The sequence below is a fragment of the Bubalus kerabau genome, chromosome X (genome assembly GCF_029407905.1).
Source record: "Bubalus kerabau isolate K-KA32 ecotype Philippines breed swamp buffalo chromosome X, PCC_UOA_SB_1v2, whole genome shotgun sequence".
NCBI classification, from domain to species: Eukaryota; Metazoa; Chordata; class Mammalia; order Artiodactyla; family Bovidae; genus Bubalus; species Bubalus kerabau.
In genome coordinates, this window is record NC_073647.1 from 67,531,729 (window position 1) to 67,583,238 (window position 51,510).

A 51,510-nucleotide genomic window follows, 5' to 3' on the forward strand; every position below is an offset into this window, starting at 1 on the left:
TTTAAATATTTTTTCAACCAATTAATGGTAAAATATGACCACTATCATGGTGATACCTGAGAAAAGTTTTCACCTTAAAGCAAGAGATTTTCATACTCAAAATGGTTTGGAAAAACTGCTACACAGTATGGTCTCTAATGTGGGATGTGTGTACTCTATGAGACTGAAATATGATTCATCAGAACTAGCATTTATATTAATTTTTAGTCTTAAAAAAGAAAGAAACTATCTCATTAATATCTAATATGGTCTCTAATGTGGGATGTGTGTACTCTATGAGACTGAAATATGATTCATCAGAACTAGCATTTATATTAATTTTTAGTCTTAAAAAAGAAAGAAACTATCTCATTAATATCTAATATAAAGGTTGACTGATGTCATCACTCAGTCTGTCTGTCAAGGAAATATGTCTTTTTAACAATAAGTGAGAAAGGAAATGTCTTTCAAAGGCATAGGTCACAGAGAGTGTTTTTTATTATCCTTTTGTAATTTTGTTGCTGAGAATTGTGTGAAAAAAATGTAACAAGATGTTGTAAACTTGCCTAAAACAGCCTGCAATAGCTTGAACTGATTTGTAAAAATATTTTACTCTGCAAGAGCCACTGATTGATGCTAGGGAGAATAGGAATTTAATACCCAAATTTTAATAAAAACCTTTGCATAAGTGAAAAGTTAGTAACATGATTTACTGAGCACAGGTAATGTCATACCACAGCCATTTAGATCTATGAATCTTAGTTAGACATTGTTTCCAGCTATGACATTCATTGGAGCCAAGCCCTAAACTGCTATATTCCAACATTACAAAATTCATGAGACATATTCAATCACATTGTTCTCACTAAAATATTTATAGGAATGTTTCAAATAAGAGATCAATTTACATATGTGATCAAATGAAAGAAACTTTATTTCAAAATATTTCATATTCACATTTTAAATGTTCTGTTTTACATGCTTTATAATGCATATATTAGTAAGGCAGTGCACAAATATCATTAATTTTTTAAGATAAGTATATTATACATTTTAATGCATTTTTACATAATTACATACAGAAAAATGTTCTCTTAGATCTTGTTAAATTGTGGCATCTGATTCAGTAATTCTAGGGCAGGGCCTGAGGGTCTACATTTCTAACTAGCTCCCAGGATCTGCCTGCAATGCAGGAGACTCAAATTTGATTCCTGAGTCAGGAAGATCCCCTGGAGGAGGAAATAGCAACCCAACTCCAGTATTCTTGCCTGGGAAATCCCATGGACAGAGGAGCCTGATGGGCTACAGCCCATGGGGTCGCAAAGAGTCTGATACTACTGAGTGAATGAGCACACACATAGGAGAATGCTTATGTTTCTGTCAGCATTTTTTCGTTGCTGTTAGCTGATTTCACATTTTAAATCAAATAAGATTTCAACAAATTCATAACTAGTACATCTAAAGGCATGAAAGAGGGTTTTGACTGCCAGAGCCACATTTTTCTTCTCTTTTAAGTTGCTCTAGATGTAAGCTCAAATCATCAAATAAAATGAGAGCTACCTAGCAAGGATGTGGAACAAAGAGAACCTTCTTACACTGTTGGTGGGAATGTAAATTGGTGCAGCCATGGTGGAAAACAGTATGGAGGTTTGTCAAAAACCTAAAAATAGAGCTACCATATGACCCAGAAATTCCACTCCTGGGTATATACCTGAAAAAAAAAAAAAACACTAACTTGAAAAGACACATGTACCAAAATTTTCATGTAAACATAGTTAATTGTTTACAATTAACAAGATATAGAAACAACCTAAGCATCCATCAACAGATAAATGGCTAAAGAAGATGTGGAGTGGAATACTACTCAGTCATAAAAACAAAATTTTGTCATTTGCAGCAACATGGATAGACTCTGAAGGCATTATGATAAGTGAAATGAGTCAGAGAGACAAATACTGTATGATATCACTGACTTGATGGACGTGAGTCTCAGTGAACTCCGGGAGTTGGTGATGGACAGGGAGGCCTGGCATGCTGCGATTCATGGGGTCGCAAAGAGTTGGACATGACTGAGAGACTGATCTGATCTGATCTGAAAAAATACAACTAGTGAATATAACAAAAAAGAAGTAGACTCACAGATACAGGTAACAAACAAGTGGTTTCAAGTGGGAGAGAGAAAGGGAAGGGGCAATATGCTGCTGCTGCTGCTAAGTCGCTTCAGTCGTGTCCGACTCTGTGCGACCCCATAGACGGAAGCCCAGCCAGGCTCCCCCATCCCTGGGATTCTCCAGACAAGAACACTGGAGTGGGTTGCCATTTCCTTCTCCAGTGCATGAAAGTGAAAAGTGAAAGGGAAGTCACTCAGTCATGTCTGACTCTTAGCGACCCCATGGACTGCAGCTCACCAGGCTCCTCCGCCCATGAGATTTTCCAGGCAAGAGTACTGGAGTGGGGTGCCATTGCCTTCTCCAAGGGGCAATATAGGGGTAGGGAATTAAGTGGTACAAATTATTCTGTACAAAATAATCTACAAGGATATATTGTACACCACAAGGAATATAGCCAATATTTTGTAATAACTGTAAATGGACTATTACCTTTAAAAATTGTGAATAACTATATTGCACACCTGTAACTTTCACAATTGTTGTTTTAGTCACTAAGTGGTGTCCAACTCTTTGTGACCCCAAGGACTGTAGCCTGCCAGGTTCCTCTGTCCATGGGATTTCCCAGGCAAGAATACTGGGGCGGGTTACCATTTCCTGCTTGCTCCAGGGTATCATCCTGACCTAGAGCTTGAACCTGCATCCTCAGCTTGACAGGCTGATTCTTTACCACTCAGTCACCTGAGTTTCAAACAGGCAGAGGAACCAGAGATCAAATGAATAACATTCATTAGATCATGCAGAAAGCAAAAGAGTCCCAGAAAAACATCTACTTCTGCTTCATTGACTATGCTAAAGAATTTGACTGTGTGGATCACAACAAACTGTGGAAGATTCTTAAAGAGATGGGAGTACCAGACCACCTTACCTGTCTCTGGAGAAACCTGTATATGGGTCAAGAAGCAATAAGTAGAAACAGATATGGAACAACTGACTGGTTCAAAGTTGGGAAAAGAGTATGACAAGGCTGTATATTGTCACCCTGCCTATTTAACTTACATGCAGAGTACATCATGTGAAAGGCTGGGCTGGGTGAATCAAAAGCTGGAATCAGGATTGCCAGGAGAAATATCAACAACCTCAGATATGCAGATGATACCACTCTAATGGCAGCAAGTGAAGAAAAACTAAAGTGTCTCTTGATGAGGGTGAAAGAGGAAAGTGAAAAAGCTGGCTTGAAGCTCAACATCAGAAAAAACTAAGATCATGGCATCTGGTCCGATCATTTCATGGCAAATAGAAGGGGGAAAAGTGAAGGCGGAGACAGATTTTATTTTCCTGGGCCCCAAAATCACTGTGGACAGTAAGTACAGCCGTGAAATTAAGAGATGCTTGCTCCCTGGAAGAAAAGCTATGACAAACCTAGACAGTGTATTAAAATGCAAAGACATCACCTTGAGAACAAAGGTCCGTCTAGTCAAAACTATGGTTTTTCCAGTAATCATGTATGGATGTGAGAGTTGGACCATAAAGAAAGCTGAGTGCCGAAGAATTATTGCTTTCAAATTGTGGTGCTGAGGAAGACTCTTGAGAGTCCTTTGGGCTGCAAGGAGATCAAACCAGTCAATCCTAAAGGAAATCAACCCTGAATATTTATTGGAAGGACTCTTGCTGCAGCTGAAACTCCAATACTTTGGCCACGTGATGCAAAGAGCTGACTCATGGAGAAGACCCTGATACTGGGAAAAATTGAGGGCAGGAGGAGAAGGGAATGACAGAGAATGAGATGGTTGGATGGCATCATTGACTCAATGGACATGAGTTTGAGCAAACTCCCGGTGATAGTGAAGGACGAGGAAGCCTGGTGTGCTGCAGTCCATGGGGTCTCAGAGTGAGACACGACTTAGCAACTGAACAACAACTTATATAAAATATCACTGTACTTCAACTATACTTTTAAATTTTTTTAAAGAACTTAATCAGAAAAAAATATTTTTAAAAATTTGAGCCACCTATAAATTTTCAAGTATCAACTCTCTTACAACCGTCAGAACCCAGCTTTGCTGTTTTTCCCTTTTCATGTTTGAAAGTTAGACCTTCACATAATAGATTGGAGTATCAATTAATATAGTTCCTTCAGAGCCCAGAGCTGGAGGCTTACTGTTTATGTTGATGGACAATGCATTAGAAATGCATTAACATCTTTCGACCCTAATACCATAGTATGTCAGGCCTCTTTCTCTAGGCACAGACTCGTATGCCTCCGTCTTCATTTACTTGACTCCGTTTCTCAAGGGACTGTACAAATTTCTCTTTTTCCCCACCTTTTCTGTCTCAGGATGTTACTCTCATTCTTTACCACATTTCTTGTCTCCCTCCTTAACTTTTTTTTCCTTTAGTTGAGTTCTAAGCTATATTACCAGCAACTAGCACGGCACTTGGCACAGAGAATTCATTGAACATTTGTCGAAGGTTTGAATCATGTTAAGGTTGGATTTCCTTTGATTATTTGGATATTCCTTTGATTATTTCGTTACGTGGAAAATGCTCATAACTCTATCTTAATTTTCTTTCCTTTGGAATAAAGTTGATCAAATCAAGGAGTTCCAGAGCTGGAACACATAGACACCAAACTTTCCAGGACAATAAAAATTGGGAAAAGTATGATTTCTTGTTTCAAATTGGACAAGGAAAATCTTCCATTTATAGACATTGACTTGAATTCCTTACCTTTTTATTTATGTAGGAAAAGGCAAGTATTGATTTTTTAATGTAAGAATGGCTATTTATTCCCTGTTACTTAATATTCATCAATCTAGACATGAATGTCAAAATAGACACGCTGTCTGTGCTCTCAATATGAAAAATCAAAGAGAAAAGTATCATGCGTCTCATATTACCCATGCATGGCTTCTCAGATTTGGCCTGGAAGGAAAAAAAGTCAGGCAGAATAGCCTGTGTTTACGTAAATTCTGATGTGTGTGCCCTCTGACTCCCCAGATGACTGAGTGGGTGGAAGCACGCACACTCATTGTGACAGTGTGTGCATAAATACTGTCACATGTAAGGCCAGGAGCAGGGTGACACAGAGAGCAAGTCACATGTTGTCAGGGCTCTAAATTGAAGTTTTGTTTTTATCAGGGCACTAGAAAACCAGAGCCACGTGAAGTCATGGCCCTTAACCTCAACCTCTCCCACATACTGAAGGGAGAATTCAGATGCCCACTGCAGTCAGCCAGTCAGACTGCTTCTTGCATGCTCCCTGCCTCCACTGCTCCCATGCTCCACCCTGGGAGATTTCTCCACTATGGTTGAGGGTGACTGAGATCTTTGAGATTATATCTTTATCCCCTTTCTACTCACATCACCCCCAAACCTGAAATTCCTAGGATTTAGCACAAAGCTTATAAGGGCCCAATTAATATTTGTAGACTGAATTAGTGAATGAATGAATGTTGCTCTGGGCCAAACCCACAGCTTCCACACCCTGCATAACTGCACTCAGTACTGACCCTGGAGATGTGAAAAGCAATACAATTGACGCTGTAAGAAAATGTTTCTTGTTTATACTGCTGCATCTTGATCTTTGGCTGATCTAGGCACAAAGAGAACTCTTTCAGTTCAGAGAAAGGAGGTTTATGGTGTGTGGGAGAGCTAAGAACAATGCACTCAGTTGATAGACTGGATGTGCTCTCAGCTTCTGAGAGCATGAAAACTCGATCTATAGATGGGTCCCAGAGGGCAGAGCCAAATAAGGGCAGATGGAGAACACAGCTTTCTTGGGAACTGGCTTTCCACTGTTCTGAGGCAAAAATACATTCACTTTATAGCACCCTGAATCAGTTTTCCAAAATATGGTGCTCTGTCCTTGTTTGCCAGTGTCTAAAAATAAGTCCTTTTCATATTTTTATTCTTTTTGTCTTAAAGTCATCCAACTAGCCTTGCTTGCAGAATATTAATTGCAGTGAAGCAGAAACCAGGAGATTACATTGAAACTACTTTTGTACAGAGCTCCTTAACTGATGAATATCTTGTTGCCCCCAAGCTAGACTCTTTTCTCTCTGATGATGCTCCTTGCCATCTCTTTAGGCTGGTCGTTAGAATGCCAAATCATAGCCTAGGGTTGGGACAGGGATTGGATGCTGTGTCCTAAGTGGGCTAGTGAGTGGGTCGTTGGGATAGCATGTGCTGCTAGTTAGCTTAATACTGCCCTGCCACAGATTGTTTACATTTACACTGCCTTTACTATATCTGTTCTGCCCATACATTAAACCTTTCACCCAGTACTTCTCATATAAAACTAAGCATTATTCGTGCCTGAAGCACTAAGCGTTCATTATTGGAATATACAAACAACTCAAAGAAAAGTTAACAATAACTGAATCCTATACACACCAGGGCTGGGGCACTATTGTCACATAAAAGTGAAAGTCACTCCGTCATGTCCGACTCTTTGCAACCCCATGGACTGTACAGCTCCACGGAATTCTCCAGGCCAGAATACTGGAGTGGGTACCCTTTCCCTTTTACAGGGGATCTTCCCAACCCAGAGATCGAACCCAGGTCTCCCACATTGCAGGTGGATTCTTCACCAGCTGAGCCACAAGGGAAGCCCATTGTCATATAAAAGAAGTAACCATATTTGACTCTGAATTTGTACAACACTCTGAAACCCAATTTCTAAGTGAAAAGAAACCCTAAAATGCAATGAATTAGTATCAAGACCTGAGTTGAGTGCTAGTCCAAGCCCAGATATATACTGGTTATTTGTGGTAATTTACCTTGCCTCTATTTCTTAGTGTCTCCAACTATAAAAACAGAAGTGATTTATTTACTCTTTATTTCAGAAAATTGTTGTGAGAATGACTTGGGATGACCTGAAAAATAAATGAGGTCCTTGAACAAAGCACAATAAAGGTGCAATTAGTTGAACTGCTATTGTGGAGTCAAACAGAACAATTCAATTCAAAGACACAGTTGTTTGATTGAGAACATTCTTAATTTTATTTTCTTTAATTTTATAAAATACATTTTGTAAGATAAGTTTCTAAAAGTTTATCCTTTATGTGTGTTAAAATTGAAATTCTATATCAGAAATGAAGGAAACACTTTCAGTTGATTAACTCTGTTCGTATGTGTATATGTGTGTATGTATACATAGAAAGTTTTCGGGGAAGGGTTGGTTATTTGTTATATTATTAAATCAAAACAAAACACAAGGTATGGATTACTTCACTTTCCTTGATCTTGATTGGTTTCTTACAGAACCTTTTCCATCTTCTCCCTATATGCAGCCTGGAAGCTTATATTGTATACTTTGCTGAAAACAAATATCAAGTGTTTTTTTGGTAACAATTTTACATCTCCTTAAATGTTGTTGAAACCACTTTGGGGGAGAAAGCAAAACCACTCTTTACATCAAAAGAGCCGCCTACAGTCATACCCGTAAAATCTTTCCCTGAATAAGGACCAATCAGCTTTTTGTTTTTTAACCCAACATTAAAACCCAAACATAAAAAGGGAAGACTGAAACCTGGGAGCTATTTGAGTTTCAAACTCTTTCCCCCTTTCCTTTTCCATGGAACCTCACCAACAGAATAGCTAATGGCTGGTGCATTTAGTTATGTGATCTGCACCAGGAGAGAATAACTTGTATGTTAAAACTAACTCTTTAACACACCAAGGTAACATTACTAAATCAAATTATCTCCCACCACCTAGAAAGGACAATCAGATATGTTACTCAAACTGAGATTCGAATTCACCAAATCTGTTTCTGCAAAGAACGGAATCATTGGTCAAAAATCCCAACAGATGCAAGAACTAGCCAATTTTACATATCATTTGTGTTGTTTAATGTCCAGTTTTCATTTGTTAGAGAATCATAATCAAAGAATCATTCTCCAGACCTTTCTGGTACAACCTCAAACAAATGATAGACAAGCTGGAAAATACGAAATGTGCATCATTCTGAAACAAATCAAGATCTTCAAATCACCTGCTATGACTGAATGGCTAATACCCCATGAAAAGAGCACCATTGTGAAGATATGACAGAGGCCAAAGTACACAACTAATTAACAGAAAAAAGACATGCTATCCAAAAAGTTATCTATCCTGTGTCTACCAGAGGGCTGGCCCAGTTTACACCGTTAGCCACTAGCGACTGCTGCTCCTTAGGCCAGTCTATTTTTCATATGAACTAGTTTCTCTCTATCCTCAGCTCCTTGGAAACCACAGGGTTGTCATGGTAGCTGTTATCAGGGAGAAGGGAGTAAGAAGATGCTGACTACACCCTGTTTCTCTTCTCTAACGAGGTATAAGGCCAAGCGCCCCCTTTGTCTACACAAACACTATGCTCCCTTATGCTATAAGTAAGGTTGGCTGAGTTAGGGCTTAAATAGTCCATCGCCATGGGGGTCAGTGCTCTCTTTCTATGGGAGAAAGATCCTTGCTTTGACCCCCTTCTCCCAGCTGCAATAGGTAGATTTGGGCAAATGCTCTTATTGTTTTGCTGGCATTCTTTTTTTTTTTTTTTTCTTCTCTCTTCAGTGGTACTAGGGAGACTGGAGTGAGTTCTCGGTTTTGTACACCAAAGAGAATATATTTGGCTCCCAAGATGGCAACAGGGACAGGTGCCTCCCTTCTCTCTACCTGAACATCTTTCTTTCCACTTTGTTTTCATCAGTGGAAGTGCCCTTTGAGAAGAAAACACTTCCTGGTCCTCAGGAGATGCTTGAAAATTGAATGAGAGCCTCCACTTCTTTGTGACTTGCAGTTGGGGAGTCACCATCTTTAAGCATTTCCCATTTCTAGCAGGAACCAGCTATGAAGCAAAATGACTAAAAGAGGTACGTAAGAGGGGAGAATCCGCAGAGACATTAATCACCATGAGACTCTCCTTTCTTGTTACACTCGTCAAGTAAGAAGAGGGCCAGTCAGTGGCAAAGGCAAAGAGTTAACATGGGAGACGCAGCACTGTAGGCTGTGTGGTTAGAGCCTCGCTATTAGAGAAAGGGAAATTTCTACAGGAGATCAGAACTTGGTGCCTCGGCCCATGAGTTTCAGGACGGCAAAGTTGTAAGTGGCAGCAATCATGAAGGTGAGCTGTAGGGAAGAGAAGAGAGAAGACTAGTGAGAATAGAAAAGGCAGCTCTCTCTCTTCCAATCCTTTTGGGAATGAGGAAGGGTAGAAATAAAATCACAGGTAAATAAAGAAAAAAATATTCTGCACAAAGGAACACATTCAGGCTTTTGCCCTGTATACTTGACTAGAAGTCCTCCATGAGACAGGCCCAGAGAATCAACTCAACAAGGATTTTTTCTACACCTCTGCTCTGCCCAGCACTGAGTTTTCCTCAGGGAAGTGAACACTACCTGGACTCTGCCATCATCATATCTGTATGTCTGAGTGACCTAGACTTCCTGTAGAGGCATAGCCCCACTGTGCAGCACAACTTTCTCCCACTTAATACAGCCATTTATTTCACAAGATGAGGAACAACTCAACTCTGGATAAAACCCTCAGCGGTGGGAGCCAGGAGTGCTGCAAGCTGATCCTGGGTAGATCAACACTTATTCAGTACCCCGTGTTCTTAATAATGAAGGCATGACATTGACACTGTGCCACACCATCAATAATAACAATTCTAATAGTGTTAAGAGGTCCTTCCTGTATTTTCAGGAGAGTAACTAAATCCCTTGGAAGGCATCCAAGATGGATTCCTATTTATGGTATATAGAATTTCAGGCTACAAAAAATCACGTTTAGTAAGGTTTCAGTGTTCTTGTCACTGATCTGACCAGGATGTGTTAAGAATTAATGATAATTTCTGACTGCAAAGCACTTGGCAATGTTACATGCTCTGTAAATGCTATATCTTATTATTCTTTTTAAAATTATGTATGTATGTATGTATTTGGCTGTGCCGGGTCTTAGTTGCAGTAAATGGGATCTTTGATCTTTGTTGCAGCCTGTAGAATCTTTAGAAACAGCATGTGAACTCTTAGTTGTGACATGTGGTATCTAGTTCCCTGATCAGGGATCAAACCCAGGTCCCTTGTGTTGGGAGCTCAGAATCTTAGTCACTGAACCACCAAGGAAGTCCCAATATCTTATTTCTTGACCACGAATCTCTTTCCTCCTCTTCCCTCATATCACTTTGCTTGTTCCTATCTCATTTTTGAAATTTTTCTGCCTTGCCAACCCAAAGTAGAAAGACATAGTCTCTATACTCTGCCGTCTCTGCCCAGGAGCTTCTCTCCAGCATTTCAAGTTTAGAAGGAATCTATCTTTTTACCTTTCAGCATAGCTGTCTCCAAGCTATCCCAGGACCATTTATTTGCCAAGATCATTCAAAGACAACTCACCAGGGAAACCAGCGTGGCTGCAGCCCCCACAAACGCAGCAATAAACAGATGGAAGGTCATTTGGAACTGTAAGAAAATGCAGAAGAGCTGGGTCTTGCAACAGCAAAAATAAGCTGTGCTGTAGATTGTGAAGCGCAACTTTCAGAAGGTGTTAATATATTTTTGTGTGTTAATTTGGCATCTCTAACTAACTTGTCACTTCTATAGGCCTCCCATTCTTCCGTGTACCCATAGCACCCAGAACACAGAATACTCATAAAATAATATAGTCCTCCCAAATAATCAACTGGTTCCCCACGGTTGTGCCTGGGATCCCAAAACATCTTGCTTTCAAAGAAATAGTTTACTGCCTTATTCCTTCCTTTTATTCCCCTGCTGCATTTGTGCATAATATCCATTTTCAATACAGTGTTTTCCTTTTTCAAATGTACTTTCTTTTTAAATGAGATTGAGAAGTTCCAAACGAAATGTGTGTTATAAAATCTATGAATATCTGTGCACAACTCATTTCCTTGATAAGGTTTTTAAGAATAAAAATGTTCACTTGAGGGATTTTGCCATTAAGCTCTATCTTTACCTAAATCTACAAATTTCTCTTTTAAGAGAGTAAGCCTTAGAATGGAAGGTTTTATCTGCTGTTTTTAGGAAACTAGATATTTTACCAAGTATACGCTTACTGGCTCAGGCGATATTTCATAGAAGACAATCTGCTAACTCAAAACCCAGCAAAGAGAAACTGTAGTCCTTAAAATCCAAGATGGGTAGAAATGTTACAGTTTGGGCCATTTCATTGTAAAATAACCCAATGGCTCACTCACCTCAGCTGTTTTGCAGATGGACAGAAGGTTGGAGCCACACACCTTGCCAGGGAAAGCATTCCATGGGAGAACACCTAAGTAAGAGACAAATATCACAAAGTAACCTTCACGGAGCTTTGGGGTTACCTGGAGAACTTCTTTCATCTTTAATCAGCCTGGCTTAAAAGTTGGGTCCTACTAATTATGAGGATTTTCTTTTCTAAAGATTTACTCAAAAAATAGAAGGTGGTATTGAACAGTTGAAAAATTTTCTGTTTGTTATTGAAATGGGCTGCTTCTGGTTTCAGAACAGCAGTCAACTAAGAGAAAGCAATGCAAACAGCCAAGAAAACTCCCACCACTTCCAACAAGTTCCCTTCTCAGGGAAGAAATCTCTCTGGTTTCAGTGGAGAGGGATTAACGAGCATCCATACTTCTTATTTCTCCCCATAATACCACCCTCCTTAGCCTAAGAACCAAATATATCATGCTTCTATAGGGAGTGGGAGAGCCAAGCCACCCTAACTCACCATACATTCTGGCATCAGCACAGAGAGTGCCTATACTTGCAGAGGTCTTGCTGGGGGCAGCAATAGACTGGCAGGTGGTCCAGGTGTTGAAGTAAATGTATACAGGCACAGCAGAGCAGGCAAACACCAGGAGCCACACAACGGTCAGGGCATAGGTGATGCCCACAAACTAAAACAATTGACATGGAGTGGTTAGAAATCAGTGTCAGCCTGCAGACATTGAAAGGTAAACAAAGAGATCCTGGAATGGCACGTGCCAGACATGAAACCAGATTTCAGGGATCTCCACCAAATAAAATTAGTAAGCGGGGCACCTCTGCCAAATGTCATTGGCAGTATCTTATCTACTAGAGAATTGGCCCCAAGTAATGACGGGGAGGGGGAGAATGGGTGGGGGTTGGAGTGAGGAGGACCCCTGGGTTAGAAAGGTTTCGGGAGATTGTTTGGACAGATAAGGTGTGAAGAAATCAAAAGAGATCTTGAAAGAAAGTCGTGCCATTTAAATGCCTTAGGCTGAGCTTAGAAAATGCCCCTTGTCAAAGGACTTTGGATCCCTAGTTATTGAACAAAGCCAATCAGAGATTTCAATTCCAATCCAAAAACCTTTCTAAGCCAACTGCTAGCCACAAAAGATAACAGCGCAACCCCCAGATGTTCAGCCCCCAAATGGTCTTTAACTGTAGAGGCTGGAAACCAATGCGTACCTCACTAGAAGCATAATAGCCCTCTGACAGATAAGGCCTTAAACATGCAGATCTATGCTAGTTCCCTCTGGGACCTTCAACAATGTAGGATCCCAGAATAGTATGGATTCCATCTCGGAGTCAATTACTTAATTTCTATGATCCACCCTCCCTCTCAGATCAGGAACCTACATCTCAATCCACTGAGAAACATTTTAAATTCTTAGGCAGTCAGATCTACTCTTGTTGTGGTCCCAGCTAGGAAGGGATCAAAGAGGTACCAGTAGATGGCTTAGAAATGGTCTGATTGTATGAAGCACCCCACAGAACTCAGGCTTTCCCTTTTGAGATGAAATTTTCTAGGGACCTTTTGAAAAGCGAGGCTAAGCCAGCTGGGCACCACGTTCTTCCTGACCTCATTTGGCCGTAGCCATCAGGTCCTCACTCAGAAGCCAGGCCCCTAGAGAGGACCCAGCCTTGGGTGGGGATGAGGCCACAGACTCATGCCCAGTTGTCCCCCACCCCTTGTTATTGCCACAAAATCCTGAGGATGATCACCTTGTCGGGATGTCCTAGCCATTTTCCCAAACAATGACACACCCGCTCCAAAGAATGAGCTTGATGTTGGCCTCTGGAACCCCTCCCCTTCTGGCCCCCTGTTACCGTTGCACTCAGGCCCTTGCCGCAGATGGTGGTCTTGTAGTCGCCAAAGATCTGCCTGACTGCGCCGGTGGTGTAGAAGCCCTCGGCCAGCAGGAGGGCCCCATAAAGGAAGAAGAAAGAGGCAGTTCCATAGATGACATACTGGAAAGCATGGATCCTGTGTTAACAGATAACACAAAACCAGAAAATCTTATGCATGGAGGACCCTGTTCCCTTGCTGCATAAGTCAGTTGGACTCTTGAATAGGCTCATAAACAAGGCTAGAGATGCTTTAGGGGAATCACTAGGTTCTTCCTCTAGGCTTCTACCTTGTACTTATTGAGGTAACTGGAGAAGGGAATGGCAACCCACTCCAGTATTCTTGCCTGGAGAATCCCATGGACAGAGGAGCCTGGCGGGCTACAGTCCAGAGGGTCACAAAGAGTCGGGCACGACTGAGCAACACTTATTGAAGTAACAGAAGATGCTCCTCCCCCACATTTGTCTTACCCTGTGACCTGAAGAACTGGGACCCTACTTTCCTTGGCCTGACCCTTCAGAGATGCTCCCTCAGAGGAGAGAGGAGAGAGGAGCTAGGATGAAGGAAGTAGAGCCTAACTTGGTCTAGAAACAGGAGAGGCTTAGTATTGGGCTGGAGCACACTCAAGTGGTGTGGTGAAACGAGAGCAGCAGCCCCACTCTTGTCTCATCAGTCTGCCTCCTGCGAGTTCTCTATATGGACCACTGCAGAGGCTCCAACTCAGTCCATGTTAACCCTACCTAGCAGAAATGAGAACATGTGAGACAAAGCAAGGGCAGGGGTGGAGTGGGTGTGGTAGGAGTGAGGTGGCAGGCAGGCAGACCTCCTCCCCTGAATGTGGCACTTCCCCTTCATTTAGGGCTTCAGATGTGCTATAGGTGGAATCTGCACACATATCAATGTGTGTATGTGGAATCTAGAAAAAATGGTACAGATGAACCTATATGCAGGGCAGGAATAGAGACATAAATGTATAGAACACATGTGTGGACAGAGAGTGGGGGGTGGATAAATTGGGAGATTGGGATTGACATATATATACACTGTGTGTGTGCTAAGTCGCTTCAGTCATGTCCAGCTCTTTGCAACACTATGGACCATAGCCCGCCAGGCTCCTCTGTCCATGGGGATTCTCTAGGCAAGAATACTGGAGTGGGTAGCCACACCCTCCTCCAGGGGACCTTCCCAACCCAGGACTTTCCCAACCAAGAACCTTGGCAGGCAGGTTCTTTACCACTAACACCACCTGGGAAGCCATATATATATATATATATATATATATATATATATATATATTCACTTTCACTATATATACACTACCATGTGTAAAATAGATAGCTAGTGGGAAGCTGCTCTATTAGCACAGAGAGCTCACCTCTGTGTTCTATGATGACCTAGATGGGTAGGATGGTGGGTGAGGGTAGGATGGAGGTCCAAGAGGGAGAGGCTATGTGTATACATATAGCTGATTCACTGTGTTGTACAGCAGAAACTAACACAACACTGTAAAGCAACTATACCCCAATAAAAAATGTTTTTTAAAAAAGAAGGAAGACCCCGGAATTCTGTCTGCCTCCACACCAATCTCCTACTAGTCACTAAGGTACTGATGAGTTCTGTGTCTCGAAGATAGACAGGATTGGTGGGGGAGAGTAGGTACTTACACATTGATAAGATACTCATAGTCCTGGTAGTTTTTGGAGAAATATGTCTCAATTAGCTTTTCTGTACCAGTGAGTGCTTCATGTCCACAGCCACAGAATAGTGCCACCCCAAAGAAACACAATCCAGTGGCCACCAGGGAAGCAAAGGGGGCCCCTACGAGACATCTTGCACAGCACTCTAATAAGCCTGAAGAAAAAGGAGGGCAAACAGTCAGGGATGTACAATACATAGTTCATCACTCATCTCTGTCTGCCAGCCCAGCCAGGCCCTGTGCTCACATGCATGGATGCAGGGATGGAGGAGGGGTCACCTCAGAGACCAAAAGCAGGAGAGTCTAGAACCTCAGAATTTTGGAATATGAGACTGAATCCCCTCAACCATATTTTGTTCCATTCTTGAAGATAAATCCTTGCCTTGAATTCCCAAAATGTCCATGAGTTTTTGAATAATCAGTATTCAAGTAGGCCACTAGAAAGATGATGCTCTCACTCCCTCCTTTCTTATCCTTCTGATTTGTTTGTTTTCGCCATTTATCAACTTTTATGGAGTACTTACTATGTGCCCAGCATTGTGCTAGGTGTCATGTGGAGTGTGAACATATAAAAGACATAGACTCTGCCATAGGGACATTTTTGTTTATGGAGGAGAATGAGCTAGGTAGACCTGACATTTTCAACCAACAGTTTCAGGCAGCCTAGTAAATGGTTACAAAGGGTAAATGCCTTTCCAATTTCATAGAAATATTGATATTGTCAGACAAGAGTTGACCCTTAAAGAGCATTTCAGGTGGGAAAACTGAAATTGCATGTTCCTGGGTATTTCTGAACATCGCATTTGCAGCACAGAATGCTTGATTCTTCTTAGTCTGGATGTCTGGAGAGCGCTCCAAAGAAAGGAGGGAACTGGCAGAGGATAGGAGATGTTCATGGGAGGATGACTATTACTCGCAGTAGTAAACATACAGGCTGAATGCTTTCGGGACACTTTGCATGGCTGACTTGTCCCCCTATGCTATAGTTTGGCCAATGTCCCCACCCTTAGTTCTACCCTGGAGTTCTGTCAAAACAACTACAAAGAGACGTTATACAAAGTCAACAAAGCATGAAATGTCTTTCTGGCGTGACAAAACACACTAGGACCTGGGAATACAGGTGTCTTAAAATGCTGAGACTCTGAAATTCCACAGATCTGGTACCCCAGGCCCCATGAAAGTGTTGCTGAGAAACAGGAAGGGCACGTAAGAAGTCACAGGTTCTGAGAGTAGCTGTGTCCCAAGTACAAGCCCTGAGCTCTAAGGTGTCATGTGGAGTGAAACAACAAATGTCCAGTAGATGATGGGAAAGGCACCTTCTAGTCTCTTGGCCACAACCCCAAAAGGTGAAAGAAATGAAAATCTTCAGAAAAGAAGTTATATATACACTAATTTTATCCATCTGTTCACATATCATAGATATGATACATGAATTATTTTGTATATATTATATGCATTGTTGCTGTTCAGTCACTGTTGTATTTGACTCTTTGTGACCCCATGGACTGCAGCATGCCAGGCTTCTCTGTCCTTCACTATCTCCCAGAGTTTGCTCAGACTCATGTCCATTGAGTCGATGATGCCATCCAACCATCTCGTCCTCTGTCATCTTCTTCTCCTTCTGCCCTTAATGTTTTCCAGCATCAGGGTCTTTTCCAATGAGTCATCTCTATGCATCAAGTGGCCAAAGTATTGGAGTTTCAGAATCAGTCCTTCCAATGAATATTCAGGGTTGATATACTATATGCATATATAAATTATTTGTGTGAATACACACACACAAATAAATAGCAAATGTGCCAAGAAGCTGCTATTTTAGGAAAGCATGCTGAAACTCCTTACACAAATAAAATGCATTGTATTGACTTTTAGATTTGGACTTTATCCAAAGCTCATTTTTTTAATGCCAGGGACCAGGAAAATCCTTTGCCTGACTCTCTTAATACTAGTACAGTTTCTTTTTAGCCCTTAGTGCTTGATCATCTGGTGATGTGCCTGAACTATGTCCATGTGAACAGATTCTGAAGGACCAAATTCTCTCTATCGTGAGAAAGCTGAGGTAGTGGCATTTGTCTCTGCTCTCAGGGCCACAGCGTGAGTGAGTCCTCTTACCCACTGTCCCCTATAATGATAGCCCTTCCTTGGTGCTCAAAGAGCCTCTTCCTCAATATTCTTGTGTGTCACCCCAGAGATGAGGCATAGAAGCCCAAGCCAAGCAAAATAAGTAGCTAACATTTGAAGCAGAACTGCATTTCCTCCCTTTTCTAAGAACTGAAGGCCTGCTGTCGGAAAACTTGGCCTCTATGGAAAGCAATCAGTTTGTAGCTTCGCTGCTCTAAGTGGAGGCAGAGTTTACTTAATATGAATTGTGCTTGGTAAGAGTGCCTCATTAGAGCTGGTGCATGGGGTGTGAGTATGTGTGTGTGTGTGTGTTCCCACACGCACACACTTGTGCCAGAGCGGGGGCACATGCATGGATGCAAACATGCACATAAACGCATATATAAACCAGAGAGAAAAACACAGCACTTGAAATTGATTATTGTTCTCAGGAAACATTCAGATATTGATCTTCCTCTTTCTTAATAGGTCAAGATACTAGATGCATCTTGTAAGTCAAGAAAAGGAGCTTGGAAATAAACAGTGCTGCCATTTTCCTTCTCTGCCTATCCAAATCTTCCCCACTCCCAAACTCTTAGAATCTTCTACTAAAGAAGGTCTCTGAAGCCTGGGGGTGGAGGGAGGAGAAGGTGCATGACCCCACTGTTCCCTCTCTCCCCAGCACAGGGTCAGGGCTTGGACAGAACCCTCCATAGCTCCCTTGGACAAAGAAGCCTTGTTTTTTCCCTGAGATCTCAGGAGCCTCATTGGTATTCTGCAGGGGCCTCCAGGCCTGGGGGTGGGAAGGGGGTCAGACCCAGGGAACAATGAAAGAACTGTTTATTTAGCCCAAAGTAAGGAGAACCATCCTCCCAAGCAAGTGACCATCCTGTGCCCACTGACTCACCCCACCTTTTTTATCCTGGAGAGGGCTAAAATGGTGGTGCAGGTGAGATCAGGAATGAAAAAACTTGAACTCTTGCTAATGAAACAGAATTCCACTCTAAGTTTCAGCTGATCCCCCCTCCAGGGTTGTAAAGATTAGGGGGGAAAGCCTCGTTAGTCCATCTGATCCCTGTATCATCCAAATAATCAGAGAGTATCATATATAGTGTTCTTACTGGGTGATAAAGGGCTAAGCCTTGGGAGCAACTCTGAATCATCCACTGATATTCTCTATTCTTCAATCCATTTTTCCTCCATTTTCTTAGAGCTCAAATAACTTAGCACCCCCATTTCTGCTTTACTGTCACTCGAAGCAAGGTACAAGAAAAACCTAGGCTTTAATGAATCTCTAATGTGGAGCTGAAATTAAATGGTCCTGAGTATATCTATCACTCTTTAGCTATAAATAGTTCAACAATATCAGCATAAGATGTCCATCTCTTCACATTGAAATGAAATGTTTGTTCTGAGGGCATTTAAGTTCAGCAGAAGTGAAGAATCTCCACCAGTCAGCCCAAGCAAAAAATCAAATTTTGGATTCCAACTGGGAAAAACTCAGAACATGCAAGAAATTGTGTCATCAAAGGAGTTTGCAATCAAAACATTCTGAGGAAGGTTCATTGGGTTCCCTTTAATTTGGGGTTGTGTGAACAATAACCTAAAACCAAAGGGTCTCCATTTCAGAAGACTTCATGGTTGAAAAGTTACCGGTTTGATTCAGGAAGGCCATGAGGGATTCTGTAGAACCTCCTTGGCCTCTCAGGAAACATTCTTACATTTCCAGGCTAAGTATTGACTGCAACATGGTGGAGTTGGCAGAAAAGAACTATATAGCAATAATATTACCCAATGCAACTGAATTGAATTGAACCACCTGACCTTTTCTAAAGATTTTTATATAGATCATTTTTAAAGTCATTACTGAATTGGTTATAATATATTGCTTCTATTTTATGTTTTCTTGGAGGTTTTGGCTCTTAGGGATGTGGGATCTTAGCTCCATGACCAGGAATTGAACTTGTGCCCCCTGCATTGGAAGGCAAAGTCTTAACCACTGGACTGCCAGGGAAGTCCCTAAACCACCTGACTTTGATGAGAGATCATACAGAAAAATAATGACCTTCCCCAGGGTTTTCCTTTCCATTCATTGAATTCAGTACAATTATTAAGCATATGGCAATAACCCAGATACTGTGGGAAACAAAAGGGAACTATAAGGCCCAGTCCCTTCCTTCAGAAACCTTTCAGTCTTGGGGAGAACAAACATAGCGTCAAATCAAAGACCAAAGCTACCTACAATCTAGTGTTAAAATGTGTATAACCAAGCCCTGTGGGCAAAATGTAAGCAAAGGGGAAATATTCAGTGTTGGCTAGATGTATCTGTGAATTCCCAAAACTAATCAATCTGTGATAGAACTTCAAGTCCTTCTCATTAATGCTCTTCACAGGAATCTGACAAGGATCAACAGGACTGCTGTGACTCTCGTCCAGATTTCTGTCTATCCAGAAATAGATACTGGGTTGTACTGGGTTGATTCTGATGCTGTTTCTTTAAGCAGGAGCCAAGAGCTCCCAAGCCCTCCCTCCTTTCCCATGCCCTGGGCATGCCTCAAGGACGAGCTCCATGATGGAAATTCAGTTTGAATCTGGGAACCCATCAAAGGGAGGAAAGGAAGGTCTTTGATCAAAAGGGATGATAGAAAGAGACCAATTGTGCCTTGCACAAATCCCAGCCTGTCCCTTGAATCCAGCTGACAAAGGGAGAGATAGAAGAACCCTATACAATAGAGCTAAACAACAGGCAGGCTCATTGAGTGAAAAACTGGCCCCATCTCTCTAAGTCTCTAATCTGAGCTACAGTTTTACCCTCCTCCCAGAACCCACCCCTTAACCTCACCCCATGAACAGAGGCTCACTTGATCAGGACCTATCGCAGTTGACAGGGCCAAGATGCTAGAGCAGCCGTGACTGGTACCAGGAATGGATGGGGATGAATGGGTGGGTTCTAGGAGTAAAACAACAATCATCAGGAGGTGCCAGAGACAAAGACTTTTGCTTCTGGCTTTATCCAAATCAGACAAAGCCCTGCTTGTAATCATGTCTTTCCTACATGAAATCAGCACTTATACCATGTTCAAGTGCTGGAAAGGGGCTCTGTAGCCACTGAGGCATGAAAATCCAAGCTTGCTAGATAGTCAAGTCATGCAGGCATAATTAAATAAAAATGAAACGCAGCCTTCTCTTTGAAAAGATATTATTACTACCATGGCAACAGCATCTGGACCACTTTGTTTCCTATATTCCCTACTCCTCCCCCAAACACACACACTAACCCATGCATACATGCATGGGTGCACATGTGCATTGATGTATGCCAACTTGTACCCAAACATTGGGAGGCTGGGGTAGAGACTGGATTGTTAAACTCTCTCCCTGATATGTTGTCCTCACTTTGCCCACTTCTGGGAAAGTGAAAGAGAAGCAACTGGCACTAAGCTGAGAGACAACAGTTTCCATACTTTCTTCCTTAGCCCAGTCTCCCACCAATTCCTGCTCTTCCCTTGGTCGCAGTGTGAAGCTGATCTAGGGAACCTTGTTCTCTTCCTTAGGATGTCACTGACTCCTTTCCAGAGCCTGGCCTGGCAGAAAGCTCAGAGGCCAGTGCAGAGCTGAGTGATCACCTTTAGGACCATTTTAAAATAACCAAGGGGTTTTTGATGAGAGTTTGACACTGGGCAGGCCCTGACAGTGGGAAGGGAAGGGAAAGCTACTCTATTCACCTGCCAAGGCTGCTGTTATCTTTCCCAATCAGTTTACTGCCCTAACTTGATGTTTTCTGGACCTGAAGTTCTGTGGGCAAGGAGGGCATTTCTACTGTTGCTTTCTGTCAACACCAAGAACCCTGGGGGTGGTTTTCAAGGCTTCAAGTTAACACACAACAAGGGGGAAAGATGCCATTGGCTAGGGTTCTGCTTTCATGAGTTTGGAGACTGTATTTTCCCTCCTACCCATTTCTCAAGGGTTTCTTTGGGTCTATTTACTACTCAGAGAGATTTGAGAGCGTAGTTCTAGTTGTCAGGTTATTGAGTAAATTTCTGGCTTTCCTAGAAGAAACCCAGGGCAAAAGGCCCTTGAAGCAGAACAGACCTTCTCCTAGAAGAAACCCAGGGCAAAAGGCTCTTGAAGCAGAGCAGACCTTCCAATCTGCCTGGTTCTCCTCTGGCTCTGCCAGGCCGAGGTGAGGAGTCCGGTGGGGAAGGGTACATATGATCATTTTAGTCAGTGTCTCTAGGAAAAGTACGTGAATGTGCTGGTTTCATCTGCTTTCTTTTTAGCTCCTGGCACTCTTGCAGCCTTCTTGCCATCATGATGGGATTCAGTTAGTCTTCAGGCATTTTGTAAAAACCTGGACCCCTGCTCTGCCTTCACACTTTTTGCCTGGGCTGCACTCACACTGTGAGCCAGCCAAACCTACACTGCTCAGCAAACAGCCACCTTTGGAGGGAAGCATCATAGTCTGGTTACCAGGGTAACAGCCACTGTTCTCAGACATCAGGCTTTGCAAGAGCCAATATTTTGCTGTTCAGTAATGGCATTGTGTTGCTAAGCAGAGAATAATCAGCTACTGCTCTTTGGCTCTTTTCCAGTTCCATTGTTATCCGAAAGACTCATTTGGAACATCCCTCTCCCAAATCAGGAAGAGGTTTAATGAACTATCATGTCCCTTGTAAATCTCTTGTGTGAACACTACAGAATTCCCTGTTCCTCCTACTTGATTCTCTGTGGTGGAGGTAGTGAGCTTCCTGTTCCTGGGGATGATGAAGAAGAAGCTGTAGGAACATTGGAGAAGGGAATTCTGCACTGAGAATTAGCTCAGACAGCTTCTAAAGTTCCTTCCAGTCCAATCCCAGATTCTATGATATAATTTGTCTAGTGCAGTAGTTAAACAGCAACACACTCCCTGTCAGAAGCAGTAGCAGTCCAGTGCCTTGCTAGAGATGGTCTATTACTTACAAAGTATTTGAAATATCAGTACTTTGCTATTGCATAACTGAGAACATAATGGCCACTCCATCGTGTGCACCTAGCCCAAGTACGGCTCACCCTCAGAATAAGAGATCCCATATACAGCTTCGACTGTGCCCTCATCTGCAATAATCTTCCCTGGAGGAAATCATCCGCCTCTGTAACAGGAAAATGTCCCTATGGTCACCTGATTTTTCCTGCCTTTTCCTCAGGGCTTTTACTCCCTGAGGAAGTGGTATTCAGCATCCTTCCTTACTCCCTCTCTGTTTTTTATTCACAACCTACCTAATCAGCTGCCCTGACTTCAGGTAAGGTTCTTGACATTACCTAGGACAGGAATTGAGTTCTTGCAATATTCACCTCTCATCTGGCCCCACTCAATTGGACAATTCTTACCCAAGTGCACAAAGTACATGCAAAGAAAGCTCAATCATTTCAGGAAGAATAAGAGACAGCCTGTACATGCATCATTGTATAATAATTAGTATTATTATTATTTATAACTGTTATAGAGTTTGCCCATTTTCAAAGTACTCCCACATATTATTTTTTATTTTTATAACTCTGAAAGTAGACAAAGCAATCATCTTTATCCCTATTTTCCAGATGATGACGTAATAATTCATAGCAACCTACCCAATGTCACGAAGTTCATAAGTAGCAGATCTGGGATTTGAACCTCATTATGTTCACTTCTAGTCCAGTGCTCATGCCTTCTTAATTATCCTGCCTGAATACATGCCTCAAGAGCTCTCTCAGTGTTTCGGGATGAAACAACCTAAAAACTGACACTAGCCTAATATAATTGAAAACCCATCTCCGTAGATGCTTTTGGAACCTTCTGGGTAATACATTTGATGGTGAATGCACAGGACAGTTGATTCTCATTTCATTTAGGACACATTCAAGCTGTTGCTCTTGTTTTGCCAAATGTGAGCAATGTCTACATGTTTCTGTGGCCTCCTGTATGGACAAAAATCCTTGTGCTCTGTACGTCTCGCACTGAGTGGACACTACAGGAGACCAGACCATGTAGCTTCTCTCTACGGAGATGCCCTCAGGACTCAACCAAGTCAGCAAGAGCCCTAAGGTCCCAGTAGCCTCCTTGTCATAGCAGGGATTTAGAATCTGAGTCATGCCCTCAGGAAGGCTAAGTCTATAATATTTACTAGATATGGTCACCCAAATGGGTGCATACATGTGCACACACACACAGCCGTACCCATATCTCTTCCTTATGGTAAAGCCATTGAGGACTTTATTTTCATTTCCTGAACTTGAGATTGGCCTCCTCAGCCATGACGAAGCCTGAATCCATGTCACCCAATTTCATTCTGATGCCCCACAGGGTCCAAATTTTGTTTCAAGCAAGCAGTCATTTTGTACAGCTGAGAGCCAGCCAACATTAGTTGCCTCCAGCAGAACCAAGGATGTCAGCTGACCAGGCCATTACCAGTACATGGGGACCAGGGGAAAAGAGAAGGCAGAGGGAAGGAAGGGGGTAGGAGGACACATGACCACATCCAGCCCTCCAGACACTCTCTCCAAGGACCTGTGGGACTCTCCATGTGTTGCTGGAGTTCTTTGGCAATAAAGCATCATTCTCAGTACAGCAGAGAAGGAGTTAATCTAATTGCGTGCTAAGGAATGAAAAAGAAAACAAGTGCCAGAACACAATTCATTTCAACCATTAGAAACTCTGAACCCCAAAGTTCTTGCAAATTCCTATGCTCTGGCTTGAATCTTCCAATCTAAAGTTTTTGAAACTCACCCATGTCTTTGGGACTCTGACTCCAACGGTAGCCGGCTGGCTAGTCTGTTTGTTCAGCTGGAAGGATCCTGGTCTCTCCAGTCTCCTTCTTCGGTCCTTTACTTTTTCTCTCTGAGTATCTTTGTCCTCTTCTCCTGCAATGAAAAGGGCTTTCTGATTGACAGCCAACCCCCTTAAAGGGACAGGCCCACTTTCCTCCTCCTCTCCTCCTCCCCTTCTCCTCCCCTTGTCCCCACCTCCTCAGGATACTCCCTTCTCTAAGACCTCCATCTTCTCTTTCTGCTTTTCAGTGCCAATTGTCTCTTTTTCTTTTTTTCTTTCCCTCCTCCCCTAAGGCTTGCCTATGTGGAATTTTGCTTTGCTGCAGAGACATCTGGAAATGTGGTTTGGGGGTGGAAATATAAGAAAGAGGTCCTGCAAGCCTCCAACTGATCCTTGGGTCTATTTTGGTATGAGATGTGGCAGCATAAGTGTCGGAGGCCATGAAGGTGGTAGCCCTGGTGAGGCAGTCAGGGTCAAAACCCTAGATGTGATCTCCTAGTCCTTCTAACTCTGCCCCAACACCACCCCTCACACCTAGCTGCCCTTGACCCTACCCACCTTTACCCTCCCCCACCACTCTTTAGAAAATAAGCGCTTCTCCCAACTCCTCCCATTCCAGTTTTAGAAACACAATAGAGAAAAAAATTGGCTTTTAAAAATAATTTCCTCCAAATCCTTCTCGGTTTTAACTGAATGAGGACAAAACACAAGCTGTTGATTCCTCGAACAGATTTTGACCAAGCTGGAGAAAGCTAGAATTGTAATCATTTTATAGACAGAGTAACGGAGACCCAGGGAGGGGGCAAGAAGACATGCTGTGCGGGTTCACAGAACACACTAAAGGAAAGGTGAGAGTTGGGGATGTGGGTGATTTCCATGGAAGGTAACTGACTTTGACAGAAGAACACAGTCTGGGAAATAGGTAGTCAATACCCCACCCTGAGAATAGAGTGTCATGAGAGAGCTGTATCCAGGGTGATGAAAGGCAAGGAGTGGGTTGAGGTAAAGCCATGGTTGTCAGTGAGGGTGGAGGGAAGGGGAAAGAAATATGGTCCTTGCCTCAGAGAAAGAAGCATGATGAAAAATAGCCAAATCAAGGAAATAATAATATACAAAACCTAATAATTATTATTTCTAAAGACTGTGAAAGTATTTGAGTGCCCAGGACTAGGTGGGATTCACGTATGGAAGGTTTTCTAAAAGAACTGACTCTTAACCAGTGTCTATCAAACTGCTTGTTGTGTTCCCTAGCCCTTCAGGAGCCTCAGAGAGACACAACTCTCTTGACTTTGAGGTCTGCATCCTCCCATGGATGGCCTTTGAGGAAACTGGTTGACATATAAGTGGAGGATTATCCTACAACTCCAGGGAAGTAAGGTATGCCCTCCCTTCCTAATTTTCCCCATGGCTTTGCCTTGGTAAGAAAGGAAAGAAGGAGGTATTGAGCAGAGCCTAGAATCTTTCTATGAGGGGAGAGAGGCAAAATTGTGTCTTACAGTTTTCTCTTTGAGTTGAGACCTTGGTCATGTTTCTGGCTTGGGCTCTGCTGTTAGGAAATGGGTGAGTCTTCTGCAGATGCCCCTGTGGGTACCCCAAGTTCCTGAGTCCTGCTATAGTTGAGCAGAGGATCTAGAACTTTAGAGCCTCTGCTCTTATACCAGCCCCAAGAAGAAAAGATCCCTGTAAACGCTGCTCCTTTGGCAGAACCGTATAATAGTGGTTTTCTGGAGCAGGCCAGACTAAGGTCATACGACTGATGGCAGACGGTCCCAGGATCTCTGACCTCACCAGCCCTGTTCTCCAGCCATGGACTCTGCCTGCTGTGGGACTATGCCAACAATTAACTTCTGGATGGATGTTGTCAAGAGAATTGCTCTGGAGGAGAAGGAGGTCCAAAAAGAAGAAGTCACCAAATGTGTGCCCTTCGTTTCTCAGATGGCAGGAGCTGTGTCCAAACATCAATCTGATTGATATGATGAGGGAGATGGTTTTTCACAGCTTGAATAGGTGAGACACTTCTACATGCAAGGGAAATCACTCAGCCTGGGCGTCTCACAAATCTGCTCCTGGACTCCTACCAGCAGCCCTGGGGACTGCTAAGCTATTGGGAAGAAAAGATGTGCTCCTGATAAACTCACAGAGACCAATTTTTCAACTATATTCCCCTTAATACACATTTCTCCTCTTTCCTTCAACTCTCTTGGCTCACTATTCATTTTGTCTTCTCCCCAGGTCTCAATCTCTCAGTGTCTCTGTTTCTCCAGCTCTGTCACTGCTTCTCTCTGTCTCTCTCTTTCACTCACCACACTCCTTGATGGAGCATGTCTTCCTGTGTCTCCCTTGTTCTTATGCCTGGGATGGTAAAGGGGCTCAGCCGGGTAACTGTGTCATGTTCACTGTCCCCAGCGCCTTACGGTTCCCAGCTCTCCAGGATCTAGTATGTCACAGTGGCTCTGTAGGGCTTGACACTCTACCTCAGCTGCCACTCACCAGTCTTCTCCTGAGTCTTTCCCACAGCTCTTATAGGGTTTTTTCCCTCCATCCCCAAGTGGGCTTTTTTTTTTTTTAATCTATCCAACTCCACATATTTCTGTGATTCTGTTTCCAGTGGTTCTGCAGGCAAAATATTCTCCAGAGTCCAGCTGGATCCCTGGCAGTGCCCAGGGATTCCCCTAGAGGGCAATACCAGTCTTCTTGGTGGTAGCCTACTGCCTGCACTGGGTGCCTGTGGGAACAATACAGGATTGTATGAAACTCACGAACAGTTTGCTTCATGCACTTCTGATGGTACCTCCAAAGATCTGGGCCTCCTTGATCACCGCTTGCTTCGGTCATGCAGCTTTCTTGCAAATAACTCCAAATGCTTAGATAAAACATCCCCCCTCTGCTGTGTGATCACACAGAACCAGATTCTTGAAAGCCACGGGACAAGAGTGTTCTCTTTTCTCCATTATACAAACCAAACTACGAAATTCAGGGAATTCCAGTGAATTTCTCCCAGGAAAGTAAATAAGGGCTCAAGTACCCAATCTGGTGGGCCACTTCTCTGTGTCTACATAAAAGATCATAAAGGGGAACAGAGAAGGCACAGTATCAGTGAAAGCTTGAACTCACCTACTAACACTGGGGCTTCTGAAGCTGAGGCTTTGCTTCTCGCCAAGATAATGTCTTTCCAGACCCAATTTTAAAAGGCAAGTGGCTTATTCTTACAGCTTTTCTGGCCCTGGCACCGAGGCTGCTTGGCAGGCAATATATCCTATGCACTTGTGGCTGGGCTTCCCTGGTGGCTCAGCAGTAAAGAATTCGCCTTTCTCTTGCAAGAGATGCAGTTTCGATCTCTGGATCAGGAAGATCTCCTGGAGAAAAAAATGGCAACCCATTTCAGTATTCTTGCCTGGGAAATTCCATGGACAGAGGAGTCTGGCAGGCTACAGTCCATAGGGTCGTAAAGAGCCGGACACGACTGAGTGACTAAACAACAAAAGCACCTGCGATTAGAACTTTCCACACCCAACTTCATGCCAATTGGCTTGAGCTTGCCTTTCTGGCCAAAAGAACTGAGGGCCAGAGATGTCACATACATTGAGCTGGCATGGAGTGGGAGGAAACTGGGCGGGGGGGGCAGTGAGCTGGATGTGCATTTGTGAGGGGGAGATGCCCATGGCTTAGGATACAGTGAGGGGTAGTCTGGAAGCCAGAACAGTCAGATGAATAAACTCAGGAAATGAGTGTCTGGGGAGCATCAAACAGCTACTAGCGACATGCAGAAATCAGTTGTCCACATAATCCACCTTCATGAACATGAAAACTCACCCAGTCTTGGTACGGTGGTCCCTGCAGAGTGCTGTACGTTTGATACAATCTCTGAGTGCAGCAGAAACACTACTACTATCCTTGGCTGTCAGATACTCACCTAACTTCTGAGGATGAATGTTGTTTGTTACAGTTTGCTGCTGGGGTACAGACACAGCTCTCCCAACACCATCCAGGAAGCAAAGGACAGAGCCACTTCTAGAGAATGCCTCTCCAAACTCTGATAACCTGAGAAGTTGCTTGGAAAATTGTTTTGCTCCAAAAAGATGTCTGCACGGAAAGCCTCTGGCCTGAATAAGAACAGCCAGGGGGAACATGGACAGGTTTCCGGCTGCTATGGCCGGAGTCTCCAACCCTTTGTACTTCTCAGGCTAAGCAGAGGGCCCACATTAGAACTCGAGGCAGGGCAAGTTATGTGAACTTTGTAGATCAGTGGGATTCAAAATCAATCACTGGGGATTAGTTAATACTAAGAGCTTTCTTACACTTGTTAGGTGTGATAATAGCATGGTTGTTGTGTAGTCGCTCAGCCATGTCCAACTCTTTGTGACCGCATGGACTGTAGCCCGCCAGGCTCCTCGGTCCACGGGGATTCTCCAGACAAGAATACTGGAATGGGTTGCCATGCCCTCCTCCAGGGAATCTTTCTGACTCAAGGATTGAACTCGTGCTTCCTGCATTGCGGATGGATTCTTTACCACTGAGCCACCAGGGAAGACCCTAATAGCATGGTAATTATGTTTTGGGAAAGAATCTTTTAGCAGTTAGAGATGCATAGCCAGATACTTACAGATGAAATGTCATGATGCTTGGGATTTTTCCCTCCCTCACAAAATTATAGTTAGATAAAATAACATTGGCTAAATGCTGAAAACTACTGAAGCTGAGTGATGGGGACATTGAGGTTCATTATACTATTTTCTCTACTTTGTGTATGGTTAAACTTAAGGTCAGAAAAGAGGAGTCCTTATGGTTAATTTGAAACAAACTCAGGAAAAAGAAGAAAGAGAACATTTTCAAGAGCAATTTCTGCTATTCCTGGGAGGATTCACATAATCTGATAGGAGTAAGCAGGAGACTTTTCACTCTGCACTTTTGTGTGATGGGAATTTGCACAATCAGCCTTTGGTATCCTTGGGTTCACAACCTTGGATTCAACCACTGTGAATGGGTGAATACATGGGTGTGGAAACCGTGGATTCTAGGGGCTGAGGGCTGACTGTGGGACTGGGGCATTCACAAATTTAGGTATCTGTGCCGGTCCTAGAACCAGTCACCCGCAAATACCAAGGGACAATTGTAATTATATGCATGCCTTAGTGTTTCAGTTGAAAATCTCATTTGAAATGTGCTTCAGGTAGATTGAGGGACAGCAGTCTGCAGGCCTCTTGAGTCTGCTCCATTGATACTAAGAGATAACAAGAGAGAAGTCCTCATCATGACAAGCTGGCCAGCCCCCACTCCCCCCACACACCCAAGCTGCCTGTGTTTCCAAAACACTGACCTATTCTGAAACACGGGCTGCCTCTAGCCACAGGAGAAGACCCCCAGGAATCCCTTCTGCACAGCTGGAGGAAAGAGGAGGATTGCTCTTGCCTGCTCCCCATGGGAAGAGAAGATGTGAGCCCTTGAATGAGAGAAAGTTCCTCAGGCCAAGAGGCCACTCCCTCACCTTCCAGAGGAACAAGGCCCCTCCTTGCCTCGCTGCTGGCCCCAAGAACAGTGAGGCCTATGCCTGCCGTGGAAGCCACCCCCTCAGGCAGATTCTCAGGCTTCCTCCTTTCAAAGCTGCCGCCCAGGATGCCAGAAATATGATTATGCCCCCTCTATAATCATCATTATCATCATCATCATCAAAGTTGACTGCCCCTTCAGAGAAGCCAGGCTAAGCCATTCAGCCCTGGCTGCTTGGCTTGTTCAAAGGAGTCAACACCACCTGTTACAACAGAGGTGGGCTGTACCAATACCTCAACCCAAAGCCTCGCTCCTATGGAGCACATTGTCTACCCTCGAGGCTGGGATGCCTTCCTTAAGGAACTGTGCCAGCATCCAGGATGGAGAGGAAGGGGAGCCTCAGTTATCCCTGCTAAGAACGTATTCTGCAAAGAGTGAAAGTGTTAGGCACTCAGTTGTGTCCAACTCTTTGCGACCCCATGCACTGTAGCCCGCCAGGCTCCTCTGTCCATAGGATTCTCCAGGCAAGAATACTGGAGTGGATTGCCATGCCCTCCTCCAGGGGATTTTCTTGACCCAGGGATCCAACTGGGGTCTCCAGCATTGCAGGCAGCTTCTTCACTGTCTGAGCCACCAGGGATCTGTGCTTCCTATATACTCCAGGTAAGCACAGATCATGGGGCCAGAACTTAAAGATGCCTTACACAGGGAGACCTGCCTGCCCCAGCTGAGGCTTGCTTTCCACCTCCTCCTCCCCATCCCTGGCTGAGCCTGGGCAGCTGCTTTCCCCACCAGCATGGGCTCCTCCTGCCACTGAGTAGCACGTGGCAGGCACTGAGCCATGGGGAGCCCCCACCTCCCAACCACTCTCACACACACCCCCACTTAGGAACTCCATTGCTGTGGGATTTTCTGTGACAAATGGGAGGGTCCAGGGGCACAGGGCCCTGGAGCTGAGGCTGTGTGCAGGCTCTGTGGAGCTTCTGCCCCTCCCCCAGTCCCCAAAGCAGGGAGGGTGTTTTTTTTTTTAATTTTTGTATTTTTCGTGAAGTCGCTCAGTTGTGTCCAACTCTTTGCGACCCCATGGACTTAAGCCTACCAGGCTCCTCCATCCACGGAATTTTCCAGGCAAGAGTACTGGAGTGGGTTGCCATTTCCTTGTGCTGGTTTTTGCCCTACATCAACATGAATCAGCCATAGGTATGCGTGCATCCCCAGCAGCGAGGAGTTAATGTACTCCTCCATCCTGGCTTGCCCCTTCCTAGGATGTAGATACCCTGGCCCTTGGAGGGAACCAGGTTCTTTTTTTAAGTACAGTTAGTCCAAAACCATAAAGTCTAAGAAGCAATTTCCCCAGAGGACCCTCCAAAGAGGGTTTTACATGCTCCTTGGGTTATCCTTGAAAATCCTTCAAATTTTCTAAAGTGCTGCAATTATTTCCGCAGGCTGAATCCAGCAGTTCTTGGAAGAGTTTCAAAAGATAGAGTGGCAGCAGCTTCCTTTAGCCTCTGCTTCCTCCCTGCAGCACAAATCTTCAGGAAGGAAAGCAAATCCTCCCTGGTTTGTCCTCTCTACCCTGGCTATACTGCAGCTGCCCAGCCACAGAAGCTCTGTCCAATGCTCAGCCCATGGAGACACCCTCCAAGGAGCTGGCTTAGAAAGTATCACTGAGCCCATATTACAAGCCTAGAGAGCCAGCCAATAGGGCTCTTCATTCTGGGGCAAGAGATCCCCAGCTGTCCTCAAATTTCCTCCAAAAAGGATCATGAAGTTAGCTGGAGGATGCTGGGGGTGGGCTGGCTGTCCCAGTTAAATCTCAGTTTGGAGAACGTGGCTAGTCCTGGGAGTAGCAGTCCTCTCTCTATTAATAACTAAACAAGAAGGAAGTTAGTAGAATTGCAGCATGAAGGATTTTAGCAAGATACCAAGGAGGCCTTCCAGATGATCGGAGCTCTCTAATCATAGAGAGCTGATTAATAACATAGACTCTGAAGTCAGACACACCTGGGCTTTAGTAGCAGCTCCACTAAATACCAGTTCTGTGACTTTGGGCAATTCAACCTCTCTGGGTTTCCAATTTTTCATTCCAAAAAGGTACAATAATAATAATGAGTTATTGAAAAGATTACACAAGACAATGAACATCAAATAATTACCACAGTGCTTATGCTAAGGTGTAATAATAACAATAATAACCAGGAGAGGTGACAGATTATTTTTGGAAGTGTTTAATAAGCATTAAGCAAACAAAGTCTGAACTTAAATGATCTCTAGAACCAACACCTTTCAGATCCAGGATTCCTAGACTTCCCTGGAACCTGTTCATCTTTTAAACGGACTCAAGGAACTATGCTGAGAAGAAATATTGAGATTCACTCAACAATTCAGCCACGTGCTCCCGTAGGTATGATCCTCACCAGGATGACCAACTGTCTTCATTTGCCAAAAAGCAAGAGGTTTCCCAATATGTGGAAATTTCCATGCTAACCTTGGGTAAACCCCAGACAAACCGAGACAAGTTGGTCAACCTACATCAGCACTCACACCCATGCATGGCCATAAGCATGATCCTTGAAGCAGTTCCCTCGAAGGCTGTGCAAAACAGCCTCTGTCAATTTCCCAATGCTGAATCTGCTGAATAGGAAATTCCAAAAGCTCCCCACCCTACTTTCCTCTACTGTCTAATATATCATGCCAGGCAAGTAAGCTTGCCAGATAAACTACTCAATGCCTAGTTAAATTTGAATTTCAGATAAACCACAAAAAAATTTTTAGGGTAACTATGTTCCCAATTACTATTTGGGATATACTTATACTAAAGAATGTGTTTACTGTTTATCTATTGGAAAGTCAGATTTAACTGGGTGCCCTATATTTTTATTTGCTAATTCTGGCAACCATATAAGCCAGAGCAATCTTCCATGGCAAGTCAAGCTGGCTTCTGGGGAGGGAGCCAGGGAACTTGCTAGGGAGACCTCAAAAAAGAAATCACAGTTCCCTATAGACACACCTTCTACTCTGCATTCTGTCCTCCAATTCCTTCATCTTGTGAGCCTTACCAGACCCCCTGAGCCATGCCTGGTGCTAGGGAAGATCATTTGGAGCAAGGCTAGATGTGATTGATCCCGAGGTGGGCTGCACAATGCAGAGATTAGGGGTTTGGATTCACGTCACACCTCAGCTTAGGACACAGCATAATAATAATAATAGTGTTTGTTGTCAGTACTTAAGGCCTAACCTTTCTCCTGTTGATCTCCCGTCTTTCCTGTATCCTGGGGAATAGAGTAATAGGAGGATTTCTGGACACAGGCCTTGCCTGAGGGGCTTTACAGGCTCATCTGGAAAACATATTAGAGATATTAACCAAATGGAGACTCAGACAGAACTAACAGTGAGCATCTACCTATGCTTGGCCTGCCCTATATGTGCATGGAAGCCATTATCAACAGAGGATCGGCCTGTCCTTTCAAACTCAGATAAAATTGGCTCCAGCTCCCATACTACCCTTTATCAGGAAAGCCCCTTTATCAGTGTCTTCCCCAAGATTTCTGTGAATTCTAAGGGAGCTCAAAATCCCATGGCCAATTCTGGTTCTGAATTTGGGCTCCTAATGAACTTTGCTTCATACGCAGTTCATCTTCTTGCTTTCTATTGCTTTCTAGCAACTCCTTGCTTTCTATTTTTTGCCACAGCAGATTGGGAATGCTGTTTTTCTTTCTGGATTTCTGTGAAAAACCACTCCCATAAAGGATTTGTACAAGTAACCAAATTTATCAAGGTTGGGTAGATGGATGGGACATACAGTGATACAAACAATTAAAAAGTGATAACTAAACATTTCTGTATTTAAAAGTCCTTGACTACATTGCTACTTGGAATTTCTTTGCAAATTCCATCCTCCTGCCATGCATCCACTCTTGTTCCTTTCTCCCTTCTCTCACTTCCTCTTTTTTTCTTCTCTCCCACGTCCAAATATTTATTCATGTTTATTTCTTACAAAGAGCAATTTAGCCACATATGTGTTCTCTTCCAGTCCTTTCCATCAGTTTCTCCTTCCCCGAAACTTACATATCCAAGTATTTTCCTTACAAAGGACTATACCTTTCTTAAGAGGAACCTTGATGTTAACTAATATATCACCCTACTCCTCGTGCATGGAAGTAAACACTGTTAATCCCACAGCACATAAGTTAGGGTTGTTACACCCATTTTACAGGCTTCCCCGGTGGCTCAGGGGTAAAGAATCCACCTATAATGCAGGAGTCACAGGAGACCCAAGTTAGATCCTTGGGGCAGGAAGACCCCCTGGAGGAGGAAATGGCAATCCACTCCAGTATTCTTGCCTGGGAAATCCCATGGACAGAGGAGCTTGGCGGGCTATAGTCAATGGGGTCTCAAAAAGTCAGACAGGACTGAAGTGACTGAGCACACACACACCCATTTTACACATGAGCAAATTGAGGTGTCTAAAGCCCACACCTGGCACAGGAAGAGCTAGGATTCAAATGCAGTTCTTCCAAGTCCAAGTCTGGTGTTCTTTCCATTACCCATGGGGGTTGCTGCAGACAAAAAATATGATAAAGAGCTAAATTGTGTACTACAAACTATTAGAGAATATGTCAGAGATGGGGGTTGGAGAAATTACTCTCAGGTGGAAATGGCCCACTGGAAAAGAACCCACTGAAGCCTATAAGCCTCTGCCTCAGGGCAGCTCCAGAGGCAGCAAAGCAGTGCTGTCTACACGAAAATCAGTTAACGCAGATTCACTAGTTAACTCCATTCACTAGGATCCCTGAGTTGTTTAGTCTAGGAACCACTTCAGACATGACCTAGCTATCACATTTTTGTTTTTTGTTTATTTGTTTGTCTGTGGGTAGGGCGTTGTTTGTTTTGTTTTGTTGGTTTTTTCTTTTTCTTTTTGGCGGCAACCATGTGGTCTGTGGCACTCCAGCTCCCCAACCAGGGATCAAAGGGCAACACCCTACTGTCCCACAAGGTATGCATTTTCCCTGGAGGCAAAGAGAAGTAAGTCCAACTTGTTCAACTCCAGGTGTGCTCCTGGTGGTCTTTGGCTGGAGGACACCAACAGAAATGAGGGTTCACCAATATTCAGCTGAAGCCTTCAGCTGAGGGCTGCCTTGGACCCAGATCTGCCACTTAGTAATAGTTACTGCATCTGAGACTCCTGTCTACCTGTTTGAGGTGCCAGCTTACCCATGTCTGGGAGGTAAGTTTGTGCTGAATTGTGCTCTAATAGTTCATTGAAGTCTTTCAGCTTTGGGTTTGTTTTGCTTTTCCAGGAATGATCCCTTGGGATATTTTTGGTTATCTGTTCAGATTTGTATTGTTCCCCGGTAAAATTGTTTTCTAGCCTTCTAGCACATGCTCTTACTTGTCTGCTTGTCTAAGTGTCTTAGAGTTGTTTGCTTATAAGAGGAAAAATCTGTGGGGAGAGGATGGTACAAATTCAGTGAACTTGTCCTTGAGCTGGCTCCAGGGACTGAGGAGTTCAGGTCTCCTCAGACCAATGTCTTTCTGACAAACTTTATCTCAGTTGATCATCTCAAAGGGCTTCCCCCGTGGCTCAGTGGTAAAGAATCCACCTGCAATGCAGGAGACAGCAGAAGCAGGTTCAATCCCTGGGTCAGAAAGATCCCTGGAGTAGGGAATGGCAACCCACTCCAGTATTCTTCCCATGAAAATCCCATGGACAGAGGATACTGGAGGGCTACCGCCAATGGGGTCGCAAAGAGTCGGACACAGCTGAAATGATTGAGCGCACACACACATCGTTTCAAAGCATTATAAAGGTTTCTCAATCTTGTCTTTGTGTCCCTGAGACCTGCTTTGGTCAGTTTCATCTACCCAGTATCAGGGAATTTCGTCTGGCCCCTCACTGGTAGTGACTGGCCTTTGGCCAAACTCTGAATGCATGAAGTTCACCACCACCATCTTTATAGACTGTTGAGCTCTCATAGGGTTTTCTCGGTCTAAAAATGCACCTCTTCCAGGCTCAAGACCTGCTTCCTTCATGCTTTCTCCCCATAATGCTAATTTGTACACTTAGCCCCCTAACTGGCACAATTTCATCAGGGATGATTTAAAACTGCAGTGGTCTCTTTGTGGAGTTTTGGACACGAACAGGAGAGGTTCTTTAGAGCAAAAAGCAAAAGAAACTCTCAGGAGGAGAATGTCTCCTTTGTCTAAAAGAGAGAACAGTTTGTTTAATGTAGGAATCACCTCTTCAGTTTCCATATTTGGAAGATTAAAAACTGCTGGCTTTTAAATTATACAGTTTGATAAACTTATCCAGAGCCCATGTTATGTCAAAACCAGCTACATGCCACTCTTTTTGTATGTGTATACCTCAAAATCTATATTTCTATATGTGAACTTTCTACCTTATTCTTGCAAAGGAAACATAACTAACCCTTTATGGTTGATAATTATACATTTGACTGTGGCTGACCCTCTCATTTTTATTTTTTCTGTTCCTCCCTCTCTCTTTCTCCTATTTGGTGAAACTTGAAATATTAACTTATCACAAAACAATTTAGTTGTTTCACATATACCCTAGGAATATTTAGTCCTAATAAACACAGATTTGTCCAAAAGAAAATTTTAATGTATTAAACCATGTTACTTTTTGTGTGCACTGAAAAGCTTAATAGCCTTGTTGCTATAGTTTATAAGAAAATAAGAAGATGATTTAGTTTCAAAATAAAAGAAGAATTTTGGCATGATTTTATATCTTTAGCACACCATCTTGGTTTATTCAAAGCCAGGTTTAAATGTCTCATAACTAAACTTTCTAATTTTCTAAATTTCCTACATTGGTTTTATAAGTTAAATAAGTTAGTATTGTTTCTATAACTTGTTTAAATTAAAATTATATGTGTAAAATTATATTCAACTAAACAGAATGAAAATAATAGATATCTTTTCAAAACTTTAATTTTATGAAATTCTTAAAAAGCTGTATATTGTAAGAATTCAGTGTCTTAGCTAAATTATATTTCCAGATTCTTCAGTTCAGTTCAGTTCAGTCACTCAGTCATGTCCAACTCTTCGCAACCCCATAAATCTCAGCACGCCAGGCCTCCCTGTCCATCACCAACTCCTGGAGTTCACCCAAACTCAAATCCATCGAGTTGGTGATGCCATCCAGCCATCTCATCCTCTGTCATCCCCTTCTCCTCCTGCCCCCAATCCCTCCCAGCATCAGGGTCTTTTCCAATGAGTCAACTCTTCCCATGAGGTGGCCAAAGTATTGGAGTTTCAGCTTCAGCATCAGTCCTTCCAATGAACACCCAGGACTGATCTCCTTTGGGATGGACTGGTTGGATCTCCTCGCATTCCAAGGCATTCTCAAGAGTCTTCTTCAACACCATAGTTCAAAAGCATCAATTCTTCAGCGCTCAGCTTTCTTCACAGTCCAACTCTCACATCCATATATGACCACTGGAAAAACCATAGCCTTGACTAGACGGTCCAGATTCTTAGCTAATTTTAAAACCTTAGACCTGGGTTCATTGTAAATAATCTTTGGATGTCTGGACAGTTCCAAAATGAAAATAAATAAATAAATAAACTAGATACAAATATAGTTATATTCTTATTTTTGATAGAAATCAACTAACAAAACATACAAAACCTTTTGGATGATATTTTATACATTTTTGTTTTTGCCCCCTAAAACTTTAAAATGATATGAAATACTTTGCTCATGGAGAAAAGATAGCTAAATAGCTTTTTATTTTCTGTTCTCTAGTTTTCTCTAATGTTTGAAGAAAGAAAAGTTCTCTACTTTGGTTAAAGATAAGAATTAAGGGCTGTGAGCTGCAGGTACTGAGCCTGCGCACCCTAAAACCAAAAGTAGCCCTCGATGGTAGCAACCAGAAAGCCTGCATGCAGCAACAAAGACCCAGCAGAGCCAAAAATAAGATAAACAAATACTTTTAAAGGGTAAGAATTAATATATATGTTTAGTTGTACTTAGTACAGAAATTACAGAGAAATAGAAGCATGTATAAAAGATAATGGATATTATTTTCATTTTGCTTTTTGAAGAAGCTGTCAGTTGCTTAATATGATGTTTAATTTAACACACTAAGGTAATTATATTTAAAGCTATAGTTAAAAGCTTGAGATTATTACATATTTTCACATTTATGTATCTGAATATGCATAAGTGCATATATATATACTTGCATTAATCAATTCCTTGCTCTAAATTGCTGCATGAATAATGTATCAAAAGAGTAAAAGCAGAATTTGAGTCTTTTTTTTGGTAGAATGATTAAGTTTTTCTGTGCCCAAATTAGTAGAGGTTCCTTTTTGTCCCCAAATTATTGTTAATTCTCAGAGCTTTGTGACGTAATTTGAAATCATTTTATAAAGATTCCTCTTCTTAAAAAAAAATAATTTCCTAATAGATGCTGTTTTTCACTAGGTAATTCTACCATGCTAACTATAAATATTTTTGGTTTTAGATATTTATGTCTTCTTATACCTTGTCCCTTCTAACAACTATTTTTCATTTTCCCTTTCCCAAATGCAGAATGATAAAACTATTAAAATGTCTTTTATGTCTAAACTATCTTTGGGTTTGCTAAAATGGACATTAAGTAACAAAAGGATTTGCCCATTCACCCTATAAAAGAAAGGACAGGAAGAATAAGTAAGTCTGTCAAATTTTCTCCAACTTTTAATTGTTGAACTATTATGAGAACTCTGTCTCCAAAACTTAGCATTAAAAATAATCTGACAAATTAAAAATAGAGTTTATCTTCAGCATAAATAAAATATTCAAATGTAAATATCTTTCTATGTTGAACAAATTTCAAGTTAAAAGAAACATACTAGTATTTAACTACAAAGACTGATATAATACCTTCAGAGAAACTTTGGCCATTTTGCAAGAACTGCTTAACCTGACTCAAAAGGAAAAAAAAGCTCTATAAAGTTAGAAGGAGACAAATGGGCTCTGCTGTTGTTGCAGGTGTCAGTTTTGCTCCCAATACAGTCTGCGCCTCACTAGGGTAGTACTTCATACGTGGCCATCAGACATCACACGAGCTTAACTTGTGTATTCACTCTAATTTTAGATATTTTCAGATATTAAAATTACAACGCCTCCAGAAAATTATGTTTCTCTATAAATAATTTTTAAATTGCCTCCAAATTACCCAATCACCTCCAAAATAAAGCATATGCCAGCCACTTTGGAGAACTCCCAGAAGGGATAACTGATTGCCTCTTCATGTATACTATTGGAGCTGTGATTCCCACATGAGAAACCAGCAAAGATAGTCCAAAATTTGTTTCTGACCCTAGGAAAAAAATCTTAAATGATATAAACTCAACTCTGAAATCCCAACAACCTAGTCAAAATTCAGTCTCCAGAGCTGTTATAAGCAATCACATTACTCTTGATTTTCTCTTAACTAGTCAAGGGGAATTTTATACTGTAGCAAATACTTCTTGCATGCATGGCAACCCACTCCAGCATTCTTGCCTGGAGAAGCCCATGGACAGATGAGCCTGGTGGGCTACAGTCCATAGGGTCGCAGAGTCGGACACAACTGAAGCAACTTAGCCACATATGCATACCTATATACTGCAAGATGAGTAAAACAGCTTGGGGGAGGAAAAAGCCACTTGTTTCCTGGACTAATCATCACTGTGTTTCTGATTATTGTTAATATTACAGTTGGCTGATGTAGCCTGGATAGAGTTTGAAATGCTACTGTACAATCATTGTCACGCTGGAGGACCCAACAACTCATCCTGCTGCAGAATAGACACAGAAGGCAATGGCACCCCACTCCAGTACTCTTGCCTAGAAAATCCCATTGACGGAGGAGCCTGGTAGGCTGCAGTCCATGGGGTTGCTAAGAGTCGGACACGACTGAGTGACTTCACTTTTCACTTTTCACTTTCCAGTATTCTTGCCTGGAGAATCCCAGGGACAGAGGAGCCTGGTGGGCTGCCATCTATAGGGTCGTACAGAGTCGGACACAACTGAAGCGACTTAGCAACAGCAGCATACCTGCTATAGACTACATTCTCCAGGCAACCTCCTAATGAGCAAAATCTTGGCAAAAGAAAAACTCTGGCTATAATTGATTAATGTCCTGCAACCCAACTTCATCTGCCCTTGGCTATAAGGGAAGCACTAAGAAAAAACAAGTAGCCCCTGACAGCTAGGACTCAGCCTCATACTATCAGCTAAGCCTTGCTGTTCTTCTGCAAAACAACCTCACAGAACATCAAAATCAGACAAGGCCACCCTGTGACCATGATGGATCAAAGCCAAGAAAGACCACTGTGAGGGCCAAAATAGCTCAGTAGGAGAGCTTTAGACTGAAAAGGCCACTGCATAATCTGATCTGAGCAAAGACAAGATATGAACATTATCTAAACCTCAGAAATGACCACCATCCCCCAATTCTGGCTACTATGAGTGACTGCTGCTTCTTTAACTACATCTTTAATCTTCCCTCATTTTAGATGATTTATTGAGATACCCAGTTATAAATTACTCCCGCTTCCTGACAGCCTCCAAACCATGCAAAGCCCCACTTCCTTAGTGCAGGGTCTTCTCTGGTGGCTCAGATGGTAAAGAATCTGCCTGCAATGCAGGAGACCTGAGTTTCATCCCTGGGTCAGGAGATCCCCTGGTGCAGGGCATAGCAATCCACTCCAGTATTCTTGCATGGAGAATCCCATGGACAGAGGAGTCACACTTCCTTAAACCTTCTCCAAAATCAGTTCAGTTCAGTTTAGTCACTCAGTCGTGTCCAAATCTGCGACCCCATGAACCGCAGCACGCCAGGCCTCCCTATCCATCACCAGCTCCCGGAGTCCACCCAAACCCATGTCCACTGAGTTGGTGATGCCATCCAACAATCTCATCCTCTGTCATCCCCTTCTCCTCCTGCCCTCAATCTTTCCCAGCATCAGGGTCTTTTTAAATGAGTCAGCTCCTCGCATCAGGTAGCCAAAGTATTGGAGCTTCAGCTTCAACATCAGTCCTGCCAATGAACACCAGGACTGATCTCCTTTAGGATGGACTGCTTGGATCTCCTTGCAGTCCAAGGGACTCTCAAGAGTCTTCTCCAACACCACAGTTCAAAAGCATCAATTCTTCTGTGCTCAGCTTTCTTTATAGTCCAACTCTCACATCCATACCTGACTACTGGAAAAACCATAGCCTTGACTAGACGGACCTTTGTTGACAGAGTAATGTCTCTGCTTTTTAATATGCTGTCTAGGTTGGTCATAACTTTCCTTCCAAGAAGTAAGTGTCTTCTAATTTCATGGCTGCAATCACCATCTGTAGTGATTTTGGAGCCCCCAAAAATAAAGTCTGACACTGTTTCCACTGTTTGCCCATCTATTTCCCATGAAGTGATGGGACCAGATGCCATGATCTTAGTTTTTGGATGTTGAGCTTTAAGCCAACTTTTTCACTCTCCTCTTTCACTTTCATCAAGAGGCTCTTTAGTTCTTCTTCATTTTCTGCCATAAGGATGGTGTCATCTGCATATCTGAAGTTATTGATATTTTTCCCGGCAATCTTGATTCCAGCTTGCGCTTCCTCCAGCCCAGCGTTTCTCATGATGTACTCTGCATATAAGTTAAATAAGCAGGGTGCCAATATACAGCCTTGATGTACTCCTTTTCCTATTTGGAACCAGTCTGTTGTTCCATGTCCAGTTCTAACTGTTGCTTCCTGACCTGCATACAGGTTCCTCAAGAGGCAGGTCAGGTGGTCTGGTATTCCCATCTCTTTCGGAATTCTCCAAAATCACATAAGTCCAAATCCTGAAGCACCCCATGAGTCCTCATGTTGTGCATTCTCCTTTTCCTGCAATGACATATAGATTATCTCACTTTTATCCCACAGGAAGAAATGATTACCATCATCATTTTGCAGATAATGAAACTCACTCTGACAATTTAACTTTCCCAAGATTACCCAGCTAATAAGCAGGGACATCCACACAAGAACCCACGACTTGTTCTTTACAATATGTCATACTGCTTTTAGGGGCTTCCCAGGTGGCCCAGTGGTAAAGAACCTGTCTGCCAATTCAGGAGACTTAAGAGACACAGGTTCAATCCTTGGGTCAGGAATATCTAATGGAGAAGGGCCCAGCAACCCACTACAGTAATCTTGCCTGGAGAATCCCCATGGACAGAGGAGCCTGGCAGACTACAGTCCATGGGGTTGCAAAGAGCCAGACACGACTGAGCAAATAAGCAGAGCATACAGAAGGACATTCTATTAGGTTCCTGGCAATTTCTCTGAAGAAAATTCCATTTTTCAATAGGCTACCTCTTATTCTTAGTTGATATAGTGGTAAATCAACCCCTTCATGATCATTCTCAGGTACTTTGAATGTTCTCATTAACTTGCACACAGTAGCTGCTCACTAAATCATGTGTGTGCGTGTACATGTGTGTGTGGTTGGAGGGGTTGTGATGTATTTTAATGTGTCCTGTGATTTATCCTGGGGGCCTGCATCTGGATAACTTGGATCACCCATCCATTTCTGTACAGAGCAAAACCAGAAAGAAAAAAAAACCTCTTTCTTCAGGCCCCTACCAGGCTCAGGTGCTGAGGAGCTCACAGGCTGAACCAGCTAGCCTGGTGAGGCCACTAACTCAGTGCAATGTGCGAAGGGAGGAGCCAGAGCGGCTACTGCAGGGCTTCTGACTGTTTAGTGCTGACAATGGAAATGACAGGAGTGTCAGTTGTTCAGCAAGGATGAAGTGAATTCTTCCTACTGTCAGCTTCCTGCCCACCTTGTGCCTGGTGCAGAGGGTAAAAGAGGGGTTTCAGAAGGGCTGTGAGATATGGTTTCTGCCCTGGGGAGATTATCTTGGCCTCCTCCAGTAAGAATGCCTCCTGCCTCCTTTTCTCTCCCTCCCATCTGGCGCTATGTATTGAGAAGCTAAAGGAAGCACTCTCATAAGGGAGGGGCAGATGCACAGGCTGATGTGGGCATGAGGCACAGCCATGAGAGCCATCAGATGGAGAAGTGTGCACACTCATTGACCTAGGCATGTCTTCTGTCAGATAATTACGAGTCAAGAAAATCCCAAGGGGTAGTGAGGAGGGAAGGGGGCAAGGAACAAAGTTTTAACCACTTTTATGCAGTAGGGGTTTAGGGACAGTGATCTGAAATGTGTGTTACGGGAGCAGGGGAGTTTGCCTGGAGGCTGCATCTGCTTAAAGGTGCTTTATTTGGATTATAGTTTCATCGGGGGTGGCATGGTGAGCAGGTGGCAGCTTATAGCAGTATCAGTGAACTGAAGATGCTCTAAGACATCCCTGCTCTCAGGTATGATGACAGGAGCTCCTTCCCTGGGCTAGCAAGCAAGAGAGGAAGTCAGAGAGATGGGATCAAGGATGAGGGTCTGGAGTCTTGAGAAAAGGTGTGTGTGTTCTGTGTATTAGTTGCTCAGTCATGTCCAACTCTTTGAGATCCCATGGACTGGAGCTCACCAGGCTCCTCTGTCCATGGGATTTCCCAAGCAAGAATACTAGAGTGGGTTGCCATGCCCTCCTCCAGGGGATCTTCCTGACCATGGGATTGAACCCAGGTATCCTGCATTGGCAAGTGGATTCTTTATTGTTTGAGCCACCTGGGAAGCCTGGGGAGCAGGGAACAAACTGTTTAAGATATAGTGGTTCCCTCCTGAGAATTGGTTAGGAGAGGCACTATTTATGAACTTCACAAGACCATATAGAGGGCCTTCCCACGAGGGCACTATGGCTGGCAAGGGTAGACGGTGTGCTTCATACAGCCCACGTGTGAGGGTTATGAGCACCAGGTATCCTCTCCCCACAAAGTCCTAGTTTAATATGATGCCTTGTTCATGGCTGGCCTTTATTAGACAATCAGAGTACATTTTCCCATCTTCACTCACAGATTTAAGAGGGGAATAGAACCACTGAAGTGATCCGTGGCTTTCTTGAGATTGGATCCTCCAAATTCGAACCCGGAAGGTTAGAGTGGGGGGCTGACTTGGTCCATCTGGACATCAGTCATCTTGTTTGTCCCACAGTCACTAGTCACCAGCCCAGTTTCTGCACCTCTTCTTAGAAACCCCCAGCCCCCACAAGACACAATGCCTCTTCTCCTGTCCCCAGCAGCCCAACTGACAGCAGGCTGGCATTTAAAAAAAAGAACCTCCCTTCAACCCCTCTCCAAATAGGAGATAACGAATAGGAAAGAAAGCATCAATAACATGATATGGAAACATCCTGAAAGCACTGACACAGTTCATTGGAGTCACTCCCTAGAAGGAGAATGGAGCTTCCCAAAGTACTTCTTTTATAATGTCAGTTCCACCAGATGCTGAAAGGTGGCTGTGAGGAGAAATCTGCCTGTGAAAGGCTGAGTTAATCAAACTTAAAAATTAAAAAAAATGTTTCTACTTTGAGACTTCTTAGAACCTCTAATATGCTAATGTGCATTTATGGTCTCTAAAAGATGGAAAGAATAGAGTTTGCAGCTAGATGCCATTTATCAAGCCCTTACTGTGTGCTAGGTCTGAGCTAAGTGCTTCACTTGTAGTTTTTAAAGCTTGTTACTTTTTTATATTTATTATTTATTTATTTGGCTGCACTGGATCTTAGCTGAAACATGCAGGATCTAGTTCCTTGACCAGGGATCAAACCCAGGCCCGCTGCATTGGGAGCACAGAGTCTTAACTGCTATACCACCAGGGAAGTCCTTGCTTCACATATATTAATCCTCATGTAACCCTTATCATGTAAGATAGACGCTACTGTTCTCTTCATTCTAGAGGTAAGGTAATTGAGGAACAGAGAGGTTAAGTAACCATCCAAGTTCATAAGCAGAGCTGATATTTTGGGAGATTGCACTGTAGTATATCAGATCCCTGTGGCAGAGACTGTTTAGATGCTCACCAAACACATTTTCTCTTCTTAAGAGCCCATCGCCAAATTAGATCTCCCAGGCTCCCTAGTAATGAGGTGGTTAGTTCTTATGTTTGGAATGTAAGTAGAAGTGATGTGTGTCCTCTCCAGGCCAAAGCAATAAAGAATGGGTGTGTCCCAAGACACAGAGTAATCAAAATGATGAAAATTAAAGACAAAGATAAAATATTAAAAGCAACAAGGGAAAAACAACAAATAACATACAAGAGAACTCCCACCAGGTTATCAGCTGATTTCTCAAGAGAAACTCTACAAACCGGAAGGGAATGGCATGATATATTTAAAGTGATGAAAGGGAAGAACCTATAACCAAGAATACTCTACCCAGCAAAACTCGCATTCAAAGTTGATGGAGAAATTGAAAGCTTTCCAGACAAGCAAGAGAATTCAGCACCATGAAACCAGCTTTACAGCAAATACTAAAGGAACTTCTCTAGGCTGGAAACATAAGAAAAGGAAAAGACCTACAGAAAATAAATGCAAAACAATTAAGAAAATGGTAATGGGATCATGTATGTGTGTGCTTAGTTGCTCAGTCATGTCTGACTCTTTGTGACCCCATGGACTGTACCCTGCCAGACTCCTCCATCCATGGATTTCCCAGGCAAAAATACTGGAGTGAGTAGCCAGCCATTCCCTTCTCCAGGGGATATTCCTGACCCATGGATCAAACCCCAGTCTCCTGCATTGCAGGCGGATTCTTTACCTTCTGAGCCACCAGGGAAGCCCAATAGAATCGTACATATCAATAATTACCTTAACTGTAAATGGATTAAATGCACCAACCAAAAGACATGGATTGGCTGGGCAGATGAGAACATGTGCACATACGCACTTCCATTTACCACGTCTACTTAACCCCCCAAACTGTATGTAATTATTTTATATTGTTAAGTTTCTATTATGGCTTGCAATTGTAATTATCTTTTATTTGTTGTCTGGCTATTGACTATGAAAACTGATAAACATATTTTACTATTTTGATTATGTAACTAAAAAAATAAGAATGGTTGTGCCTCCTCCACCTTCTCAATTTTCCCTCACCTCTTGGCAGAATGCAGAGGATTCAGTAAAGGACTCCAGGGACATAAAAGTGACCAAGTCACACTATGAAATGAGCCTAGGTCATTGGAAGTCTGTGTAGATCAGAAACCCCCAGCCCAGCGTTCCCCCCACTCCTTCCAAGCAGCATTGCACTGTGACAGGGATACAAAATAATCATTTATTGCATTAAACCACTGAGATTTGGGAGGTGTTTGTTTGTCACAGCAGTTTTCCTATCCTACCCTGATTAATACAATCAAGAAATTCTTTTTTTTCCTAGAGCATTTCCTGGAGCAAAGATTCTAAGGAGTCGACACTGAGGAACACCTGTGTAATATAATGAGTATCAGCCTCAAAATCACAGAACCAGATTCAAACCTCAGTTCTGCACCAGCTGTGCCACTCTGGGCAAGTCACTTAACTCTTCTGAGCTGCTGTTGCCTAATTAAAGTAGACATAATAATGCCAAATTCATGCAGATTAAGTGAGTCATGTACAGAAAAGTGTCTGACGTGCAGTAGGTGCATGTTGTAAGGTATGTGTGTGTGCTCAGCTGCTCAGTCTTCTCCGACTCTTTGCGATGCCAAGGACTGAAGTCTATCAGGTTCCTCTGTCCATGGGATTTCCCAGACAAGAATATTGGAGTCTCTTATGATCCTTTGTATTTCTGTGTTGTCTGTTGTGATTTCTCCATTTTCATTTCTAATTTTGTTGATTTGATTCTTCTCTTTATTTTTCTTGATGAGTCTGGCTAATGGTTTGTCTTTTATTTATCTTCTCAAAGAACCAGCTTTTAGTTTTGTTGATTTTTGCTATAGTCTCCTTTGTTTCTTTTTCATTTATTTCTGCCCTAATTTTTATGATTTCTTTCCTTCTACTAACCCTGGGGTTCTTCATTTCTTCTTTTTCTAGTTGCTTTAGGTGTAAAGTTAGTTTATTTATTTGATTTTTCTCTTGTTCCTTGAGGTAAGCTTGTATTGCTATGAACCTTCCCCTTAGCACTGCTTTTACTGAATCCCATAGGTTTTTGGTTGTGTTTTCATTTTCATTTGTTTTTATGCATATTTTGATTTTTTTTTATTTCTTCTGTGATTTGTTGGTTATTCAGAAGCGTGTTTTTTAGCCTTCATATGTTTGTATTTTTAATAGTTTTTTTCCTGTGTTGACATCTAATCTTACTGCATACAAGAGATTTCTTGGTTATTCAGAAGCATGTTGTTTAGCCTCCATATGTTTGTATTTTTAATAGTTTTTTTTTTCCTGTAGTTCACATCTAATCTTACTTCATACAAAGGATCATAAGAGACTACTATCAGCAACTATATGCCAATAAAATGGGCAACTTAGCAGAAATAGACAAATTCTTAGAAAAGTATAACCTTTCAAAACTGAACCAGAAAGAAATAGAAAATCATAACAAACCCATCTCAAGCATGGAAATCAAAACTGTAATAAAAAATCTTCCAACAAACAAAAGCTCAAGACCAGATGGCTTCACAAGTGAATTCTACCAAAAATTTAGAAAAGCGCAAACACCTATCCTACTCAAACTCTTCCAGAAAATTGCAGAGGAAGGTAAATATCCAAACTCATTCTATGAGGCCACTGCCACCTTAGTACCAAAACTAGACAAAGATGCCACAAAAAAAGAAAACTACAGGCCAATATCACTGATGAACATAGATGCAAAAATCCTCAACAAAATTCTAGCAAACAGAATACAACAACATATTAAAAAGATCATACATCATGACCAACTGGGCTTTATCCCAGGGATGCAAGGATTCTTCAGTATTCACAAATCAATCAATGTGACACACCACATTAACAAACTGAAAGATTAAAACCATATGATTATCTCAATAGATGCAGAGAAAGCCTTTAACAAAATTCAACACCCATTTATGATAAAAAAAAAAAAAGAACTCTCCAGAAAGCAGGCTCAGAAGAAACATACCTCAACATAATAAAAGCCATATATGATAAACTCACAGCAAACATTGTCCTCAATGGCAAAATACTGAAAGCATTTCCCCTAAAGTCAGGAACAAGACAAGGGTGCCCACTCTCACCACTACTATTCAACATAGTTTTGGAAGTTTTAACCACAGTAATCAGAGAAGAAAAAGAAATAAAAGGAGTTCAGATTGGAAAAGAAGAAGAAGAAGTAAAACTCTGTTTGCAGATGACATGATATTCTACATAGAAAACCCTAAAGACACCACCAGAAAATTACTAGAGCTAATCAATGAATACAGTAAAGTTGCAGGTTATCCCTTGCATTCCTATACACTAACAATGAGAAAACAGAAAAATTAAGGAAGTAATCCCATTCACCACTGGAATGAAAAGAATAAAATACTTAGGAATAAATCTATCTAAAGAAACAAAAGACCTACATATAGAAAACTATAAAACACTAATGAAAGAAATTTAAAATGAAACAAATAGATGGAGAAATACACCATGGATGAGAAATAGACCATGTTCATGGATCAGAAGAATCAATAAATGAAAATGAGTAAACTACCCAAAGCAATCTACAGATTCAGTGCAATCCGTATCAAGCTGCTGCTGCTGCTGCTAAGTCACTTCAGTCGTGTTCAACTCTGTGCGACCCCATAGATGGCAGCCCACCAGGCTCCCCGCCCCTGGGATTCTCCAGGCAAGAACACGGGAGTGGGTTGCCATTTCCTTCACCAGTGCATGAAAGTGAAAAGTGAAAGTGAAGTCACTCAGTCATGTCCGACCCTCAGCAACCCCATGGACTGCAGCCTTCCAGGCTCCTCCATCCATGGGATTTGCCAGGCAAGAGTACTGGAGTGGGGTGCCATTGCCCTCTCTGCCCTATAAAGCTACCAACAGTATTTTTCACAGAACTAGAACGAATAATTTCACAATTTGTATGGAAATACAAAACACCTCAAATAGCTAAAGCAATCTTGAGAAAGAAGAATGGAGCTGGAGGAATCAACCTGCCTGACTTCAGACTACACTACAAAGCTACAGTCATCAAGATAGTATCATACTGGCACAAAGACAGAAATATAGATCAATGGAATGAAATAGAAAGCCCAGAGATAAATCCACACACCTATGGACACCTGGAAACCCACTCCAGTGTTCTTGCCTGGAGAATCCCAGGGACAGGGTAGCCTGGTGGGCTGCTGTCTATGGGGTCACACAGAGTCGGACACGACTGAAGTGACTTAGCAGCAGCAGCATGGACACCTTAGCTTTGACAAAGGATGCAAAAATATACAGTGGAGAAAAGATAATCTCTTTAACAAGTGGTGCTGGGAAAACTGATCAACCACCTGTAAAAGAATGAAACTAGAACACTTTCTAACACCATACACAAAAATAAACTCAAAATGGATTAAAGATCTAAATGTAAGACCAGAAACTATAAAACTCCTAGAGGAAAACATAGGCAAAACACTCTCTGACATAAATCACAGCAAGATCCTCTATGACCCACCTCCCAGAGTAATGGGAGCAAAAATAAACAAATGGGACCTAATTAAACTTAAAAGATGTTGCACAATGAAGGGAACTATAAACAAGGTGAAAAGACAGCCTTCAGAATGGGAGAAAATAATAGCAAATGAAGCAACTGACAAAGAATTAATCTCAAAAATATACAAGCAGCTCCTGCAGCTCAATACCAGAAAAATAAACAACCCAATCAAAAAATGGGCCAAAGAACTAAACAGACATTTCTCCAAAGGAGATATACAGATGGCTAACAAACACATGAAAAGATGTTCAACATCACTCATTATCAGAGAAATGTAAATCAAAACCACAATGAGGTACCATCTCACGCCAGTCAGAATGGCTGCTATCAAAAAGCCTACAAACAATAAATGCTGGAGAGGGTGTGGAGAAAAGGGAACCATCTTACACTGTTAGTGGGAATGCAAACTAGTACAACCACTATGGAGAACAGTGTGGAGATTCCTTTAAAAACTGAAAATAAAACTCCCATACGACCCAGTAATCCCACTGCTAACCATACACATCAAAGAAATCAGAACTGAAAGAGACACATGTACCCCAATGTTCATTGCAGCACTGTTTACAATAGCTAGGACATGGAAGCAACCTAGATGTCCATTGGCAGACAAATGGATAAGAAAGTTGTGGTACATATGAACAATGGAATATTACTCAGCTATTAAAAAAGAACATATTTGAATCAGTTCTAATGAGGTGGATGAAACTGGAGCCTATTATACAGAGTGAAGTAAGTCAGAAAGAAAAACACCAATACAGTATATTAACACATGTATATGGAATTTAGAAAGATGGTAATGATGACCCTATATGCGAGACAGCAAAAGAGACACAGATATAAAGAACAGACTTTTGGACTCTGTGGGAGAAGGCAAGAGTGGGATGATTTGAGAGAATAGTATTGAAACATGTATATTACCATATGTGAAATAGAGGACGAGTCCAAGTTCAATGCATGAAACAGGGCACTCAAAGCCAGTGCACTGGGACAACCCAGAGGGATAGGATGAGGAGGGAGGTGGGAGGGGAGTTTGGGATGGGGTACACATGTATACCCATGGCTGATTCACGTCAGTGTATGGCAAAAACCACCACAATATTGTAAAGTAATTAGCCTCCAAATAAAATAAATAATTTTTTTAAAGAATACTGAAGTGTGTTGCCAGTTCCTTTTCCAGGGGATCTTCCCAACCCAGGGATCAAACCCTTGTCTCCTGTGTTTCCTACATTGCAGGCAGATTCTTTACCACTGAGCCACCTGAGAAGCCCAAGAATACTGGAATGCATTGCCATTTCCTTCTCCAGGGGATCTTCCAGACTCAGGGATCAAATCCGGGTTTCCTGCTTGGCAGGCAGATTCTTTGCTACTGAGCTGTCAGGGAAGACTGCCTGTTAAAAGGTAGCTATTTTCATTACAGAAAAGCCCTGGCACTCTGTCTGACACATAACAAGGACCTAATAAGAAGTAACTCTTGTTGTTGTTCAGTCACTCAGTCATGTCCGACTCTTTGCAACCCCATGGACACCAGACTTCCCTGTCCTTCACAATCTCCTGGAGCTTGCTCAAACTCATGTCCATTGAGTCAGTGATGCCATCCAACCATCACATCCTCTGCCGTCCCCTTTTTCTCCTGCCCTCAATCTTTCCCAGCATCAGGGCCTTTTTCAATGAGTCATCCCTTTGCATCAGGTGGCCAAAGTATTGGAGCTTCAGCTTTAGCATCAGTTCTTCCAATGAATGAATATTCAGGGTTGATTTCCTTCAGGATTGACTGCTTTGATCTCCTGGCAGCCCAAGGGACTCTCAAGAGTCTTCTTGAACACCACTCTTTAATTCCTTCCCTCATCCCCATAGCTTAAGAGCTGGCTTTGACTTGGCTAGCATCTTGTTGAGATTACCACTTTCCCAGTTCCCTCCTAACCAGTGTCTTCTTGGCAGCACAATCTTTACCACACCTTCCAAAGCTGGTCCGTACCCCATCTTCATCCTATCCCACACAAACCACAAACCCCAAGTGAAATGACTCTCTACTGAAGACCTGCCTTTTTAAAAAAGGTTTTGTGGGGGTTAATAATATCCCTCTTCCTAAAGCAAGCCCTCAGCTCCAAGCTCCTCTGGGGTCCTCTGAGCTGACATGACTGGGATGTGCCAGGGATATGCTGCCACTCTCCACACCCAACATCCAATATTTTAATGCTTCCTTCAGCATGCAGGGACCAAATGTGAATTTTTTCAGTGCCAACCAATGTGGTGCCACTGAATCCTACAAAGGGGCACACCTATGGAAGACCTGACATTGCAAGAGCTGCAGACAGAGGGCTAGTGGGTAGTGAGAAGGGAGTGCCCACCGCACAAAGAATTCTGGGGGCAAGGGGATCCTTGATCTGTGGAGATCTGTGGTTACTGCAGGCAGTGATCCAGAAAACTGAAATCACATCGACTCACCTCTTCCTGGAGCAGGCAAGAACAAATGGTTCTTGCTTCCTGTCCAGTTCTAGCACCCTCTTAATTCCCCCACCACCACTAAAAGAAGAAAAAAAAAAGCTCAGCTATTTTTAGTTCTCTGCTTTTTCAGAGTTGGCCTGGATCTCTCAATTGTTCTTCCTCTTCCCTCTGTGCTGGGTTTTTCACTGATTTGAAACTTTCTTATTCCCTTAGGCTGATCAAGCTCCTGAGGTAATCTCTTTGGAGGGTAGAACAGGTGGGTGTCCATGTTCTTTCTGGGGACAAGGAAGGCCTTCCTTGGCCCCTGC

The 51,510-nt window shown here is 42.6% G+C and overlaps 1 protein-coding gene across 2 annotated transcripts; it reads right to left on the minus strand.

The window, feature by feature from the left end:
* Nucleotides 1-7,082: 7,082 nt before the first annotated feature.
* Nucleotides 7,083-23,825, minus strand: PLP1 (proteolipid protein 1). 2 transcript variants are annotated; one of them, XM_055562995.1, is made up of 7 exons: nucleotides 23,688-23,825; nucleotides 14,814-15,000; nucleotides 13,131-13,287; nucleotides 11,785-11,953; nucleotides 11,276-11,349; nucleotides 10,458-10,523; nucleotides 7,083-9,194 (listed from the first exon to the last, which is right to left on the minus strand). In XM_055562995.1, exons 1-7 carry the CDS (start codon nucleotides 23,689-23,691, stop codon nucleotides 9,123-9,125), a joined length of 729 nt encoding a protein of 242 aa, XP_055418970.1. In that variant the 5' UTR covers nucleotides 23,692-23,825; the 3' UTR covers nucleotides 7,083-9,122. The 2 variants fall into 2 exon arrangements, with proteins under 2 accessions (XP_055418970.1, XP_055418969.1); XM_055562994.1 differs by having other exon boundaries at nucleotides 13,026-13,287.
* Nucleotides 23,826-51,510: the final 27,685 nt, after the last annotated feature.

Bases quoted from the DNA above. Each gene is read 5' to 3' on its own strand.
- PLP1 (XM_055562994.1), bottom strand. The intron at 11,954-13,025 runs GTGATCATCCTC...CAATTGTTTTAG, and splicing joins GGCTAGGACATCCCGACAAG to TTTGTGGGCATCACCTATGC. The intron at 11,350-11,784 runs GTGAGTTAGGGT...TCTCTTACTTAG, and splicing joins TGCTGATGCCAGAATGTATG to GTGTTCTCCCATGGAATGCT.